Here is a 62,558-nt window from a genome sequence, read left to right as displayed (position 1 = left end):
TTTGTTTAAATGAAGTTTGTATTCCATCATCCAAAGAAGCATAATAATCTGCTACAGTGTATGCAAATGAGATAGTTCTCAACTAGTAATCAAATTACACAGAATTAATCAGGAAATTTGAAACCCCAGCTTTCACATAGACTTATGTTATGCAGCTTGCAGCAATGGCAGTCAGGTTTGTAAACTTCATGTGAAAATCATTCACAATTTGTTGGAACACGGACTCATGAGAAGGGGCTTTGCTAGAAAATCTCCAAGTATTCTTAGCTCAACAGATGCAATAAGATTACCACTTCAAAGAAAAAAAAATTGGATTACTAATGTAAGTTTATCCCCTGCGTCATATGCCAAATCCTAAAAATTTGCACCGAATCAAAAATTCAAAGAAACATTTAATAATATTAAAAAGGTTTGGACTCTTAATTTCAATTGTCAAAATTTAATTTTTACATGTTATATGCATTAAAAAAAAAAGTCACACCAATGAATTAGCCAACTAGTCAGCCAAGTTTATCTCGGTTGGCCCTTTTCCTCCTACAAATTTTTTTCCAACCTCTTGGGTGACTTTGGTAATGTTTTGCTGCTTTACTTTCAATGACAGAAGGGTTCAATAAAACCAACCACTGATTACTGATTCAATGAATATTGTAGGATTCCATGAAAATTCTTCCAGATGGAGCTTGTTGTTTGCAAAAGTTTGTTTGGAAGCCTAGCCTAGCAGACCCATAAAAGGATTAAAAGAACCATCAGCCCAAAATGTAATTGTTACAAAACTTGTATGCTCAATTTGTTATTCACACTATGAGTCATCTCTGTCTGTCTGTCATAAAGTCAATGGTACACGACTTCCTCATTGCATTTCTCAAATATTCTTCTACAAAAAATTGACTTTCATGGTCGCCATTAACTATCGATGGTCCTATTACAAATTTAGAGCTGTTGATGAGAAAAAAGTGTCGTGATAAAAATGACAGGCTAGACTTGTAATTATGCTTCTCCTATCGCTTCCTTTTCTTGACTTGTAATTGTCAATGACCCAGCAACACGTTGTTCAAGGTTTTGTCGGCACTAATTGAAATCTAAAAATGTCGAACAAGTTGCTTCAACAAGTCATTTCCAATATGAACATAATAACTTAGTTGTTTGTTCCTCCAATCCCGCTTCATAAACAAAGCCTTATCTTCGTTACAAGCGAAGGAATTATAACAAGAGAAGTCACTCACACATGGGTCATAATAGTTTTATGTTCACCCGATGAATTTGAAAACGAAATAAAAAATAATAAAATTATTATCAATTTTTTTTAATTAGATACGATTAGTCATCTAATAAAATATATTATTTTAATAAAATTTTAAAATTAATTAAAATTTATTAAAAAAAGATAATTTTACGATCTATAAAACAGTCTAGGTTCGAGAGTCGATTACGCGTGGAGAAGAATTAGTACCCCCATAGCGCTTTTTAAAAACGGTACCAATTAACGTGTTATCCTTTGATTTTGATAAAAATAGTCTAATTTTTAGTGTTCGAAAAATAATTTCCTTGATTTTTATTTTATAAAAAAAAATTTATTCTTGAGAAAAATAAATTAAAATCTTTTTGTTGAAATAATTCTTAAAATGTTTCAGTACGTTGGTAACATTAGAAGAACTTTTTCTCACCTAGAGATTTCTTAGGCATCACTTCTCGAAATACCTTAGAATCTCATCCTCGGAGGTTTAAATTTACTTTTCGTAAAAAAAATGTCATGCATGCAATGCAAAATGTTACTATGTTTATGCACACATTTTATTCTTCTTTGTTAGAAATTTTATTAATTATTTTATTAATATTCTTATTTAAAATTGAAATTTTGAAGAAAAAGGAATTTAATTATATTAAAGATTTTCTATAAATATTCCAATATGCTGGTAATATTTTACAAAAAATCTTCTCACCTAGAGATTTCTTAAAGCATCTCTACTCGAAATACTTTTAGAATCCTATCATTGGATTAAATTTCTTTTCTTCTCATTTTTATTACTTATATTTTTAATATATTAATCAATTTTTATTTATTATTTTTAAAAAAAATTTTACTGTATTGAAATTTTTTATAAATACTCCAATACGCTGGCAGTATTTAAAAAAATTCTTCTCACTTAAAGATTTCATAGGCATCACTACTCAGAATACCTTTGAATCTCATCGTCGAATAAAAATTTCTTTTTCTCTCATTTTTTATTGTTTTAGTATTATTATTAAATTTATTTTTATATTATTTTGTTTTTTGTTGTTTTGTTTTTTTTTAAGTTTATTTTAAAAATTAACAAAATTATAAAAATTTAACCACATATTTCATCATTTAATCTAACAAATATAAATATTTTAATATGCATAAATATTAATAAAATAATATATAAAAAATAAGAAAAATTCAAAAAAAAAATTTTTTACCTGAATCGGACCGATCAACGGTCTGGTCAACACACGATTTGGTTCAGCGGCTCTGTCCGACGGTTCGACTCGGTCTGGGTGGCTCAGCAGTTCAGTGCCGGTTTGGTTCGGTCTGGGCGATTCGGTTCTGGTCCAGTCAGACCGATCAGAGGCTGATAAAGAAACGGGTCGTCGAGTCAGGTACGCGAACCCCGGGTTAGGTCACGGGTCGACGCGCGGATCCTCAGGGGCTAAAACGACGTCGTTTTGGGCCTTTAATGAAACGATGTCGTTTTATTTCTGACGATTTATATAAAAGAGCAAAAAAAAAATTTTCAGTCATTTTTCTTCCTTTCTGCCAAAAAAATGCCCTTTTTTTATCTTTTTTTCCTTTTTTCTTCAACCGAACGTAGGCCAATCGATCGCTGTCACCGCCACCGTCGTCGTTGTTCTCCGATCATCGGTCACCGTATCTGGTGGTTAAAAAATTTTCAAAAACACCAAAATGTTCCTCTCGACCTCTTGAGTTCAGATCCGAGGTCATTGTCACCAAAAAGAATCTCCACTTTCCTAGATATGCTTTCAAAGTTTCGGTGAGACTTTTTTTTTGTATTCTAACTCTTTTTTTTTGTTCAGGAAACTCGATGCTGGGTTCCTCCATTCGGGGAGGACTATTTGATATTTTTTTTATTTTTTTGGCCCTTTGGCAGTATCTCCGTCCCTTCGTTTTTTTTTTTTTTTGTGTTTGGTTTCGTTAGGAGCTCTATTTATAGAGCTCCAGCCATGCGTGTTTGGGGGAAAGGGCATGGGGTGTAAGCACGAGGCCCATGCCTCTTTTATTCGTTTCTGTCTTATTTGATGTTTGTCAATGGGAGGAGTAATTAGAGGGGTGGGGGGTAGGGTATAGTGATAAGAAGGGTGGGGTGTAGGGTCTGATGGCAGTAGTGCCGGGGATGGCACCACTACCATCCTCGATTTTTTTGTTCTGTTTAATTTTTTTAATTTTTTTTTATATTTCATTTTGTATTTTGTATTATTCTTGGTATTTTTTTATTATATTTCATATTTTATATTTATATGTATTTCATATTTTTTTCTGAATAAATTGATGTCCACAGCTATCCCTCTTTACACATTGCTAGTAATCAGTAATAGGGCAAAGACAAAGACAACAATTTTGTTCAGAATCCAAACGATTTTTTTTCTTAATCGAAAATGCTCCTCTCACTTGAGGCTTGACAACTTTTGGAAATTTAAAATCTGAAAAAGACTCATCTCAATAGAGGCTCAACAACTTTAAAAATTTCATTTTAAAAAGCTCATCTCAACAGAGGCTCAACAACTTTAAAAATCTCATTTGGAAAAGCTTATCTCAACAGAGGTTTAACGACTTTAAAATTTCATCTTAGAAATGGCTCATCTCAGCAGAAGCTTAACAACTTTAAAAATCTCATATGAAAAAAGCTCCTCTTAGCATAGGCTCAACAACTTTAAAAATCTCATTTTGGAAAAAACTCCTCTCAGTAGAGGCTTAACAATTTTAAAAATCTCATTTGAAAAAAGCTCATTTTAGTAGAGGCTCAATGACTTTAAAATCTCATCTTGGAAATGGCTCATCTCAGTAGAGGCTCAACAACTTTAAAATCTCATTTGAAAAAAGACTCCTCTCAGCAGAAGCTCAACAACTTTAAAATCTCATTTAGAAAAGGGCTCCTCTCAGCAGAAGCTCAACAACTTTAAAATCTCATCTTTGAAATGGCTCCTCTTAGCAGAGGCTTAACAACTTTAAAATCTCATCTTTGAAATGGCTCATCTCAGCAGAGGCCTTATCCTTGAAATGGCTTCTCTCAGCAGAGGCTTAACAACTTTAAAAATCTCATATTTTCTCAAAATTGAGTTCTTTTCTTTTAACAAGTAAATTTTTCTCTTTTGAAATCTTTTGTTTGATCAAGAAATGGAAAGCCTCTGTCCTTATTAAAACTGCTCATGGATGCATGTACTGAGTGCTCTAAATGCAATGTATGTAATGCAATCAAAATTATTCATTATAGTAAAAGGGTTCTTGAAATCTCTCACTTTTGGCTTCTTTTATCAGAATTCTTATACGACCAATCTGTTCTTAACATCTGACAACAATATTTTTCTTCTTCAGAAGTCTGTAACATCAATGTCTTGTCATGCTTTTCTCATTCTTCTTCATTTGCCTTTGTCAACTTTTAAAAAGTAATGCTAAGATCTTTCATGTTTGTTTTTCTTTTCATCATTTTAAGTCCAAGACCAATAAAATGTAATCACAAATTTCTTCTATTCATATGGAAAACAAAAATGAGAATAAAAGAATGGATATGTGTTATTTCTAAAAGAAAGATAGCATATTTTATTAGACTGATAACAAGTGCATGGTAAAGTATTTGAGTTGAAACAGAGGTGCCTAAATGATGATCATAAGATAATCATGAACAAATATTCCTAAATTTTTTTTCTAAAACTAAATTAGATGACTTTCTTGATCCTTCAAAGTTCATCAAAATACACTTATCCCTGTATTGTGGAATGATGCTTCTTTTTCGTATCCAAGTCACCTTTTTTTCAGGTTTTCAACTTCAGATGAGTCATTATTTTTTTATTTTTTATTTTTTTATTTTTTTTTCAAGCAAAATATTTTTTCACAACATTTGAATTATCAGAGCAGGTAAATCACTTCCGTCCATTTCTATTCAAATTAATGCCTCACCAAAAAAGGTCTTTTTCACTACATACAAGCCTTCCCAATTTGGTGTCCACTTTCGTTGATTATCATGTTGATTTGGAAGGATCTTTTTCAGCATTAAATCTCATTCTTTAAAGTAACGGGGATAGATTTTCTTGTCATATGCTCTCATCATTCTTTTTTGATATAATTGACCATGACAAAGTGTTGTAAGTCTTTTCTCTTCAATGAGGTTCCACTGCTCATAACGATTTTGAACCCATTCTGCTTTCTCTAATTCTACCTCCATCAGGACTCTCAGCGAGGGAATTTTCACTTCGACCGATAGCACAGCTTCCATTCCATATACCAAAGAGAACGAAGTGGCTTTAGTAGATATTTAGACTGATGTTTTATAAGCATGCAAAGCAAAGGGCAACTTCTCATGTCAATCTTTATAAGTATCAATCATTTTTTTAAGATTCTTTTGATATTCTTATTTGCAGCTTCTACTGCTCCATTCATCTTTAGACAATATGGTGCCGAATTACAGTGACGAATCTTAAACTGAGTGCAAACTTCATTCATCATCTTGCTGTTCAAAATTTTGGCATTATAAAAAATAATTACCTTTGGAAGCCTATATCTGCATATTATCTCCCTTTTTATGAATTTGCATACCACAAATCAGGTCACACTAGCTTATGATGCGACTTTTATCCATTTTGTAAAATAATCAATAATCATAAAAATGAATCTATGTCCATTTGAAGCTTTTGAAGTGATTAGATCGATGACATCCATACCCTACATAGAGAATGATCATGAAGGAGCCAAAACATGCAACGCTGTTAGAAGAGTGTGGATCTTATCAGCATAGATATGACATTTATGGTATTTTCTGGCATAATCAATACAGTCACTCTCTATTGTCAACCAATAGTATCCATCCCTCATAATTTATCTAGCCATCATATGACCATTTGCATGTGCCTCACAAACTCCATCATGCATTTCTTCAATAATCCTCTTCACTTCAGCTACATTCACACACGTTAAGAGTACTTGATCTCGACCCCTTTTATAGAGGATATCTCCATCAAGAAAGAAACTCAGAGCCAATCTTCTAATAGTTCTCTTATCATTTTCTGTTACATGTCTTAAGTATTGCTGGCTTTTAATGTATTGCATGATGTCATGATACCATGATTTCTTATCAACTTCTTCTTCAACACTTGAACAATGTGTGGGTTCATCCTTCACATCCAACTTGATGGGTTGAATTTCAATATTTACATCTATTTTAATCATTGCAACTAGAGTAGCCAGTGCATCAGCAATTTGGTTTTCTTTTCTAAGCAAATGTTTAAATTGAACTTCTTCGAATTGTTTAACCAACTGAGAAATGTACTTATGGTACCGTATCAACTTGGAATCTGATTTTCCATTCTCCTCGTAACTGATAGATGACTAGAGCTGAATCTTCAAACACATCTAATACTTTGATTTTCTTTTCAATTGATGTTTGCAAACCCATAACACAGGCCTCATACTCAGTCACACTATTTGTACAATTAAAATTTAACCTGACTGTAATGAGATAATAGTACCCATCAGAAGATATTAAAATTACCCCAATACCATGACCCAAAGCATTAGTAGCTCCATCAAAATACATCTTTCAAGACTCTTCAATAGGTTCATTTTCTTCAATGGCCATCACATCTTCATCAGGGAACTCCAGGTTCATTGGTTCATAATTTTCAGTAGCACGATCAATAAGGAACTCGGCTACGACACTTCCTTTTATAGCTTTTTGAGTCACATAAATGATATCATATTCTAAAAGTATAACTTGTCACCGTGCTATTCTTCCTGTCAATGAGGGCTTTTTCGAAGATATATTTAATAGGATCCAACTTTGCTATGAGCCAAGTAGTGTGATAAGGTATATTTAGTCTAAGCTTTCGAGTTGTCCTGGCTAATGCACGACATATCTTCTCTAATGATGAATACTTGAACTCATAATCAGTGAATTTTTTACTCAAGTAGTATATTGCTCATTCTTTCTTGTCAGTTTCATCTCTTTGCTTTAGCACACATCCCATTGAATTTTCATGCATTGTTAAGTATAAGATCAAAAGTTTTTTCGAGATTGGTGGCATCAACACAAGTGAATTTGACAAGTATTCTTTGATCTTATCAAAAGCTTCTTGGCATTCATCATTCCATTCTCCTGGATCATGTTTTCTGAGAAGCTTAAAAATAAGATCGCACTTATACGTGAGTTGAGAGATGAAACGAGCAATATAGTTCAATCTCTCTAAGAAATCTCGCACTTCTTTTGGAGTACAAAGAGGAGATAAGTTTGGGATGGCTTGTATCTTATTCGAATCCACTTCGATTCCTCTTTCACTGACCATAAAACCTAATAGTTTTCCTGACTTGGCACCAAATGTACATTTAACAAGATTCAACTTCAGCTGAAATCTTCTCAACTTGTCAAATAGCTTTTTAAGATTGACTATATGATCTTTTCCTTCACGAGATTTCGTAATCATATCATCCACATATACCTTTATTTATTTATGCATCATGTCATAGAAAAGAGTCACCATTGCTCTTTGATAAGTGGCACAAGTATTTTTTAATCCAAAATGCATGACTTTGTAACATAATGTCTCTCACATGGTCACAAAAGTAGTTTTCTCCATATCATCTTGAGCCATCTTGATCTGATTATAGCTTGAGAAACCATCCATAAAGGAAAATATAGAATACCTAGTTGTATTATCCATTAGAGTATCGATGTGAGGTAGAGAAAAGTTATCCTTAGGGCTTGCCCTATTCAAATCTCGATAATTGACACACATTCTCACTTTTTCATCTTTCTTAGGAACTGACACTATGTTAGCTACCCATTCAGGATATTTTGTCACTTTAAAAAATCCAGCATCGAATTGTTTCTTCACTTTCTCTTTAATTTTCAGCAGCATCTCTGGTTTCATGTGCCTTAGCTTTTGCTGCATCGACTTACATCCTGATTTTAAAGGTAACTTGTGCTCTACAATACCAGTACTGAATCCTAGCATATCCTGGTAAGTCCACACGAACACATCTATATATTCTTGAAGCAGCTCTTCTAGCTTTTATCTTTCAGCTGGTAAAAGAGATATACTAACTTTAACATCTTTTTTGTTTTCACCATCTCTCAAATTCACTAATTCGATAATTTTTTAATGGGGTTCAATTGGCTTATCTTCATGTTCTATTAATTTTAACAAATCAAGAGGTAATGTGTAGTTATCTGAATATTCCTCATTATCAAGTTCATCAACATGAATTAAGTTTTCAAAATTAAATCTAAAATTATTGTCATGATTATCTTCGTGTTCATTGTTTGAAAGATGAAGAGAATATTGGCACACAAAAATAGAATGGCAAGAAAATGATGGATAGAAAAGAATGAAAAGTAAAATGAAGATGAAGACAATAGAAGAAATACGGATTCATCTTTTAAGTTTTTTATTAAAACGAAAAACATAAACACACCATAAAAGATCTTCTAATACTCATAGAAAGTAATTAGGGATTTAAAGTTTCACAGTACATTACTTTTTTAAAATTTTAAAGACAATAGGCAGCTTTGTAACTTTTCAATTATCCAGCTCAATATCTGAAGGATAAGCATATACAAACAGCTCTTCATTTCGACTCTTCTTTTCTCCATTATCCACCATTTGAATGGTCAGCTCTAAAAATTCTTTCATGAATCTTGCACTTAGGGCTGTAGGTAGATCTGGGTAAATATATCCTCCCAAACGAAAAGAATCATAGAGGTATGAAATGACCAGAGGCTCTGACTGTGGCTCATATCTCTCAAGATTAGCCATCCTCTTATTTTTCTTTTCATTTACCATTCTCACTTTGTCTTCTCTTGTTGGCTTATACCCTAAGCCAAATCTATATTTCTTGTCATGTATGGTTGATGGCTTCGTGATTCCTTGCAGGTTCTTCCCAAGTCTAGCTTCAGGTCTTCATCCCATCTGGGTAAGCTGTTTAACTACCATTTTAGTTGTCGTAGACAAGTGTGATGAATACAATTTAGATCATCCAGCTATATATATTGCATTAGCAATCTCGAAAGATCTATAAGAACATTCTAGAGCTTTATCTATTAATTTCACATAAGGAGTATTTATCGGTTGAGTTACCAATAAATCTTTTTCTCCTACCACACATGTTAGCTTCCCTTCAACAATAAATTTAACTTTTTGATGTAATGAAGATGGAACAACACCTGTCATATGGATCCACGACCTACCCAATAAATAACTGTATGAATGAAGGATGTCTATAACTTGAAATTTCACATTGAAAGTGCATGGGCCAATCTGTAATGACACTTCTATATCTTTTAGCATCTCTCTTCTAGTTTCATCAAAAGCTCTCACTATCATATGACTAGGTTGCATATAAGATCCATCAACAGGGAGTTTTATCAGAGTAGTTACAAGCATAACATTGATGGATGAGCCATTATCAATCAAAATCTTAGCCATTATATGACCTTTACATTTTATAGTAATGTGAAGAGTTTTGGTACTTCCTCTACCTTTAAGAAGAATCTCTTCATCACTAAAAAAGATATAGTTTAAAATTATCAGATTGTCAACAAGCTGTTTCATATTTTCAATAGAAGCATTGTGAGATACATATATTTGATTTAACACCTTCAACAAAGCATTATGATGTGACTCTAAACTGAGCAATAATGACAATAACAAAATTTTAGCTGGCATCTTGTTAAGCTTTTCTACCACGTTATACTCGTTATGTTTTATTAACTTTAGAAATTCACATGCTTCACTCTCAGATACTGGCTTCTAACATTCATTTTTTGAGATTACATGAAGATCACTCTGACTTTCATTTTTTTCTCTTATCTTGGCTTTCTCTTTTCTAGTTTTTTTTAGAGCTTCTAAGGTATAACACCTGCCACTTCAAGTTATGCCTTCTACACCCGTTATGTTGGTAGTATATGGGTTAACTACGACATCATAATTATACTTTCAAAGTACTATTTTATCATTCTGATATGAAAAAGGGCTAGAAACTTTAATTGTCACCACTGGTCGAGAGACGAGCTTTTCTAGCTTCGATGTTGGCTTCTCATCATAATAGATAGTTATCGGTCTATGCACAAACTTATTCTTTGAATTAATGGTAGACACTTTCATCAACTCTTCTCTCTATTGGTAAAACTCTATTCATCCTTCATCCATCAATTTTTACACCTTTTGATGAAATTGATGATAATTCTCGAAAGAATGTCCCAGAACACTTCTGTGATAATTGTAGCTTTCAGTTGAGTTACTAACTTCAGAGTAATTTTAAGGTTCTATTGGCTTCAACATGTTAGTTTTGACCAATACTTCGAACACCTTAGCCATCAAAGTCTTAACTTCATTTATTTTTTTCTTCACGTGGCTTCTTTACCCATCAATTAAGGCATTTATTGATAGTTTGGTATGATTTGGTAAAGGGTTCCCATTAACATTTGGAGTCCCTTGTTGATTGGTATCAAAATTTAACACTCCTTCATTGATTAACCTTTGCACTTTACACTTCAAAGCAATACAGTTTTAGTAGAATGACCTGGATTCCTATAATAATAATCACAATGTACATTTGGGTCATACCATTTGGGAAATGAAGGTTTCAAGAGTTCAACGATAACAAGAGCAAGTAGATATTTTTCAACAAATCGAGGATACAAATCGTATATGTCATGGGAATGGGATCGAAAGTGATTTTTTTTTTGGTATTTCTCGGGGCTCTCAAACCACTATTAGGCCTGAGTCTCTATTTTGGTATGATAGGTGCAGTAAGATGATTGTAGGTGCATGTATGAAAGGATGGCTGAAAACGGGGTGGATAAGCTGATTGTGGTAATGACTGGTATGGTTGATATGAATGAGGGATGTATGTAACATGGTTTACAAAAGGGTAATGGGTTTGGTAGATTGGTGTAGGATAAGGTGTGAAACCTTTGAATTGTTGCCCCATATAGTTCACTGCTTGAGCTTCATTCTCTTTCCTTCTAAGGGCTTCACTTTTTCTTGCTTCGCTTGTCTCTCTTGCATCGAGCTTATCATTCTTTATAACGTTTTTAATGATCTCACCTTATATCACCATATCTGTAAAGTTCTTGGTTGTATTGCCTATCAATCTCTTATAGTACGATGCTTTCAAGATGTTCACAAATAAAATAGTTATTTTTTTCTCAGTGAGAGGAGGTTGAACTTGCCCAGCCACGTCTCTCCATCTTTGTGCATATTCTTTAAAGTTTTCAGTTACTTTTTTTTTCATACTTTGTAGAGATAGACGGTCTGGAACTAGATCTATGACATGTTGATATTATGTAAGGAATGCCTTTGTAAGCTCTTACCAAGAATGAATACGAGTCTTATCTAATTGAACATACCATCTAGCTACAGAACCTGTAAGACTATCTTGAAATATATGCATAACAACTTCTCATCATGAGCATATGCTATCATTTTTTGACAATACATGGTGATATGGGTCATCGGGCATTTTGTGCCATCATATTTTTTAAATTCAGGGATCTTAAATTTAGGCGAAATGACCACATCTGGAACTAAATAAAAGTTAGCTGCATCTGTGGAACCATAAAAATTCATTCCCTCTACAGCCCTAACCCTTTCTTCTAATAACTTCATCTTTTTCTCGGGCACTGTTATCTTTCACTTTTTTAGGTGTATGCATCCCTAGCTTTTCTCTTTCCTTGGGATCATCTAAATCAGAAACTAAGATTGGCTCAGGTGGTTTTCTATCATAATGGGATTAACAAAATTTTGAAATTATCCTGGAGCAAATGTGGATGTCATTTCTGGATAAAGATTGGGATATCCATCGGGAGTAGGAATTGGTACTCTAGTTTCTTGAAAAAGGTTGAGTCAATCGTGACTCAAATCCTGAAGGGTAAATAGGATCTACCATATCTGGTGATTATTTTTGAAAGCTAGGATTTTCTTCTACTGCTTTTTTCTTGTCAAGTTTCTTGAGCATATCCATTATTATACTGAGATCCCTTTTTAGTTCTTTTTGAGCTTTTTCAATTCTCTCAAATCGACTGGCCTGCTATTGCTCCATGATTCTTATCTGAGTTCTTGTATTGTATGGATGACGAGTAAGTTGGGTCAAAATTTTTGATGGGTGAGCTATTCTTGAACCTTTATTACTACAAAGTTTTATTTTGAAAAAGAAGAAAGAAATAAAAAATTAGAATGCTATGTGTTGAAAATTTTATTTTTTACTTATTTTATGAAAAATGATGTATATGATACATGAATGCAAGTGGAAGATATTTGCTTTTGGACGAATTTCAACATTAGAAATTTTTATTGATCCCATACAACTTTTATTACATAGGATTTACCATCTTAGAGTTATATCCATAGAAGCGTTTGACTTACCCATAATGATCTTTTACCTCATCTAAAAAGTTCACTAGGCGCTATCCATATTTTCCTATGGGATTGACTTCTCTTTTTAATGCTTCTACCTTTTCAACCATCTGTGATGCTTTTTTCACTACCTTGCAAACTTGATTAGTCAAGTGCTCTATGTACTGTTGCTTCCCTAAGCTTTTTACCTTCCATCTCATATGAGCATCCCTTTCTGAATCACATGTGAAGATCTAATCTTTTTTCCTTTTATGCCACTCATCTATCATTGTTAAAATATGGCTCTTGTCGTTTTGTAGTTGTATCTCTAACCTTTGAATCACCTGGTGAAGTGATTCTTTTTCATTCAGTACTTCGAAGTACTTTCTTCTTTCTTTTGTGAGCATGACTTTCAACCTTTCCTTTTCGTTTTGGCATTCCACCAATCTTACTGAGATTGTATAGTATAATCCTTTCCAATTTTGACATTCTTGAAAAATTCTGGTGGTCTCCTCTTACTTTTCTTAAGCTTTGCCCTTCCATTAGTTTATTCTCTCTCGGAGCTCATCCATTTCACGTTGTCGACTAAAGTAAGACTTGGTGACTTTTTCAGTTTTGAATTAAACTCGTAACTTCTTATTTTTCTGGTGTAGATTTTTCAAATCACTATTGGTCACATCCAATTTTTTATGACTTTTTCTAATCTGCTCCCTTGTATCTCTGCTTCATATTTCAATTGCCCTATTTTCTCACGAAATCTTAAATTTTCTCTTCTTATTTCTTCTTTTTCAGCTTCTAATTCTTTCTTGACAAGTTCAACTTTTAATAATTGCACCTTTTCCAAAAGATTAACTAATTGATATGAGCTATCATCAGGAGGGAGTACTATGTCTCTAGGCTACCTTGCTTTCCAAATCTAATAATCAAAAGTGACTTTGACGATGAGAGGCCCTAACCTCATTCTTCGTGTTATCTTCTATGCTTGGATCAACTGCTCCGAGGTTCTTGATGGATTTGATTGCTCATAAATGAATTCTACTTGGACCAGGCCATGAATAGCAGGAACAAACTGTTTTGCACCATCAATGGAACGTAACTTACAATGCCCCATAGCTCTAATAACGGTATCCATGGCTTATTTTTTTCACGATACAACAAGGGCATACGAGGCATCCAAGGCGTCATCCATTCGATTTCATCCTTAGTAAGCCTTCGTAAGAAAAGGGCCCATTCTTTCTAAGTCTTTAATGTTGACCATTGACTTTTGTAAAACTCTTCGATTGGTGCCTTATTTCAAAGATATGGTTTCGAAAATGCACTTTTCCCACACTTGAAATGACTTCTAACCCATACGTATAATAGAGATGCACATCTTATGAATCATCATTTTTCATTTCGTCAATAGAAATTCAATGACCTGATGGTTTCGACTAGGACTGTTGGAGCAGGATTAATTGCTTGAGTTTTAATTTGCTCAAAAAAGTCTACCACAGTTATCTCAATGTAACCCAAAGTCTTCGAAAAGATTACCATGCCATACAATGCTAGAGTAAACACATCCATACCTTGATCATCATCTAAATGCTTCTGAATGAAGTTTCAAAGAAAGTCTCAACGAATGTCGAGATGTTCACTTTTAGACTTCGTAAAGGAATTAATGGTTTCTACTTTAACCCCTATAAGCTTGGCTAACTTTTTACGATAACCTGATTTTGGCTTTCGGGTAAATACTTTATCTGGATATTGTAGCTTTATTTCGAGCAAAATCGAATACTCCTCGATAGTTAGCACCAAATCTTCCTAATTAAAGGTGAAGCATTTATAGGATGGATCCCAAAACTGTATAGCTGCTTTGACCAACTGTTCATCGATCATTACTAAAATGAAGGATGTAATCTGCTCATATTTTTTGTAAAAGCTTTCTTTTTTTTCTTCACTTAACTGATCCTAGACAGCAGCTAACTCTTTTAAATCATTCTGTGTAAGATCTAAATGTACTTTTTCTCGAGTAATTCAGACACATAATCGGTAGACAAACAATCTTCATTTTTTTGTTGAGCTTCTTCCGACCAAATATGTATTTCATTATACAACTCATATCGCACACTGACTGAAGATGAGTAAATCTGTAGTTCTATAGGATCCATGAAAACTTTTTAGGAGAAATATGTCTTAGAGCAAATATCTTGATGCAAAACTGTATGATATGATTAATGCAAAAAAAAAATGAAACAAAATTGAGTTAGTGTGAGGATGTGGTTTAAAAAAAATATATTTTTTTATTTTTTTAATGTTTTGAGATTTTTTGTTTGTTTTGTTTTGTTTCATATTATACACAACTTTTATTCTTAGGTATTTTTTACAAGAAGATGGACAAGGCTCTACATAAGGCTGGTTTCCTAAGCTTATTATATGCTAGGTTTGGATTGACATGGTCTAAAGGTTCTCAAATTGTTTCTCACTGTCGTCCATGTTGGACCAGTAAGGCATCTCGATCCTCACCCATTACAGGCTACGAACGAAAAGGGTTCAATTCGAGTGAAAGTATTTCGCTTGCCATTACGGACGTTATCACCTCACGAGAGCATAGCTTATTTACTTCCTCATATAAAAGACAGAGCCCGGGTATAGAGCCATGTATGAGATGCATCGTGCCATTGTGTGCAAATATATCCTAATTTATTAAGAGTAATATATACAGAAAAATAAAACATAAGAGGCATAATAAAAGAAATGTGTGCGAATTTTTTTTACTTTTTATTTGATTTGATTTGTTTTGTTCTTTTTTTTATTTTTTCCTTTTTACCTTTTTTATTGAAAATGAAAAATAAAAATCTAAGAAATTGATTAAGACTGTTTAAATCAAAATTTAAGGATAACAAGTAGTTAATTTTGGCCTGACTCTCGAAAACAAAAGGTGTCCCCAGTAGAGTCGTCAAATTGTCGTAACGGTTTTGTGTCCGTCCGACGAATTTGAAAATGAAATAAAAAATAACGGAGTCGCCACCAATCTTTTTTTGACTAGGTGCGATTGGCCACCTAATAAAACATATCCTTTTAATAAAGTTTTAAAATTAATTAAAATTTATTAAAAAAAGATAATTTTACGATCTACAAAAATAGTCTAGGTTCGAGAGTCGGTTACGAGTGGAGAAAGATTAGCACCCCCACAACGCCGTTAAAAATAGTACCAATTAACAACGTGTTATCCTTTGATTTTGATAGAAATAGTCCAATTTTCGGTGTTCGAAAAATAATTTTCTTGATTTTTATTTTATAAAAAAAATTATTCTCGAGAAAAATAAATTAAAACCTTTTTATTGAAATAATTCTTAAAATATTCTAGTACGTTGGTAACATTAGAAGAACTTTTTCTCACCTAGAGATTTTTTAGGCATCGCTTCTCGAAATACCTTAGAATCTCATCCTCGGAGGTTTAAATGTTAAATTGAAATTTTGAAGAAAAAGGAATTTAATTATATTGAAGATTTCCTATAAATATTCCAATACGTTGGTAATATTTTACAAAAAATCTTCTCACTTAGAGATTTCTTAAAGCATCTCTACTCGAAATACTTTTAGAATCCCATCATTGGATTAAATTTCTTTTCTTCTCATTTTTATTACTTATATTGTTAATATATTAATCAATTTTTATTTATTATTTAAAAAAAATTTTTACTGTATTGAAAATTTTTTATAAATACTTCAATACGCTGGTAGTATTTAAAAAAAATCTTCTCACCTAAAGATTTCATAGGCATCACTACTCGAAATACTTTTGAATCTTATCGTCGAATAAAAATTTCGTTTTCTCTCATTTTTTATTATTTTAGTATTATTATTAAATTTATTTTATATTATTTTATTTTTTGTTGTTTTATTTTATTTTTAAGTTTATTTTAAAAATTAACAAAATTATAAAAATTTAACCACATATTTCATCATTTAATCTAACAAATATAAAAATTTTAATATGCATAAATATTAATAAAATAATATATAAAAAATAAGAAAAATTTAAAAAAAAAAATTTTTACCTGAATCGGACCGGTCAATGGTTCGGTCAACACACGGTTCGGTTCGACGGTTCGATCCGACGGTTCGACTTAGTTTGGGCATGGTCTAGGTGGCTTAGCGGTTCAGCGTCAGTTCGGTTTGGTCTGAGCGGTTCAGTTCCAGTCCAATTAGATCGGTCGAGGTGATGGAAAAGCAGGTCGTCAGGTCGGGTGAGCAGACCCGTGGTTGGGTCACTGGTCGACGCGCGAATCCTCAGGGGCTAAAACGGTGTCGTTTTGGGCCTTTAATGAAACAACATCGTTTTGGTTCTGACGATTTACATAAAAGAGCAAAAAAAAAAAAAATTTCAGTCATTTTTCTTCCTTTTCGCAAAAAAACGCCCTTTTTTTTTTTTCCTTTCTTCTTCAGCCGAACGTTGGCCTGCCGACCGTCGTCACCATCGTCGTCGCCGTCGTTCTCCGGTCATCGACCGTCGTCTTTGGTGGTCGAAAAATTTTCAAAAACATCAAAATGTTCCTCTCGACATCTTGAGTTCAGATCCGATGTCTTTTTCACCAAAAAGAGTCCCCACTTACTTAAATCTGCTTTCAAAGTTTCGGTGATACTTTTTTTTTTGTATTTTGACTCTTTTTTTTTATGAAGCTGACCTCTTTTTTTTTGTGCAGGAAGCTCGGCCCTAGGTTCCTCCCTTTAGGGAGAACTGTTTGATATATTTTTTTTTATTTTTTTGGCCCTTTAGCAGCGTCTCCTTCCCTCCGTTTTTTTTTTTGTGTTTGATTTCACTAGGAGCTCTATTTATAAAGTTCCAGTCATGCGTGTTTGAGGGGAAGGGCATGGGGCTCGACATGGGATGTAAGCACGAGCCCCATACCTTTTTTATTCGTTTCTATCTTATTTGATAGTTTATAAACGAGATGAGTAATTAGAAGGGTGGAGGGTAGTGTATAGTGATCAGAAGGGTGAGGTGTATGGTCTAGTTACAGTGGTGCCAGGAACGACACCACTGCCATCCTCGATTTTTTTTGTTTTATTCAATTTTTTTTTATTTTTTGTATTTCATTTTATATTTTATATTATTTTTAATTTTTTTATTATATTTTATATTTTATATTTATATGTATTTCATATTTTTTTCTGAACAAATTGATGTCCACAACATGTTAAGAGTTATTTCATTGCATGTAATTGCTATATATTCATTCAGATACGTAAATCATAAATGCGTTGATTTAAAGCTCTTAGTTGAATCTCGTGCCACTTGCAAGCCATGGCGCCGACAGTTTTGCATTCATGGGCAAAACGAGGTGACAAGATATACAGGTGCTCCAGGCTTTGTTAGGGGCACTGGTTATTCAGCTTGTTGAGCCCCTTTTGTAGGCGGCAGGGATGGACCTGGTAAGTGAAGTAGATTAACGAGAAAGAGAAAGGGTTAATGTTATAAATAATTTTTGAATTTCAATGAAATGTATGACACTAAATTTAAATTTTAAAAGTTTTTAATATAATATTTAAATTATAAATTTATTAATTAATATAAAATTTAAAAAATTATTTATTCATCACATTTTTTATTTGAAACTAATAAAAATAAATTAATTAATAAATTTATAATTTATATATATTATATTAAATGTTTTATTGTAAATTATTCTCAATATTAATCCAACGAAAATGACATTGTCAAGTTGTTAGAGTATGTCCGAGATTTTCCAATTTTTTGTTTGCCCAATTGAGATTCTCGAATGATTTTCACTTTCACGAATAGCCTTTTTAATAAGGCCGACATCTCGTCAACACCTTTTCGCTTTTTCTCGAGTTTTCTCTGTCTTGTGCGATCTTTTTAACCTTCATTTAAATTGTTCTTTTTGAGGGAAAATGACATGCATAATCATCACCTTGACTAACGCGTACAGATAAACAGAGATCAAAATTCAAGTTTTAAGTCAACCTGACATACCCGAAAAGAAGAAGAAGGCCTGAGTTTTTCATACGATATAGATACATTAGACTGAATGACCCTGCTGACAAACAAAAAAAAAAGAAAAGCAACCCACTTGAGCCCGTTTACAACTCCAGATAGCAACCTGACTGAACATGACCCGAGTATTCATCTTGTACTTCCATTCTTGTCCATGTGTAATTTCTCAAATTTAACACGTAGGCTGTGTGGGGCTCGCCCAAGTTTGGTGAACCAACCACCAACAACTTGTCTTGCCATGTGTCCATATGAGCTGTGTTGTACACTTCGGCTGGCAGCTCAGCTACTGCTTTCCATGTATCACCTTCTAGTGTTGTCACGTCACCTCCTCGACACATGTATAATTTTTCGTCAGCTGCCACGCAAGTTCTAGGACACATGCTAGTCCCTAAGAGGTTCTCTTGCACTGGGGTCCATTGCCACGAGGTAAAGTCGAATTGCTCGGCACTGCTTTCGAATTGGCCTTGCCTATCTGTACAATAGCCTCCGATGACATGGAATTTTCCCAGGTGGAAAATTCCCTTGCACTCATCCCGCTCTTTTCCCATGTCAGGCAAGGAAATCCACATGTCAGCCACCACATCATACGTTGTTGCTGATCTCAAAGCATTTTTCTCACCATCATGACCACCGGCAACGTACACCTTCCGATCCAAGTCCGATACGCATCCAAAGAATATTCTCCTTACACCTGGCATATCAGCCCCACGGCACCACGTGGCTGATACAAAATTGTAAACATAGACAGCATTTCGGATCTCAAAAGTGTCTGGATCCAAACCACCCATCACCACAAGTTTCGAACCGACTCCAACAACTTGACAAAACATCGGTAAACCATTGGACAGCCCCGGAACCAGTGGCAGGTCACACCAGTCACCCGCATCCGGCTCGCAAAGCACGATCCTATAAACCGGCATGGCCTGGCATTTCAGACCAGAATTTCTGTTCGGATTGACTAGGGTTTGGGTCATCACCATCAAATGTTTAGTATACCCAGCTGCTTTTCGATGGCGAAAAAACTGTGGCAACTGAATTTCAACCTTCCAATCTTTACAGGTTGATGCAATATTGGACAATTTATTGTATGGGACACGAACTAAACATTCACGGGCAATATCATTTGGAAGACCAGGAATCAACTCCATGATTTCGGACAGGCAAATTTGTTGAGGATCGAAAAAGAAAGATCACTATAAAAAAGGGAGGTTTTTCTAAAGAAAAGGGTCCAAAGGGAGGATATGGATAAAACAAATTAGAAGAGAAGTTTTGGTGCAACAGAGAGTTAAGTTTGGAAGGCTTTTATAGGGAATTGGCAGAGTGCAAGTGTTTCGAGATAAGAAGAAGAAGAAGAGAAGGGAAGAGAAGAAATTTGATGGCAAAGGTGAAACACACAATGGAGACCATTGGATCATCAGCCGTTGTTGTCTCCTTTCGTTGGTCTATTAACCTTTTGCATAATTACTATATTAAATTTGGCTCACTTTTGTCATATATATTTTATAGAAATATTTAAATAAAAAATATTCTATTAAAAATGTCTTTTATATTTAGTTCTTTTTTTCAAATCTAATATATATATTATATTATATTATATTATACATAATTATCAGATAAAATTTACTGATGTGGATGCTTATATGGATAGTTTTTCTTTTTGAAACTTCATAAAATTATTAAAATTTTTCTTTATAATTATATATAAGATATTTTTTTAATTTTAGACTTTTTATCAAAAAATAAATTTCAAAATTTATTTAGTTATCCAAAACTTTTAAAATTTAAATGAAAAATCTATTTAGATATAAAATAATTAAAGGGATAAAATTATTATTTTTTATTTTGGCAAGATTTTATTTAAATAAATAAAATTAATTCTTATATTTTATTTATGGATTAAATAAATTTATTTAAAAAAGTATTGGTTATCCAAATCTTTTTAAGATATATTTATTTGAAAATTTTAAATTATCCAAAGTTTTTCTTTTTACTAAAAAAATCATCTTTATTTGTCAAATACACCTTTAAATATATCTTTTTATTTTTAAAATTAATTTTCTAATAATTAGTTATATGTATGGGTCTAAATATGAGATTAGTCCTAAATGACAAAATAGCGAGTGAAAAAACACAATTGTTCTTGATCTATAATTAGTGTTACATTTTGAAATTATTATATTTTTGTTGCCTTTACTATTAAAATTATAGTATTAATAATTGTAAAGTTTGCTTGTGGAATATAAAAAACTTTATCTACCATTTTCAATCAGGACAATAATATAAATTTTTGTTTTTTAAAATTAATTATATATATCTTAAATTTTAAAAATATTAAATATAATTTTATCTTAATAGATTTCATGATAATCTTTTATTATTTAAAAAGATCAAATTTAATCTCTTAATAATTTATACATGATTGTTTAATATCATTCTTTAATATCAATTTGATTATTTTTTGTCACTGTTCTCCATTTTTGTGTTACCTCATTTTCTTTTTATATTAAAACGTGGAAGTTATAAAAACTTTTTTCTTATTTTTTTCTTAATTAATCGTTTCTTATTCACCAGCTCTTAGCTCTTTTGATGGAAAGGGAGCAATAATGCAATCAAGATATTACAAAGTTAACTAGAATTTTTTATTCTTAATCTTTTAATCTTTCTCAAATATTTCAAAAATATTCAAATTTCGAAGTTAGATTACTAATGGAAAAAAAATTCTTTTTTTAAGCATTTATTTTTTCTAGATACTTATAATAAGCATATAGTCTTTAATTTTGACTTTTTTTAATATATTACAAGATGTAAAATTACATAAACATATATATTTTTATATTTTGTAGGTGCTATCTATAAACATTTTCTCCTTACTTTTAACTCTTCACTTAATTAGGTAATTTTTTGTTCTTTCGATTGGTTTTCTTTTTTTATATATTACAAAGTGCAAAGTTACAAAAAATATTTTTTTCTTTTATTTTGTAAGTACTATTTATAAACTTTTTTTTTAATATTTGACTCTTCAGTCAATCAGATAAATTTTTTCTCTTAATTCAGCTTTCTTACAATATGCAAAAATAATTTCATTAATAGTCTGCTTGATTACATTAATTTTAACCTACTATTTATATCAAAATATTATTACAAATAATGAGAACTAATTGACTTTTGAAATCATATTTTACGTATGTAATATAATTAGCACATCAATTAGGATTTTGTATAAAAATTTGTAATCTGCTATACTTATTCCTTTTCAAAGTCATAACACTCTTTTTATTTATAAAAAAGTTATGATAAATTGAAATCCAATTTTATTTCATTCCTTTTTATTTTTTAAATCAAATCTCATTTAGTAAACACTTGATATTTCCTTAAATATAATTTAACAAAATATGAATTTAAAAAATTAAGAAGTGTTCATGAATTTGGTGGCATGCAATTGTAAACATTTTTAAATTTTAGATTCTATTTCAAGTCTGATTCAAATCACTTATTCAATTTATATTTATTATTAAAATGTTAAAATTTTATAATATTAAATATATTTTAAATTAAAAATTAAATAATTTTTTAATATAATAATATTTTGAATCCATGCTTAAAAAGTTATGCATAAAGTCATAAATTTGACCTATAATTCAACTAATGAACAAGTTTACTTCCTAGTAAGGTTAAAATATTATATTCAATTACGGTCCATTTGCATTTTTTTTTTCTTTGCTTGAATTTTGAAAAACATTCATTAATCAAATATGAATATGAATTTAAAAATAAGTATTTTCTTAATTTATTTTAATTAGTTAAATAAATTAAATTAATTTAACTAACTTTCTAAGATTTAATTGATATAAAATTATATATTTTTCATGTGATAAATAATATTATCATACTTAAAGTGTATGAGATTATTTGGTAAGAAAAAAAATTGAAATTAAAAAAATAATTTGTGATTTTTAAAAAAAAACCTCATAATTAACATAATTTATATGATTTTTTTCATTGGATTTTAACTATAAATTAATTTCAAGCATAAATAATTAGATATATATGATTTTGTCTTTCTTTTAAATTTTAAAATTTTGAATAACTAATAATTTTTTAAATATATTTATTTAATAAATAACATAAAATTAGAAATGATCTTATGTGTTATCATGAAGATAAATTTTTTTACACACATAAATTATTTATGATTACCTTATTAAATAGATAACAAATAATTAGATTAAATGATAAGTAGTTTTTAACTTGCTACATTACAAACTAAATCTCTTAAAAAAAAGGTTTTAATTACAATTGAAAAATAACTGATTGAATAATAATTAAAAGTAAATTAATAAAGTAAGATAATTCATGCATTGTACGGATAACAAACTAATTTTTATACATAGTTCAAATACTTGAGAAGTATAGGAGATATGAGTGGTTTCTTCCCACGTTATATTATGTAGTTACTAAAGACTAATTAAAAATTCAATAATTAATGCAAAGCATATATGACTTAGAAAACAAATGCAATATTTTGTAGTATTAAATGGACAATATCTAAACATATGTAGTCAATGCATGTCTGTTGGTGAATAATTGAACTTTATTTTATGTCTTGATTCCAATCCAATAATGTGTAGGTGAAATTTTAAAATTAGTAAAGATGCAAAAGTAATGCTAAGGGAATATTCTTGAATTCATATTACTTTTAATTGCTTAGCCACTGGGAGTCTAGGAGTATTCTTTGGGAAGTCAAGTCTTCAGACCGGATGAGACAAACAAAAAAGCAAAAAAAATTGTATTCACACTTGAATTTCTTACCATTTCCTTTTGTGAGCTGATGACCGATGCAGCTTAATTCATTGTAAAACTACCACATAAAAAAATGATAATTTTTTGTGGGATTAAAATATAATAACTAGATATTTAAGAGAATATATATATATATATATATTTGGTTTCAATGTGGGCAAAACCCTATTACAAAGGGAGAGAGGGGAGACTTGGTACGAAACCAAGCCTTTATTTCTTCTTGAAGATTTTTGTGATTACTAGATCACGAAACAGAAGATTTTAAGAATATATTATTTTTATATAAAAGAGATTAAAGATACATGAAAGAGCTATAACTACCAAAATTTAAATTTTCTTACTTGATGACAGAGTATATGTGAAAAAAAGACTGTATTCATACTTGAAATTCTTGCCATTAATTTCCTTTTGTGAACAGATGATGAATGAATCTTAATTCACTGTGAAAATAACAAATCAAAAAGTGATAACTTTTTTATAGAATTAAAATATGATAATTAGATATTTAAGAATATACTTTTTTTTAAGGATAAAGGAGGCTAAAAATATAGAAATGGATTGCAAATGTTAAATTTAAAAATTTTTTTCCTTGAGTGACAGAGAATCTGCAAAAAAAAAAAAAATTGTATTCATACTTGAAATTCTTGCAATTTTCTTTGTGAACTGATGATCAATGGAGCTTAATTCACGAAAATAACACATGAAAAGTGATAAAAAAAATTTTGATGGCATCAAAAAGTGATAATTAGAGATTTAAAAACAAATTATTTGAAAAAGATTATAAGCTCGATGTAAAAAAAACCTTTAACTGACAATTTGTAAGTGCTAATTCTATTAAGAACTTCATAAAAAAAAATTATTCATTAAAATATATTGAAGTAAGTGATATTTATTTTTTGACATTATGTAATTATCCTCATATTCGATTTATGTACATGCTATACGATTATGTTTATGTCAAGTCCAACATTGTGTTAAACAATAAATATCAGACAAATTAGTTTTGCTTTTAGAATTTTCTTAAATTAAGAACACGGTGAATCTTCTTATATTTAATTTGAAACTCAAAGCAAGGATGTTTTTGTAGTTCATTCAATATGGAGACATTTGATTTTTCCTCCTCGTGAATTGAATAAACAAGAGATTTTGCACAATAAACTCCGGACCATTTCACTTTCAATTTTTTTATTATAATTATATAACATATAATTACAATAAAAAGTTATATAATGACACTCTTAAATGTGAGTTTTGCACGATTATCCAAAAAAAAATTTTATATATTTGCTAAACACAAATTTTTCTTTTACTCTTCAACTAAAATTTTTGTAACAATTTTTTGGATAGCTAAACGAATTTAAAAACAAATAGAGTTGTTATCAATTTTTTTAATTAAGTGTGATTAGCTACCTATTAAAATTTTATATTTTTAATAAAATCTTAAAATTTATTAAAAAGATAATTTTTGGATTTACGAAATTAGTTTTGGTTTGGGAGACGATTAAGCGTGGAAATGATTAGCACTCTCACAGAGTTCATTAAAAACCGGTACCAATTAATTATGTATTATCTTTTAATTTTGACAAAAAATTTTAATTTTGGTATTTATAAATGATTTCCTTAATTTAGTTTATTTATCACAAATTTGACCCTTTTTTATTATTTTATTCATTAAAAATAAACTAAAACTTTGTTATTGAAAAGTTTCAAAAAACATTCTAATACGCTAATAATATTTTAAAAAAATTTCTCATCTAATAATTTTTTAAAACTCACTACTCAAACATCTTATGAATCTCATCCTCGGATGTTATTATTATTTTAAAAATAAATGACATACATGCAAAGGCAAATAATGAAATGTTAATATGCATATTTTATTTTTCTCTTTTTTATTACTTATTAATTACTTTCTTATAATATTTAGAAAAGAAAAAATTTTATTATATTAAAATTTTTTTATAAATACTCCAATACACCGGTAGCATTAAAATAAAATCTTTTCATCTAGAGATTTTAAGTATCACTATTCAGAATACCCTAAAATCTCGTTATCGAAAATTTATTTTTTTAATTATTAATATTTCATGCTAAAAGTTTTACAGTAATACAATTATCCATAAATAAATTTATTTCCTAAAAACACATTTTTCATAAATATTTTATCTTTTTATTTATTTTTTTAGACTATTCAAATTAAATTAATAAAATTAAAATCTTTGTATTGAAAAGAGTTTCTAAATATTCCAATACTTTGACAATTTTTAGAAGTCTTTTCTCACTTGGTGAATTCTTAGGAATCGTTACTTGAACTGCTTATCATCTTATCATAAGAAAAATCTTCATTTTTCTTAAACATTAAATAATAAAAAATTCTCACAAAAAAAAATAATTACCTATAATGTTTATATTTTCATAAGCATAATTAATTATTTCAAGGCAACCTTATTTTATAAAAATATAATTAATATGGATAATGTAAAAACATTCAAACAAAAAGCCCAAAAAAATGTATAAGAACTATACCTAAAATTTTAGTGTTGAAGCCCAAAGTTTCAGGTCCACCAAGTCAAACCACTTGAAGTCCAACTATCACAAAAAAATGGGGTCCAGAGAGATTGGGCTATTAAAGCGAGTCAACTAATGGGTCGTGGATTGTAGGTTGCAATCAACCAGTTGGGCGGGTTGATTTTGACTTGGTTCACCTTTCTTTCTTTTTTTTTTTTAAACCTATAAAATCCAAAGTTTTTTTTTTCATCCATTCTATCTTTTATTCTTTAAAAAAAAAAAAAAAAAAACCCAAAACTCTCTTAAACACAAACTAATAGCCCCATTGATTTCTAGAATATGATGCATCACCACTGCACTACTGCCGCACTCCACTATCGGCCAGCGTCTTTTAGCTTTCAAATTTCACCTATAGATTCTTTTCTTCATCCTCTTCCATAATCTTTAGTTGGTTTTTCCAAAATCTTGGTTAAACTCCCTAGATTTAAGCCTAAACTTGTAGCATCAGTTTCTAAAAAAACTTTTGATCCACTTCTTGTAACACCGTTACCTATAACCATGTTTTCTCCCAAGGCCTAACCTTCATAAAACTAAATTCTTTCAAGTCTAAGAGCAAAACCTAAATCGTTTTCACTTTTTTTTTTTTTTGCATTCTTTGCATTCTTTGGCTTTTATGGTTTTTTTTTTTTTTGTTGCTACTTTGACTGAGGTTCCTCCCTACGAAGAAAACTGCAGCTATTTTGTTTTTTCTTTTGGTGTGATTTTTCGTTTAGGAAATAGAATAGGGTATTTTGGCTTTTCTATTTGGTTATGGGTCATAGTTTGAGGGATGGGGCTTCAATGGCAGGGAATTTGGCTAGTAGAGGGGCAGTTGTTGGGAGATGGGAAATGGGAAATGGATTACTATATGGGGTTATGTTGGGTTGGTTTAAGCTGGTGAGATGGTCTGGTATGGCATTGGGTTTCAACTATGTGATGGTTTTAGGTCATATCTACTTTAGATTGAAAAATAGTAATAAAGGCTTGATGGTTTTGTGGTGGTGGTTTTAGATGTGTGACAGGAGGCATTGTTGGCAGTGAGCTATGAGGAAAGGCTATAGTAATGATAGAGGAACTATATAAATCCCTTCCTTTTATGCTGTGTATGTTTTTGGTAAAAATTTAAAAATTTGGCTTGATGTGGCTGAAGGTAGTGAAACTAGTATTAAGAATTTTGGCCAATTATGGCAACAAGTTGCCGCCCACTTCTTCTTATTTTGTTTCTTTATTTTTTGCATTTTGCTTTTTTTTGTCATTTTATCATTTTTTAATTCTTTTAGTAAATAAATAAAATAAGAACAATAACAAAAACAAAACAATAAAAATAAAATTAGGTTTTAAAATTTAATTTGGACCTAAAATTTATGTTTAGGCTTTTATTGGGCCTTTAAACCCAAATAACTAAAATTTGAATTAATTCCAATTAAATTGAGCCTTGACCCAAATAGAATTGGATTTATTAATCCAAGATACGCCTTAAAGGAGTAAATCTAATTAAAATGCTTAAATTGGCCCAAATCGAATTATTCAAATCAATTGTAAAAATTGAATGAAATCGAATCGATCTGGATAAAATTAAGTGTTTATAGCTACTTCTCTTTATACACTACTGAGAGTCAAGAATAAGATTAAGATATAAACAACAATTTTGTTTGGATTAACGATTCAAAATTTTTCAAAAGTTTTTTATGTTGTTTTTTGTATTTTTTGTGTTTTGTTTTTTATTTTGGATTTTCTTAATTTTTGGTTTTTTTTAATTAATGAACTTGATAATTTGAATACAAATTTAAAAGCTCATTTAAACAAAATGCTCAACAACTTTTGAAAATAAAACAAAAAATTATGCCCACAAAATTTACGAATATTACTCGAAAGACTTAGAGATTGCACTTGGAGCTCTTATAGCTCTTACAAATCTCGACATTAAAATAGATTTAGCTCGAAAGATTTATGAATCTTATCCAAAAAACTTTGTAATTATGTCTGGAAGTCTTACAAATCTCTATATATATGAAAGCTCCTTTAATCAGAAGCATTGAAACTTTAAAGATTTAAAATGTTTTGCTCAAAGATTTTAGAGATTATATTCGGAAGTCTTACAAATCTCAACATTTAAGAAAGATTATCTAATTAGAGGCATTGAAACTTTAAAGATTTATAACATTCTGCCTAAAGAACTTATGAATAATTTGAATCTTTGCTCGAAGGTCTTGAGAAGTCATTTAAAAATTTGAAGTTTTGCCCGTAAGCCTTGAAAATCTTTCAAAATTTTAAAATTTTACTTGAAGGTCTTTGAAAATCATTTAATAATTTAAAGTTTTGCTCAGAGGTCTTGGAGATCATTTAAAGATTTAAGATTTTGCCCGAAGATCTTGAAAATCAATTAGAAATTTGAGATTTTGTTTGGAGGTTTTTGAAAATCATTTAAAATTTAGAAATTTCACCCAGAGGTCTTTGCAAAACTTTTAAAAATTTATAATTTTGCCTAAAGATGATTTATTAAAAAATATAAGATTTTGCCTAGAGGTCTTAGAGATCATTTAGATTTTAAATTTTAAATCTTGAAAATCATGTACTCATTCTCCTTATCCTTATCTCTTTTAGAGGTTAAAATCTTTTCATTTCAAAATTTTCACTTTTTGTTTTAAAATTTTTCATTCTTTGTTTCAAAACATCTTATCTTTTAGATTCGAAAATGTTCAATATTTCAATTTTGTCTTTCAAAAGTGTTTCACACCATTTCTTTAGTATTTTAAATTTCAAAAGAATAAATTTTCTCTTTCTTGCTTTATTACCTAAAATTTGATGAACATAACCATGATGCAAAAGATTATTGAAATAATCATGCGGATGCAAACTTTACTTCATGCAAAAATGCAAATGAATGCTGTATGCGAATATGTAAATGTCTCATTTCATATACAAATGTTAATGTCTTTTTCTTGATGTAAATGTTCCATACAAATGCAAATTTCTATCCTAGTTATGCACATGTATTTCAATGATGCAAGTATAAATACCTTTTTTTTATAATGCAAATGCCAACATGAAGATGTAGACGCAAAGATCTTTTTTCTCATTTTTTTTTTAGCTTTTGTTTTTGTTGACTTCTTTTTGCTCAACAAATTAGCTTTTCAACTTCCTCATAAGAGGGTCTCTTTTTCATTTTGTCATATTCTTTTCTTTATGCCGTTACTTATCTTTTTCGTGGTCTATTTACCAATTTATGCTTTCTTTACTTTTTCAACAGGCTTTTTGATTTTCTTTTCATTTTCTTTTTTAACACGCAATATGCAATATGCTGCAATATGTGTTTTGGACTTGATTATGAAAATAAGAATATACCTCACTATTCCCAAAAATATTTTTTTTCTTTTTCTTTCCTTTTCAATAACATTAATCTTTTAATGAAAATTATCTTTTCTTTCTTGAATCTGAACTAGTCTAAAAATTCTCACATCTCAATAATTTTTTCAAACATGATTTTTTTATTTTTCATAAAAAGTGTAACCGATTATTCATAAGTTTTCAACAATGGTTGACAAAATTTGCCCCACTTAATTAAATTTTTTAATCAAAGAATGAAATATCTGAATAAATGTGACTTTGAGAGTTTTTTGGCAATTAGTGTTCCCTATTAGAAATGAAAAAAGTGACAAATTTCTTTTCAAATGGATTAAAATGTCCTAGGATATGGAGATTTCAGTTCACTCAAAAAAATAAGAAATAAGTTTGTCTAAAACATGAATCTTTTGAAAATCAAATATGTTGATTTTTTTTTAGTATCCAAATATGACATTTTGATAGAGGGTAAGGCTAGCTATGACAGGCTTAAAATTTTGAAAGGTCATTTAGTAAGGAGGAAAAAAGGCTCAAATTTTTAAAATCAATCTTTTTTTATACATTTCAAGCTTTTGGGGTCATGATATCTTTGGATTTTTTGAAAGGTACAAGTTATCTTTAGTTGGCATCTTATCTTAACATCAAAAGTGGCTTTAAGGTCTTTTAGGTTTACTATATATTACCTTTTTACAAGGTTTTCACCCTAGAGCCACATTCATTTTTTTTTTACTTTGTTTTCTTTTTCTTTTGATTATTACACCATGTACTCAAGAATTGAAACTTATCCAAAATGAGATAACAATCTAAACATGTAATTAGGCAATAAAGCGAGACAAACAAAGTTTTTGGATTTTATGGTCATTTCTAAAAAAAAGGCCCTTCAATTTTAAACAACCATGTTTGATCCACTATAGATTTTTAGCAGGAAGTAACGTAGGCCAATGTTTAGGGGTTTAAAAATAGGAATAAATAGGCCCAAAATAAGTATTTAAAAAAAATTTAAACTAAGAATCATTCTTTGAAAAATTCATTTTGGGGTATTTTTCTTTTTATTTTCCCATGTTTTTCGCTCAATCATTCATTTTTTTCCCTTTTTCATTTTTCTTTTCTTTTGTTATTTCTCTTCATTTTTTTTCATTTTTTTCCTTTTTCTTCCTTTATTTATTTTTTATTTATTCTTATTCTTTTCCATTTTTTCCTTTTCCTCTTTCTTTATTTTTTTTTTGTTCTCTTTGTTCCTTTCGTTTTCTCATTTTCTTTTCTTTCAAATGGATTCAAAACTTTAAAAACTTTTTATTGGATATTTGCTTTCAGCATATAAGGTCATTTTCTAACTTTGTCATATTTACCCTTAAATACATCCTTTTTTACCCTTCAATGTAAAGGGTGATCATTGGTCAAAGTTCATTATAAAAGAAATCTAATTAAACTCAAATAGAGTAGTAAGGGACAATTTTCTACATTCGTAAAAAGATGATAAAAGATGGTCATTTATCATTTCAAACCAAGTTGCTCAATTTTGAAGAGCAATTTTTTTAAAAAAATAAAGTTTGAAAAAAAACTTTTTGTGTTTAGTCTCTTTTCTTTGTTTGTTTGGGATTTCCCTAATCATTATTACTTTTTTTGAACTTTTTAATTTTTTTCATAGTTTTTTTATAAATTTATTGGAATATGTTATGATGTCACAATCAAAGATTTTTTCCACTTTTTCTTTTATTTCTTTTCATTTTTCTCTTTTTTTTTTTTTGCATTCTTTCACAACTATTTGAGAAAAATACCTTATTTTAACAAACCACTCTTGATGTAGGTTAATGTGAGAAAAAGTAATCATATAAAATGAACTCATTTAAAATGAACTCATTTAAAGTATCAAGAAGTCCATGTCACTATAAAACAAAGAACGAGTGAATCACAATTCAAGTTATCTTGCGGGTAATGACATCTTTCTTCTTGATCCATATGCATCAAGGTATCAGACAAGAATAATTTTTTAGGCAAAGAATTAGAAGGTTAGTTTGTTTATAGTCATTTAAAAAGATAACCTTGACACCTCAAATTATCGCATTCGAATTCTAAAAAAAAAAACATTATTTTGGCCTAATCTTTTGAGAATCCCAATTTTTTGTTTTAAATTGGATGTCTCATTGTTCATTACCCATGGAAAGATTATCACCCTTTTATATCATAATATTATGAAACGAAGGCAAGGCTGATAAATTTAGGTTTAAATCGTTTATAAGGTTATGGTTGATAAAAGAATTCTTTTGATTGATTTGGAAATGATAAGGCATTTGGTGAGTTTATTTCTAATAAAGATCACCAACTCTTTTGGGACTTTTTCTATTTTTTATTATAAAAGAAAACTTTTTTTTCCTTTTCTTTTTCTTCCCTATTTTTTTCAAGGCATTTCTCATCTTATGATTTCATAAACTAATTATATGGAGCTTTTATTCAAACAATTGCATAAAAATAAAATTTCGTAAAAAAATTTAAATATTCATTTCTTCTAAAATAAATTCTAACAAGATTAATCTAAATAACTCTTAGGGATACTATACATATGTCATACACAAAAGGTCAAAGGTTCAATAGAAAATCATCCTAATTTGATCTTTCCAAACTCAAGAACTTATTCTACATTTCAACTCTTCACATTTTGTAATTGGATAAAGCCAACTTTCATTGCCCATAAGGTTTGGAGTCAAAATACCATTCTTGATGAGATTTTCAACATTTTCATTTAACCATCTGTATTTTTTAGTCAAGTGACCAATTACTCCCATATGATAATTATACTTATCATTAGGATCATAATTCTTTACCAGTAGATTTGGTGTTGTTTTCTGATGTACAAGAATAAGGTATTGTTCTTCTATTAGCAAAGGCAAATTGTGAGAAATAAGGATTGAAAGTTTCTCTTAGTCATTTCTTAGTTTTTTCAAATTTTTGTTGGTTTGGTTAGGTGGTAGGCTCAAGTGTAAGGACAAGATCATGAATTGTCATTTGAGAATACCGATTTATTGAAAAGCCCAAATGCTAGCTTAGTTGACAAAAATATGGGCTTTGAAAGATACTACCCATGATAAGGAAGTGAGGTTGATGAAGAAGATAAGGATTGCATAAGATAAAGTTTTTGGATAGATGCTCCTCAAGTGTGGCTACTTGCACTTTCCCTTCATTCCTTTTTTATGTACTTTTTTTCAACATCAGTTGCATTTTTCAATTTAATCTTACCATTCTTGATTGCATTTTCTATTATTTCATAAAAAATCATCATGTCAGCAAAGTTTTTGAAGAAATCCCGATAATTATTTCATAATAAGAAGTGCTCAAGGACTTGACAAATAGAATAGTGATTTCTTTCTCTATTAGGGGTGGTTGTACTTGAGTTGCCATGTCTTTCCATCTATGTGCATACTCTTTAAAAGTTTTGGTTGAACATTTCATATTCTTTAAGGATAACCTATCTGGTGCCATATCTTCAACATATTTGTATTGTCTAGGAAGGCGCCAATTTTTTACAAAAGTGAATCTTACTTCGATCTAACTGAGCATATCACCTTACTACAAATTCGATGAGACTATTTTGAAAATAGTGGACTAACAACTTATCATCATGAGTGTAGCCCATCATCTTTTGATAGTATATGGTTATGTGTACTGAAGGGCATTTTATTCCATCATACTTTTTGAAATCTAGGGCTTTAAATTTTAACAAAATGACAAGATCAAGTACTAGACTAAATTCGCTAGCATCAACACTCCTATATATATCATGGCCTTCAATTACCTTCAATTTTTCTTCCAACAGGTCATATTTATCTTTTATCATTATATCTTCTAATGGATCTGACATCATTTTCAATTTTTCTTATTCTTTAGAATCATCCAAATTAGATACAGTGATGGGGTCATAGGAAGTAGAACCAAAATTGACATTTATCTAAACTAGGGAGAACTTGGCAGAAGTGTCAATATAAGGTTGATGGATTGTTAAGGGTTCTTATGGCATATGAGGTATTGAACATATGGATATGTGAACCCAGGCAGATACAATGGTTCCTTAATAGCTATTTTCTCTTTTGCCTTGTGTGTTTCAACAATCCGTTTTTCTTTTGTCAAACCCGCTAACATTTATTTAATTTTGCCAACTGTCTATGCATATTCTATTGCATTATTGTAACTGTTTTCCTAATCTCTTCTTGGGTCCTTTCCATTCTTTCATCTAGTTTGTATTTTTATTTTTTATGATTCTTGTATAGGCTTGAGTGTTGTAAGTGAGCACGATTAACTAATCTTGCTTCTTATGATGCACTATCCTTGAATTTTTTATTAATTATTAAAAGTCAGAAATGCATGACATGAATTTTATTAATGGCCTTAAGAGATCATTTAAAATTTCTATAAAATTTAGGTAAAACTTTTAAAAATATCTTTTTGCTTCAAAGGTTTGAAGAGAGTATATGATCACCATTTCTTATCCTTAGTTGGCACAAAAAACAATAAATTCAAACAAATAATGTAGGATACACAAGTCAAATTTTATTATTGTTAAAAAAAAGCTTAAATTCCTTTCTATATTCAGGTCGGGTTTTTTAAAAACATTTTTTCTACCACAAAAGTTTGGTGAAAGTATATTTACAACAATTATTCTTTTTTACGAGTTTTTTAGGCATACTATTATTTTTAAAAAATGAAATGTAAATAGAGATGTCCATTAATAAAAAATTAAAATAAAGAGAAATTTCTGTTCATTCCCAAAAATTTCAAGTTTATACATCATGAAACATCCTAGGACTAAGATTATAAAGTGTCGTACTCATTCATACTCTTTTTTACCTTATCTACGAAACCTAAAAGAAGTTGATTATGATTGTTGTTAAGACAACCCTTTACTTTAGGGCTTCTATTTTTTATTCATTATCCTAGCCAACTTTACTATTGCCTATAGCACTACTTATTCTCTCAACATGGATCAATAAAGGATTCTTATAAATAACTAGCTTCATTTCGACATCAAAACTCAAATATCCTACTTTTACCAATCTTTGTACCCTATATTCCAAAGATGTATAGTCTTTTAAAAAATGATCTATAATGCCAAAATGATATTCACATTAAGCATTGGATCATATCATTTGAGATACTATAGTTTGAGGGTTCAACAGGGATAAAGACAATGAAGTATTTTTTTCAGAAGCTGTGAGTATAAATCTTTGTACGACATAGGTATTGGGCCAATAGAGGTTTTTCCTATGGTATTGGTGGTGCAAGAGTTTTTTTATTCTATAATTGGATTGCTTTACTAGAAAAATAGTGGTATAGTGGGTGTTAGAGTGAATTGGAAAACTCTGGGTCGAAAACTAGGTTGAAAATGCGGTGATGGGATAGCAAGTTGAAAAAGTGGTTGTAAAATGTGAGGTGGTGGACATGAATTCAGGTGTGGAATTCTCTGAGTTTACATGAAGTTTGGGGACTTAATCTCGAGTGCTTGGAAAGAAGGTTAAAAATAGTCGTAAGAAAGATTTAATTACGGGGTTTGGACTAGGGATAGTTGGTGAGAGTTGTTTGAAACCTGGTGAGTCCATCTTGAAAATCAAATTTTTGAGTTTAATCATTTGCATGATCAATTCATCCATTCCATTTTTTAGCTTGCCTAACTTTTGATCACTGCTCGAATCACTTAATTTCTTAGTATGCTCGAAAAAAGTGTTAGACCTAACAAGAACCAATTGATCTTGATCTGATTGAATCGAAAATGACGATCTTTGAGGAGCAATAAACTTAATCCCACCACCACTTTTAACCATTTTTATCAATTAAGTAATCTGTTGTTTTATTTTTTAAAGCTCGTACTTAAATTCCTCTTAATTTAACTCAAACTCACTAATCCTTCTTCCAATTGATCCCATTTTTGTCATTCTGATTCCCACCAAAACAAACATTTTATTCAGGGACTTAGACAAAAAATTCTATGTTATTACCCTTATTAAATGAATGCCACGAAACAATTTCTAACTTATATGACATATAGAGCATGTTTATAAATATGACTATAATGCCTAAAGAATGTCATGAAATACCAAGATGCCTAAGACAATGGATTTTACATGTACAAGGCCCTAAATGATAAAAATTTCATCGCCCATGAATATATGTGCAAGGAATGTAATGTTCTGTTACCAGAGGTGATGAGGTATATTCATGTGAAATACAATGCATACTTTATAAAATCTTACTATTCATGGATCCACATGTCTGGAATGCAATGGCATACTTACACGAGTGATGAGATGTATATCTATGACTAATGCAACACATTTGTATGAAATACATTAACTTATCATGTGCATAAGATATATCTACATGAAATGTAATACTTATGCTATGCCGCCCTAATGAAACTAATACTACCTTAAAATATGTAATGAAATGGAGTAAATCTATTATTTAATGAGATGTGTATAAGATAGAATGCATGTACTATCTATTAAGATGCATGAGATGGGGATGTACATACTATCTTATTATTTCCATTTTTTTTAAATATGATAAAAATGAATGCAAAAAGATCAAATGAAAATCTAAAAGAGGCAACAACATTCAAGCTTAAAATTCTCTTTTTTTTTTTCCTTTTTTTATAAAGAGGAAAAATTGAAGAAGACACATTTTTTTATTGCATAGAATAATTAAGATTCGAAGATTTCTCTTTTTTCATTAATTTTTATTTGGTCAATAAACAAAGAATTAAAAAAAAAACCTTTATTTTTGTTTGAATTTTCTTTTTTGGATAATGCTGAAAACTTTTATTTTATTTTATTTTAAAACATTTTTTGAAAATACAAATTTTGGATAACCACCAAATGAATGAACTACATGTTAGAAAAATTTTTTGTTTTCTTTTTATTTTAAAAGAAAGTGCTTTTCTTTTATTATTTATTTCTTTTTTTATTCAAAATTTTAATTTTATTTGTGCCATTATTATCCCTAAATGTATATTGTATTGGAGTGTCTTAATTTGGGTTTTATATTTACCATTTTTTTTTTACTAAGCAATCACCAATTTTTGGTTTCATTAAAACTTCGCAGAATAAATGTTGTTAGTATTAATACCTCTATGCGAGATAGGAAGAGAGAGGGGTGGGGAGGGTTGGTAAAAAAGTACTATAACATAAAAAACAAGCATAACATAGACTTGGTATCTGATTAAAGTGTGAGAACCAAGCAACAAGTGGCAAGTCAACATTTAATTCAACGTATCAAAGAGGAAAAATCTATTGGGGGTGCAGCAGGTGATTCTTAGAGAGAGAGAGAAAGGATGTATTCAATTTTGTTCCCCTTCACAGAACAGATAATAAGCTCATCAACTCATCATAATTATGTAGGAAAAAATCATAAAACTATTTAAAGGATCATAAACATCTAGCCAGGCATTTGGACTGGTTGAGAATTAGTTTGCCTCCAATTATTCTTGCCATTAATTAATGGCATTTTGCTATGGCATCCAACCTAAAATTAATGGACAAGAAAAGTCGAGTCACAACCAAAAAGTAAAGCAACTAAAAATTGTGATATAGGACATAATACTATTTAACATTCTACCCAGAGTGCAGCCCAATGGAAGAACTTAGACATATCAGCCTATCTTTGTGGAGTACAAAAACCCTAAGTTCAACTAATGTGGGATATGGCCCATTTAACATAAGCTAAATAAATGGACATCAAGAAGAATGGATATTTGATTTCCTTCAGAAAATATCAAAGATCCCAAAGTATTCATGAAAATTCTGGGACTAAGGAAATGCCAGATGATTTCTCATTGTTTTTTATTTATAATAATTTTGCTCCTCTCCTCTAGTAGGGAAAAGAGGCTGATAAGGAAGAAATTTTCTTCCCAGTTGGAAAAAATCATAAAACATAGTTGAAGACGAATCATTATGCTACTATGCAACCACTAAATGAATAAAAAAAAAATTGTAATTGTAGCATTCATTTGCATCCCCATCCCATGAGAATAATTCATCAACAACAGAGAAAATGATCATACCTGTCTCTCTTTGAATGGTATACGAGTTATCAACAGTTGGGCCTTTCACATGAAGTTTGGTCTGAACAGAAACCGCTACTTCCACAGGTATATCATCCGCCTATGTTTTGTCACAATATCTCAAGAGTATAACATTCAGTAAAAAAGATTTCAACTAAACTGCAAATGACTCACAGTTAACAATCAATAAGGAAACTCACCCTTCCACCAAATTCATTTGGTTTGACCGTATAACTATCTATATAAATTTCAGGCCTACTTAAACTGTTATTCTCCAAGTCAGCCTGAGATCCACTTGAGACAATGTTAATACCAGAATCAAATCTCCTTACTTTATCGTTTACAAATTTATCTAAGAGACCAGCAAAATCTCTCCCATCTAGCTTGGAACTTGCATTAGCAGCTTTAGTTTGATTTGATTCTAATAATGGAGACCTTAACAAGTGAGATATGTTCTGTTCTTTCTCTATGTCAACTTGACTAGATTGTTTATTGATACTTTCAATAGAAGACGCATTTTTCCCAGGTGCTTGATCAATATTATCAATTGAAAAATGATCTGTTTGTGGATCCGAATGCAACATCTGTTTCTTTTGCAGTGACATTGAAGCTAATGGATTTCTTGGAGGTATGGAAGATAAATGATCAGCTGAACTTTCAGCCTGCTATTATGGTCTTATTCTGTCATTTTTGTGAGACGCACTTATTTCATTTTCTGTGTCAACCTGATTAGATTGTTTACTAATACTATCAATAGCAGATGCATTTCTCAATGGTGATCTGTCAATATCATCAGTTGAAAACAGATCACTTACTACATCAGACTGCAATATTTGTTTCTTCAGCAATGATATCGAAGCCAATAGACCTCTTTGAAGAGTGAGAAGCTAAATGATGAACTGAACTTTCAGCCTGTCATTTTTTTGTTCTTTTACCGATCCCTTTCATCAAATTTTGTATGTTCGATAGTGAATTTCTAATTTTTGTTACGTTTTCGCTAGAAGCCCTCAAATCTATCCTCCAAATATCTTTCAAGTCAGAAAGGAATACTTTCTCCAGATCAATAGATTTGATCTGCAAGCACTCTTGTAGGAGACTGGCAGCTTCATCCCCATCATAATTACTGCTAAGCAAATCATCCAGAAGTTCATAAACCTTGTTCTTTGCGTTGGTCACTAAGCCTAGAGAGCATATAGCGTATGTTATCGCCTACACATAGTAGGGGGAATTTTGCATTATTATGGAAACAAACACAAATGAAAACCAAGTTATAGGGCAAGTTAGTTTTAGAGAAGATATTAAGAATGGGAGAGCAAGGACGGAATAAAGTAACAACTTAGGACAAAATCAACCTTTCTTGACTCACTGGCCAACTCTTTCTCGTGTAGTTCAACATTCTGGTAAGATTTTTCTTGTTTTGAGCCACAAAGTGGACTGAGAATTTTCTTTTCAAAGCTGTTAAAAGGCGACATAGCAGTAGAATAGTGATGCTTGTACTTAACCGATCTCCTGAGCGTAAAATCATAAGGGTATGTAATGTTATATACATACATACGTATGCAAAAGTTAAAAAAAATGAATACAACAGAAATATGGTAATAAAAACCATTCATCAAACTTTAATATTCCAGGACGACAAGGCCTTGCAGCAACAGACTGAACATTCTGAACCAAATCCATCAAACCAGCACCTGTCTGTTTCCCTATTTCTCTTTTGGCATCTATATAAAAATACAAACGCACGGTAAAAAGCTAAGTTCATAAAATCAATTGCAGATTAAATTTCACAAACAAAACAAAGGGCAATCAAGCAGCAAACTTACTTTCAGCCCCTTTCAAAAGCCATGAAGAATTCTACCTGATCTTTCAATATATCCTTGTCTAAACTCGGATCCAAACACACAGTAGGCTGACTATAAAAAATTAAAGACGTGAAGTAAAATTCAATTAACATTTACCACAAAAATGAAAGAAATTAAGTACACCAAGCAATTTCAAAAAAATCTTAACCTTAAGTTAGGTTTCAGAGAAAAATGAGCTCGTTTACAGCCTAAAGCCTGTCTTCGTTCTCGAGGATTTTCCATAACTTCAGCATCGAAACATATCCAAGTCCACGAGCTCTGAACTATTATATACAATTGCTTTCACTTGCTCCATATGTTTAGTAGGACTTTGCAATGGCTGTAAAATTATAAAAATTAAAACAAAATAATGGAACTAAAATTAGTATTTCCTATGATTTAAAATAACATATATGTAATTTTAGGTGGAAAATATGAAATAAAAAGAGTAAGTTGGATTTGAGAAAATCGTGTGGGAATGCTAAAGATCATCAGGTATGGAGGAGGGTTTGGAAGGGCAACCAAGGTTTAAGGGAAGAGATTATGCCATGTCATTGTGAAAATGTCAAATTACATTTATTAAAGGACAATTTTATCTTAGGAAGAATTGCTTTTGCTACCATTCGCATCCTCTATTCTTCAACTTTTTTTTTCATTAGAAAAATGAAATTTCTTTTAAAACTCATGGGGCTACTCCACTCTTTCTGTTGTCCATTTTTTTTCTGAAGTGTATTTTTTTCATTTATGTAAAAGAAGCCAATTTGCAAAACAAAGTCAATTTTGATCAAATATGTTTTTCATTTATTTGCTACATTTTATTTAAATACAAAAAAGTTAAATTTTAATTTAAAATTTAACTATTGGTTAAGTTTTAATCATTAGATTTTTTTTTTCTTTTTAAACTTAAAAGTTCCTGTCTTCAGCCTTTCTTCTCATCATTTGAATTTTTTTTCTCTCAAATTTAGGTTTTTTGCTTTTGGATTCTTTTTTGGTCTTAGACTCGGAATATAGATGATTGTCCATAATATCGACATGAAGTAACGAATCGATTCAAAACCAAAAAAACCAGCATTTTCTTTGGGAAAAAATGGGATAGAATAGATAGAACTAAGACAAACCAAATTAGTGGGTGTAATTATTGCTTTTCGTCCTACTTAAAGAGGAAAAATACTTCATATTTGCTGGCTGGTTAAGCTTATGACATGGATTTAGCTTTCTTTATGTAATTTTACTTAAAACTCAAATTCAACTACAAAAGAAAGGAAAAAACTAAAATAAACTATAATGTGATTTCGTTATTTTTTCCTTCATTCAAAATTGAGTAATAAATTAATTGTGGTCCAAGTTCGACACACTCCAATGAAATTTATCCTAAAAAATTACTTTATATTAATATAATAATTTTAAATATGACACAAATATGAGAAGAAATATACAAATTATATAGTTTAAAATTCTAACAAAAATTATATAAAATTTAAACAAAAACTAAAAATATATTTTATATTTAATGTATTAATATTTAATATAATACAAAATATACTAATTATCATCAGATTTACCTTACGTTTTGCTTCCAGGAGCAATGAGACCTGATTTTATTCTTGACATAGGAGCCACTTCAACATAATTCCAACAGCTGGGCATTTGAAGAGATAATTATAAAAGTGGAGAAACAAAATTGTACTTAAAATTTGTACTCCATTAAAGAGAGTTTTGAAGTGATTGTCTGATTGATATCCGTAATGGATTATTGCAGGGATGTTGGATGGGTGTAGATGAGTGCCATAAGGCCCTTCATCAAAATCTTAGTCATGTAATACATACAGAATTTCCGCTCGATCATTGATTATTTTGTAGATTCGAAATGACAGCTGGTTGTCTAAGCGCCAAACTCGTCTAAAAGTCGAGAACACTGAATGGTAGCTGGTTGTCAAAGTGCCAAACTCGGTACATTTATTATTTTAAATACAAAATAGTCACTTTTTTAATTTAAAATTTAATTGATTAAGTTTCAACGGTTATATTTTTTCGCTTTTTAAATTTAAAACCAAGGTATTCAACCATTCTTCTTATCATTTCAATCTTCTTTCTCTCAAATTTAGGTTTTTCGTTTTTGGATTCCCTTTCGGCTTGGAATATAAATTATTGTCGATAATATCGATATCACGCAAGTAATGAGTCGATTCAACTTTTTTTGAGATTGGGCATCAAGATTACGTTGAAAAATTAGGGTTCTTGATCTGACAAGAGGGACATTAATTCCTTTGAAGCCAAGGAATTTTTTTCGGCCATTGGTCAATCCAAACAAAGTAAAGAATTAGTTGGTGGAGGACAAATTAGAATGTGTGAGGAACTTGGAGACCTTCTGAAGGTTTGATTTCTACCATCTTAATTTTATTTAATTTTTTTTACTTCTAATAGTGCCCGATTTGATTTTTTCTATTTTTTTCTGATGATAAAATGTGTTCTTGTTATAGACTGTAGATAATGATATTGCTAGTGTAAACTGTTTTATTATGTCTTAGCTGTTAGTCATATTAATTTGATTTTCTGTTTTGTATTTTTTTTTTTTTTTGATGAGTTCCAAATGGTACCTTGGGATGTTCTGTTCAATTTATTTACTCTAGATTTCTTATCTCTCTTATTTATAGAATCACATGATGTAAATCCAACGAAAACCTTACTTTTTTGTAAAGCTGTCAAGCTTTCTCCGCTTTTTTGGAGAGAGGAGGGGCGGCTGTTTTTACAAATACTTTTGTAGGGATCTTATTTTTCTTGATGGCTTGATAAGAAATTATGTGACAAAAATCTAGTGATGTGCTTCTACAATAGACACAGTCCATTCAACGGTTTGTGATATTCTTAAATAATCTAGAAATAGATAGTTGTGGTATTATGCTGAAATACTTAATTGTTGTCTTGATGTGACAATAGTAAGAACTCTAGGTGGTTAAAATTATGCTTTCATATGCTTCACCCTTAGAGAGTTGACACGGTGGCTAATTCTTATATTAGTGGCTATCTTTATCTCATTCTTTTAGTTAAACTGACTTTCCTATGTAAAAAGCTTTTGACGGTAGGCCAGGTTATGGCGTGATTGAAATAAAGTGTCAAACTCCAGAGCTTTTGGAATTTGACTCATGCAGTGAGGATGTATTTAAATTGTTTTCTTCCTGTAACCCACATTTGTTATGTATTCATTCATGAGAATTGTAATTATTGCTGTTACAATGTGCATCATCATTGCCAATAAATGCTACTTCGTTTATGATGTGTGATGAATGTTCCAAGACTTATATTAGAACTTTTTTTTCTCAATTTTTAGAGGATACCACTTGATTTTCTGCAAATAGACAAATTTCGTGAAGCGGCAATTGATTACATTAAACCTCTTCTAACCTTTATATCCAAATGAGATTTTTTTTTTTTGTGTTAGTTTGATTGGTGTTTTTAGTTTGTTGGGTGAAATAATGATATATTATTTCTGTGGTCTCAAGGGGTTCCATCTTTATTCTCAGACCTTTCTCCCTTGTACGATCACCCTGGAAAGGTAAGTTTTCTTACTTACATATTCTAAAAATAGAATTAAGTTTCTAAATATTGATTCTCCTAAACTACTTAGCAACTGGTTGGAGCTTGATTTCATTAGGATTGATTACCTGCTTTGTTGACACTTATACAGACAGACATATTGGAACAATTTATTCTTGAGTTGGAGCATTCAATTAGGACCACCGGCTTATACCCTGATAGGTAGTCTATGCTTTAAACCCTTGTGTAATATTTTAGTAAGTCTTAAAAGCAAATAAATGTTTAGATTTACTACTCTTTGAGGTAATATAGACTTTCAACCCTTATGTGATATTCTAGTAATTCTTAACAGTGTTCAAATGTTTAGATATTGGGTGTGGTCTGAGTGAATGTTTATCTTTTACTGCTTATTATTTGGTGAAGTCCTCAGTCATTTATGTGTTGTTATCTATTAAATAAGTACATAATGGTTGTCTCATATGGTTGCATTTAAAGTTCCTATATGTTTTTGTCTGTATGCTAATACACAAGCACACATTTGGTATTATGCTGAGTCATTTCTTGCTTGTGTTTCATATTGAGTGCAGGACAGAGAAAGAGCCCCCTTCAACACTTTTATATATTTTATTCTTTTTGGCTCAGGTGGGTAACCATCAGGTTTCCTCACCCCATTGGCCATGGCCTTTTCTTCTTTTCTTGCTATAAATATTTGGTGGTTTCTTTGCATTTGAGTAACTTTGAATTTATTAATGCAGCATTATGACAGAAAAGGACAATATGATGCTGCACTTTAAAAAATTAATGAGGTCATAGAGCACACACTAACTGTAATTGATTTATACTCTGTCAAGGTTTGTTATTGCCTTCAATCTTTAAATTGTTGCATTGGCTTCATCTGCTGGGTTTTATATTTTTGTTAGCTGGATTCTTTAATTTTATGTTTTTATTCTTATATTTTGAAATCTTTTTTCCTGGTTTGTCTCACATCTCACAAGGCATAGCATTACCTGAAAATCTTTCTAGATATTTCCTTGTAGTTATCGTTCACTTGTAAGAGACTTATCACTTTCTATGATACTGAGCTTGATTGAATATATTGTTTTGCACTAAACTGAGCAAAGTTGATAGACATTCATTTAAAATGCATACTAGTTTTTCTTTGTGGACCTTAAGTCTTGATGGGCATTGGGCTGGCATATGACCTCCTTTCTTAGGTTTTAGGGTTTTTGGTACATGGCTATTGTTTCTTGATGAACCTTTTTACTATCTTTTGGAGAAGTTCTTGGAAGAGTTATCACTTTCTATGATACTGAGCTTGATTGAATATATTGTTTTGCACTAAACTGAGCAAAGTTGATAGACATTCATTTAAAATGCATACTAGTTTTTCTTTGTGGACCTTAAGTCTTGATGGGCATTGGGCTGGCATATGACCTCCTTTCTTAGGTTTTAGGGTTTTTGGTACATGGCTATTGTTTCTTGATGAACCTTTTTACTATCTTTTGGAGAAGTTCTTGGAATTTTCTTAAAGCGGGGTCTATGTGTATATTATTTACTTCTCTTTGGAGAGTCGGATACTGAAACATGTTGATGATTTGGTAGCTACAGCTTCATTGGCAGATGAAACTAGGTGTATGGATCTTGCAGATCACTATATAAACAGTGAATCTGTGAAGTGAATGTTGTAGGCTGATCAGGTTCTAAAGCTTATCCCCTTTCATCTTTTGTCATAGTTAATATTTGTCACTGTAAATTTCTTTCAGTATTACTGTACTGTTCACAAACTTTTCCACTCTTGAAGTTGGCTTTGACAGAAAAAACTACTATTTTCTTCACGAAAGATAGGGACCAGCACAACAACCTTCATGACATGCAGTGCATGTGGTCTGCTTTTGTTTATTACCTTCGACATGTTGTCACTAATTATAATTTGGGTGCACCTACTGAGTGTTATCCATCTTTTGAAGGTATGAGCTTGCTTCTAGTGGAAGTTACTTTTGACAAGGTGATCTTGGATGGGCCCTGAAGAAATTTTTAGCCGTGGAGAAGCACTATGCTGATATTACTGAAGATCAATTTGATTTCCATTCTTATTGTTTGCAGAAAATGACACTCTGTGCATATTTTGAAATGCTAAAATGTCAAGATCGGCTGCATTCACATGCTTGTTTTCACAAAGCAGCGGCTGGTGCCATCAGGTGAACATTTTTGTTAGGATTTGCAAGTTTTTCAATGATTTGCAATAGACTTATTCTGTTTGGTTGTGGCCTGTACGTGTAAAATGCTATGTAATATCTGTTGTCTACTTGTCTGGGTGCTTTTAGCGTCTCTCACCTATTGTTGATCAACATGCATGTGATGCTTATTTTGGGTTAGATTCCTCTTTTTCTCCCTCTTTTTCCTTTTGTCTTTTGGGGAATGGGGAATTATTGCATACATATATGTTGCATTAATCGTATGTTGTAATGATGTGTTGTCTGAACCTTGCTTTCAAAGCATGAAAAACTTCCTAAAGGTAACTGTTGTTCATTACTTACCCTTCAACAACTATTCATTTGTTAATTAGACACTCTCATTATGATATCCAATCTAATTGAAGACTCTTCTAGCAGCCCCTTCATTAATAGGAGAGGGGCTATCATATCAAGATTTCTGATTCCCTTCCACTACTCTAGTTTTTCCTTGAACCCTAGCTGTAAGGATTTACAACATTTTTGAAGACAAAAACCTCGCTAAGTTTATAATCAAGAAAGTATCAAGAGTCATTTTCTTACACTTATTTTTGTTAGAGAAATTGTCAGTTATAAGAGAAAAACAGAATATAGGATTCCAAGTTTTTTGTCGATCAAGCAACAACCTGATTTGAACCAAGGAATAAGGGATTTGCAGTCCCCCGCCTGACTGGTTGGCCATGTCATCAAGGTTAGAAACACAAAAAATGAGAGTATCCCCTTTATATCTTTAGTTATAGATTGGATCCATACCTTTAATTAGTTATAGTATCTCAAGTAAAAAATTAGTATTGTTTTTTTTTTCAATAAAAAAAATTCTTAATTTGATTTATATTATAATATAATAATATAACAACAATTATGAGTCTTATGTAAACCCCATATCGAAAGTTATTACATAGCTATAGTTATCTAATGATGTTTTTCATCTATCTAGATATGATGTCCATAGGGAATCAGCAAAAAATTATCATGCTTCAATTTTTCATTGCATAGATTAAAATTAAAGAAAAATAGAATTTTTGATAAAGCACGTTGTGTGTTTTCTCCACTATAGTGCTATAATGGAATTAAAAAAAGGAAAGAATATAAATAGAAATGCTATATCTGCGCATGTTTAATTAATACAAGCTCTCTTTTCGTACACACGTCAATCATATTCTAAATATTCTACTAAAAAATTAAAAAGTTGGTGAAACATCTTTCTGTGAATCATTTTTTGAACAATGGAATTTATACAAAAGTTAAGTGCTAGAAAAATCAACTCTCTCCTTATATATATTTTATGATTATTTTGTCTTTATCTAAATGAATAAAATTAGGAATTCATTTTATTTTTCTAGTATTCAATTGGATTGGACTATGTAATATCATAATAATGGTAGAAATGGAATTATTATTATTATTATTATTTTTGATATTCTATACAAAACTCCATAAGGTTAAATGGCTATCATATTGACTAGCCTAAGACCTTTTTTTTGTAATTGATAGATTTATAATTTTTTCCTTAATTCACTCTTACATGGATTATTGAAAATGAAAAGTATATCAAAATGAAAAATCTAATAAATCGACTAATTCAAAAATTTCAAATTAGCCATTGATGTTTTCCTATAATTTTACATAGACCTTTTTGAGGTAAATAAGCTTTTTTGTGCAATTCCTAATTCGAGGTAAATCTTGTATCTTATTGGTGAAACTAATTATTTCAAATTCAATGGACTCCTTGTTTTCTCTTTTCTCCCCTTGAAAATTAACTGAGATCCATGAATGAATTTTTTATCATAAAACAAAATTTTCTCTTTTTTTTGAATGTGAATTTACTAATCAGTAATGATATACCAGTCATTTTGATAAGCACAATGATTTTGAGTTCGTTATGAACTTTACGATTTTTTCTAATAAAGTTAATCAATCTGTTTTTCAATTTGATTCGAAGAGGAATACAAAAGAGAATTTTAGAGTTCAAATAAGAGGCTGTTGTTGATTCATTTGTTGATCTAATTGATATATATGTGATTAAATTAGTATTATGTATCAGAATGCTATGTAAGACAATCCTTGTGCCCGTCTATTTGTTTTATATACCTAATGCACCAAATAAATAATATATAGGAAAATGTACCATTAACGAATTTTCAACTGTGGATACATGTCTATCCTTACCATATAGAAACGAATTTTATTAGTGAACCAATTATGTTATATTATAAAGCAATTTTTTTTTTTTTTGGCTTTACACATACCTTAGTTGCAATAACTTCTCTTGTCCTGGCAGGAGGTCTCAAGTTCAAATGCTCTCCCACAAATTATTAACTATTAAAAGAAGGTGCAAATATTTGGATCTGCTCAAAAAATTTGTATTCAAATGATGCTCAAGTCAAATTTAACAAGTATTCTAGACCATAGTTTCTGATTTTTATAAGGTTATCTACTTGTTTCATACTTAGGATAGTGTTTTACGTTGTACTTAGGGGATTCTTATTATTTCACGACCTTGTGGTATATACCAAACAGGATAAAAATTTTGCTTGGTAGTCTCAATTTGCTTTCGTTTTATCTTTTGTAAGTTCATATTCTCGTGGTGTTATTACTGAAAGGATTAAATGTTCCTTTTGGGCATATTGAAATTTGAGATTGTGGCTTTTTAAATGAGAGGAAGTCAGTGCCAGGGATTTCTGTTGGGTTAAGGATGGAGAGTTGCATGTTACCGTACCAGAATTTTTTTGTTGATTATAGCTTTTTATATTGATCTTATTGATTTGATGGTGAAATGGAGTGGGATGATATAGTGATGGGCCATGCAACAATTCAGTAATAGTTTTTGTGATTGATCCATTGTCCCATTTCTATGTTGGTGTTTCTTTCTCTGAAACTCTTGGCTTGAAACTGGTGATTACTTCAATTTCAAACCTATTCTTTCTGCCTTGAGATAATTATTGGATTTTGAAGTGCAGATGCTATCTAAAGTTGTTTGATTCTCCTTTGAACTCACTGGCTGAAGAAGAGGACAACACATCAAAGACTCCTTCTCAGAAAAAGAAAATGAAGAAGTGGAGGAAGGCGGAACGAGCTAAGAAAGTATATCAGCTTGTTTTGGTGATTCTTGGCTAACACTCTCTTTGATGATTTCATTCTAATGCCATGTATTATTTTAGGAGGCAGAGGAGAAAAATGAAGAATCAAGTTCTAGTGGTATCTCTAAGTCTGGGAAACGACATGTTAAACCTGTAGATCCAGATCCTTTTGGGGAAAAATTATTGAAGGTTACCTATTATTATCTTTTCCCTGTGCTTTAGATTCCTGATTAAAGTCCTCATGTGCTGTAAAAATGTGTTTCTCTAATGCCTATTAAGCTAAGACTTTGTTTAATCTGTTTTTTTTTTCCAGACTGAGGATCCCTTGTCTGAAGCAATGAAGTAGTTGAAGTTGCTTTAGAAGAACTCACCTGATTCTTTGCAGGGCCACTTACTTTCTTTTGAAGTAAATATGAGAAAGCAGAAGATTTTGCTTGCCTTTCAGGTATTATATTTTCCAAGAATTGTACATGAGATGTATTTCTTCTTCTTTTTGTGGTTTGCCAACTAGAAGTAACATTTAATTGTCAGCTAGTGGTTTGTGAGGAAGCCCCATCTCTTATTTTCTCCTCTCTTTTTTGACTTGCTGCCTGTGGATATGTTCTTGAAGCAACTAGAGCTAATATTTAATTGTCAGCTAGTGGTTTGTGAGGAAGCCCCTTCTCTTGTTTTCTCCTCTCTTTTTTCACTTGTTGCCTGCGGATATGTTCTTGAAGTAAAGAAACTGTACCTTGTAACCAAACATCTTTTTCTTATAACTCTATTCACTCAATGAATTTATGTGTGAATTAGATGGTTTGCGCGATGTATCTTTGAGTTGTAGAACAATGGTTTTGTGCAGTGGTACTTTTACTCTTTCATGAGCTCATTCTTGGTTTTATTTTGTTTTCCTGGAGGCTGTAAAGCAGCTGCAAAGGCTGGAATGCTGAGAATCCAGATTCACATAGCTGCTTGGTATGTAACATATGCCTTACCATATTTGTGCGCTGCCATGCACAACTGCATTCTTTTCTGTTCTTAGATGCAAAGATCATGTAGTCTTTACAATGCTTATTTGAATTTAATCTAATGCAGATTAAATTTTTCCATAAATTGAGCTCATGCCTGCTCCATTAACTGATGCTGAAAAACTTGTTTGGAGTGTCTTAGAAGCTGAGTGTCCATCCATCAGGTTCTCTTTGAGATGGCTTTATGATAGCTATTCCCCTACTAAAATTTTGTTGTATTACTGTTACTATTATTATTTTGATCCCTGATGCATTAAATCCCTTTATTTTCTCTTTCTGCAGTCAATTGCAGGAGAAAACTCTTAGTGAGGCAAACAAAGTTTTCCTCGGTAAATATGAAGGTATTATGACCTTCGCATCCTCCATTCCTCCTCAACTTTGTTTTCCTTAGAAAAAAGAAATTTCTTTTAAAACTGATGAGGCTTCTTCACTCTTTCTATTTTTTTTTTCTGAAGTGCATTTTTTTCATTTATGTAAAAGAAGCCAATTTGCAAAGCAAAGCCAATGTCCATTAAATATGTTTTTCATTTAGCCGCTACGTTTATTTTAAATACAAAAAAATTAAATTCAAATTAAAAATTTAAACGTTGGTAAAATTTCAACGATCAGACTTTTTTTCTTTTTAAATTTAAAAGCCTCTGTCTTCCGCCTTTTTTCTCATCATTTTAATTTTCTTTCTCTCAAATTTAGACTTTTCATTTTTGGATTTCTTTTCGGCCTTAAGGCTTGGAATATAGATTATTGTTGATAATATCGACATCAAGCAAGTAATGAGTTGATTCAACTTCCCTTGAGATTGGGTATCAAGATTAGGTTGGAAAATTAGGGTTCTTGATCTGACAAGAGGGAAACTAATTCTTTTGAGGCGAAGGAATTTTTCTCGATCAATGGTTAATCCAAACAAAGTAGAATCTTTTGGAGAATTGGTTGGCGGAAGACAAATTGAAATGTGTGAAGAACTTGGAGACCTTTTGAAGGTTTGATTTCTACCATCTTAATGAATTTTATTTAAATTTTTTTACTTCAAATAGTGCCTAATTTGATTTTTATTAAAAATTTTTTTAATGATAAATTGTGTTCGCATTATAGACTGTAGATAATGATATTGCAAGAAAGCATATATTAAAGTTGTTGCAACTTTTTGTAGAAATTAGGGAGCTTGAGAAAATCTTGATTAATTAATGTAGGTGATTGCAACAGGTTTTTTTTTTTATTTGTACTGGTATTTTCTATGTTATTAATGTTAAAGTATTCTTGAATTTTTTGTAATTTTACCTACAAAAGAGAGTAGAAAATTGGAGAAAAGATTAAAAAAAAAAAGCCCAAAGTTATGTAAAAGTATTCTTGAATTTTCCTCCACTTTACCTTAATGTTTTATATATAAGTCATTGCCTGATTCATGTGAGCCATGGCAATAGCCCTTTCTGTTTCAATTCATCCTCCCAGATGATCGATGATGAGATGGGCTTATTTATTCCATATAACAACTTGCAGTAGTGAAACTGAAATAAAATTTTTACAGGCACTCTCCTTCGTTCCTTTATTAATCCAGTTTCTTAAAAAATCCCAAGCTTTTAATGGCTGCCTTATCAATTGGGAGTCATTTTTCACTGTCATACCAATTCAAGAGACGCTCTTTCCACGCTCCTTCGGTGTGCTCTTTGGCTTTTCCTTTTGTAGAATCAAAGGTCCAAGGTTGCTTCCCTTATGGAATTCTTGCTAGAGCTGAGGATAAGGCCAGAGGCTCTTCTTCTTCTCCTGCAAGGCAACAAAAAGTTCAACCCAACAATGAACAGCAACTTGAGGCTTTTGTTCTTTTTATCACTATATCATTATGAAAAATTTTATCTTTGTGTGTACCCATTTGCATGTTCGTTGATTTATGATCTGCGTGGGAGTTTTTTGGTTTCATTTTGTTTCTTTTGTCATCTATTGTCTTGCTTATAAGTACTCCAATTTAAGGGTACCCATTTGCCTGTTCTGCTAGTTCATACATTTGAAGATTTTATCTTGGTTAATGAGGATGTCAAATAATTTGATAGAATTTCAAAGCATTGCTATTAGAAATTACCTTCTGCAGATGTTTAACTCAGAAATCAGATTGATTTTTAGTTAGATATATTAGGGTTGATAGAAGACACTGTCTGGTGTAATAAAAAAAATTTTGGCTGACGAGCTCAAATGAGCAAGTTCAAGTCCTAAAAGTAGCCTCATTGTGCAAAAAATGCTGAATCCTAAACGCTAGGAACATTTTTCAAATGACTCTTCTTGGTTTCTCATCCTTCATTGGTGGGATTGAGGCTGAGTAATGATCCTCTTTATGAGGGAAGATTACTTAAAGGGCAGTTTAGAAAGCATTCTCCAAATTGCTATACAAACCAACAACCATCATAGCAAAACAACAATGTCTGTGTTACTTCTTCTTTTTTGGGTTCTGCCACACACTGAAATAACCTTTGCATATCAACAGGAGCTGACCTCAACATCCGGACTTTATGATCCTTTATGTTCAGTTGATGAAACTAGCTCGTTAGATTTTGAAGTTACTTATCAGCCAAAGACTGATTTGATGAAAACTATTGGTGTTTTCACAGTAGCGACCTCATGACTGTGGCAATTAACCTATCATGGGTTACCAACCACCAAGTTTATCTTTAATTTCTTATGCAATCCTTTCTTTGTAGGTTTTAATCATTTTCTCATCTTTGGTCAATATTTTGCGTATCATTGTATTATGCACAGAAGCCTTAAATTTATCTAATTTCATAATGCAGCATATTTCTATGGCATTGCTTTTTGCAATAGGATATGCATGCATTATCTTTGAAGAGTCTCTAACCTTAAAAAAAAAAAGTGGAGTAGATTATTGATGGCTGTGAGTTTATGGGTAGTAAGAAACATTGGGGTAAGAATGATTCTCAGATGTTTAGTATTGGACTGTGTTTTTTTGTTGTCCCTCTTCTTGTAGTTTGCATCTATTTATCATTCTCATAAATTAGGATGAAAACATAAAATTCTGTTGTGTATTGGATGCTTTATTTAGTACTATGTCAGGTTTCAACCTGTTTCGCTCATGTTCTTTGGCGGTGGCCTCATGACCCCATATTTGTTCAAGAGTTAATGAAATACAGGATGCTTGGGCTCTAAACTTATTTCTTGATCTACTGGTTTTATTAGTCTATGTTTTTGGTGAACAATGGCTTGTCTTTTTATGAAGTGATCGTCGTAATTTAATATCCTTTATTTTTTATTTATTGGTCTATGTTTTTGGTGAACAATGGCTCGTCTTTTTATGAAGTGATCATTGCAATTTAATATCCTTTATTTTTTATTTATGTTGGAGCCCACTTCCCATTTAAGGAAGGACCATCTCCAATTTAGACCAATTCCAAGGAACTACCCTAGCAATGAATTAAGATAGCAAAACTAGGTACCTACCCCATGGTCAATTGGGAAAGCCAAAGTTTGTGTTTGTGTGTGGCTTGTTACTGTCACTAGGAATTCTGCAAATGGTTCCTATGACTATGTCCCTTTATTAATGGAATTCTGTGGTGGTCTACTTATGCTGATGCATCTGACATCTGTATGGAAAACCCTTTTTTTTTATCATTTTCTTATTTATTTCCACCTTTATCTGTCAATACTTGTGTAATAATGCTTGGGCCATTCACATTTGATTTGTAATTTTAGGCTTTTTCAACTGATATAGCTATTTTAGAGCTGACACATGCATCTGCTGAAGTCAGTGAAATCGTTTTATTCTTGCTTGGTGCAATGACCATTGTAGAGATAGTTGAAGCCCGTCAAGGATTTAAGCTGGTTACTGACAATATAACCATTCAAAAGCCATGGTTTGTGCTTTGGGTGGTGGGTTGATTTCTTTTGGCTATAGTCATATTAACAATCTTATCATTAATAGTTCATATATGAATCTTATTGAGAGTTCAATTAAACGGTGAAATTTGTCTGGTAGGTATAAACCAATGATGTAGATGATTCCAACTGATAGGATGGATTTAGAAGAATCTTAAATGTGCTTACTTATGTGTCATTGCCGAAGTTATCAGCTTGCCAAAGAAAATTGGAGAAGGGATAAAAAAAAAGGGCTAAAGTTATGTTAAAGTATTCATTAGTTGCTTTTCATGATTCAAGTCCAATCTCACCTCCTGGAAATTAAAAAAATTACCTCTTAAAATTTTTAAATCTTGGCCCATTCATGTCCCAAGCCAGTGTACTAGAAGAGCCTCTGTAGTTAATTTTTAATTGTAAGATGGAATATTTGATGTTGCAACTTAATCAAAAAAACCTTAATTATGTCTTACCTTGAAGAATGAAGCAGACGATGACCTTTAGGATTTGCCTTAAGCCTTAGTTATAAATATTCTTCTTAAATTAAAATCTCTTTTAGCATTTGCCAATCAAGAGATGTTAGTATTTTGGATTTTTTTTTATAGGATAGGATTTTTGTAATTATCATTGAGAAACTACTTTTTTAGGAAGATTAGTTATCATTTAATGTTTTGCTCATAAAAATCCATTAATTTTTGCATTAATGATGCTAAAATGGAGAGAGGTTATCTAGTGAGTACAAATACCAATATTTTCTTCATGTTTATTTATGGCATTGGTTGTAAAGTAGTGGGATATACACAAAACAAATGTAAATTTTTGAATGGATTTTTCTTTTTGGTTCCAAAGGAACTTATTGAGGGCTACTGCTTTGCTATGCCATATGTTGAATGATATGCTACTTCAAAAGAAAGCTTACCTCTTTCATATTGTATTCTCTAAAACTCTAAATACCCGTCTTTTTTCTTCTTTCATTAGATGTGTGTTCTCATTGAGTTTTTTTTTATGTTGTGTTATGATTATTCTTTGAGAAAGTAAGGTAATGTTGCCTTAAGGTTAGGGTTATGATTATTCTTTAACTATATAAGGCCTTATATTTAGAAAGCAATGGATAATTATCTTAGGGTTGTACTGGGGTTTAATTTATTTAGGATATATTGGAGGTTTTGAGTTTAGGTTAAGGTTATGATACTTGATTTGTGAGCTTGGGGTTGTTAAATCAGTAAAATGAGTTGGTAATGAATGTGATTAGCTGTTGCTTTATTCATTTCTTATTGCCTTACTTTTGCTTTATTTGCTAGCAGTCCTTGTCTTCATTTTTTATTTGCTGCATTGGTTCTGATCAGTTTTGGCTTACTTTTTCTTTAGTTGTTGCATGGCCCCCAAGTTCTTCTGTTTTTATTTGTCAAATAGCATTGTTCTGGTTATACTTGGGGGAAACACTAACATTATCTGATGGCATGACAATTGTGTTTAACTCAACTACTATGTAATTGTTATATGACACGTTGAATGGAAACTAGCATCTATATAGATGTCTTTTTTTCTTGAGATTTTGTTTTTATGTTCTGTTTTGGTTCCACTAAAATTATTTGGTTCCATGACAATTGTATTTAACTTAAGGGGTATGGACGTATTATATCACATCTTGTTGATTTTTGAATGGTACGTGACTTTGAATGAAACTTCCTCTTGTTATTTGGCTCTTTGAAATGGAAACATAATATTCCTAAGCATTTTTGTAGATGTCTTTTCTCATTAAGATTTTGTTATATCGCATTCTTGTTTCATTCTTTCATTTTTTGTGTACATGAGTTGAGTTTTGTAATTTTGCTTTTGAAAAAATCTTTGGATTGCGATTTTCTAAGTGTGATTGTTATTTGGTAGTCTCCATAGAGCTCAATGGATTGTGTGCTTGAAGCATAGCTTGCAAGATGGGAAGAATTAGAGATTCAAATTTGTATAGCTATGTGTTGTGCATGTTTGGAGTTATTATTTTTTGTTGGTTCAACTTTATTGTGTGATAGATTAATTTCTTAGGTTTAATTTTTGAAAATTAGGTCCACCCAGCACAAAGGTTGAGTCTTAAAAGGAAGATTCCTTGCCTCTTTTATTATTGGAGTTGGTTATCATCTTTGGCCTTTCATAGTTGTTTTTTTTCTCATTGAGGCTGTTTTATGTCATGTTTTGATTCTTCTTATCTCACATTTATCTATATTAGTTTAGTTTTTAGAATTTTACTTTTGAAAAACCCTTTAGTTGTGGCTTCTTAAGTGTGGATATTATTTAGTAGTTGTCTGCCCTAAGCAAACGGCTTGCATGATAAGGTGGAATTCAATTTATGTGCCTCATGTAAGTATATTTTGTAAGTTTCTTGTTTTGTTTGTTACAATCATTTAGTTGTAGGACAGATTGGTTTCTTTCCATTTATTTCTGCAACTTAATTTTGACAAGAATAGAAATTGCATGCTTAAAAGAAAGATTATCTGTATGGGTTGTATGCTCTAACCAAATGGCTTGCATGATAAGGTGAATTCAATTTTTGTGCATCTTGTGTGTGTAGGTGTATTTTGGGAGTTTATTGTTTTGTTGCTTTCACTCTTTTTGTTACAGGACAGATTGGCTTTTTAGGTTTCATTTTTGAAACTTAATTTTGACATGCATTGGGGTTGAATGCTTAAAAGGAAGATTATTTCCTTTTACTGAATTCTTTGAAACTCTAAGTATCTATCATTATAGCCTCTCGGTGTCTTTCTCATTGAGATTGTGTCTTGATTCTTCTTGTTTCATTTTTAAATATTTACATAAATTAGGGCTTTGTAATTTTACTTTGGAAAATTCCCTAAGTTGTTCTTCCTTTAGTGTGGTTGTGATCCATTGGTCTCTATGAAACTTATTGTACTGTGTGCTCCAAAAATGACTTGCATTATAGGGGGACTTAAGGATTCTAAATTTGTATGGCTGTGTGTAGGATTTAAGGATTAAAAATGTGTGGCTGTGCATATGGAAGTTTCCTTGTTATTTTTCTCTCTATGTGCTCTAAGCAAAATGGCTTGCATGATAAAGTGAATTCAATTTCTATGCCTCTTGTGTGTTTAGGTGTGTATTTGAGAGTTTTTTGTTTTGTTGCTTTCACTCTATTTGTTACAAGACAGATTGGTTTGCTAGGTTCCATTTCTAAAACTTAATTTTGACATGCATTGTGGTCAAATGCTTAAAAACGAAGATTATTTCCTTTTGCTGGATTTTTTAAATTTTTACTCTGTTTTTTTGTTTTGTTGGTTTCACTCTGTTTGTTACAAGACAGATTGGTTTGTTATGTTCTATTTCTGCAACTTAATTTTGACATGCATTGTGGTTGAATGCTTAAAAAGGAAGATTATTTCCTTTTGCTGATTCTTTGAAACTCTATATGTTGTCATAGCCTCTCAGTGTCATTCTCATTGAGATTGTGTCTTGATTCTTCTTGTTTCATTTTTAAATATTTACATAAATTAGGTCTTTGTAACTTTACTTTGAAAAATTCCCTGGCTTGTTCTTCCTTTAGTGTGGTTGTGATTTGTTGGTCTCTATGAAACTTATGCGCTGTGTGCTCCAAGAACGACTTGCAGTGTAGGGGGAATTAAGGATTCTAAATTTGTATGGCTGTGTAGGATTCAAGGATTAAAAATTTGTGCAGCTGTGTGTATGGGAGTTTTCTTCTTGTTTTTCTCTTTGTGTGCTCTAAGCTAATGGTTTGCATGATAAGCTGAATTCAATTTCTGTGCCTCGTGTGTGTAGGTGTATTTTGGGAGTTTTTTGTTTTGTTGATTTCACTATGTTTGTTACATAACAGATTGGTTTGTTGGGTTCAATTTCTGAAACTTAATTTTGACATGTATTATGGTCGAATGTTTGGAAGGAAGACTATTTCCTTTCACTGGATTCTTTGAAACTCTAAATATATGTATATGGGAGTTTCCTTGTTGTTTTGTAGTGTAAGGGGAATTAAGGATTCTAAATTTGTATGGTTGCGTGTAGGATTTAAGGATTAAAAATTTATGTGGCTGTGTGTGTGGGAGTTTCCTTGTTGTTTTTCTCTTTGTGTGCTTTAAGCAAATGGCTTGCATGATAAAGTGAATTCAATTTCTGTGCCTCTTGTGTGTGTAGGTGTGTGTTTAGGGAGTTTTTTGTTTTGTTGGTTTCACTCTGTTTGTTACAGGACAGATTGTTTTGCTAGGTTCAATTTCTGTAATTTAATTTTGACATGGATTGTGGTTGAATGCTTAAAAAGAAGATTATTTCTTTTTGTTGGATTCTTTGAAACTCTAAATATATGTTGTCATAGCCTCTCAGTTGGTGTCTTTCTCATTGAGATTGTGTCTTGATTCTTCTTGTTTCATTTTTAAATTTTTACATAAATTAGGGCTTTGTAACTTTGGAAAATTCCTTGGGTCGTTCTTCTTTTTGTGCGGTTGTGATCCGATGGTCTCTATGAAACCTAATGTGCTGTGTGCTCCAAGAATGACTTGCGGGGGAATTATGAATTCTAAATTTGTATGGTTATATGTAGGATTTAAGGATTAAAAATTTGTGTTGCTGTGTGTGTATGGGAGTTTTCTTGTTGTTTTTCTCTCTGTGGCATGACAGATGGGGTTCTTAGGTTTCACTAGCTTGGCTTTTTGAGTTATTGATGATGTTGTCAAACTTTTCATTGTGGTTGCATCTAATTTGATGAAGTTGTTTGAGAATGCAATTGATAATGAAGTTTAAGGAGAATGTTACTGCAAAAGAAATTTCTAGGTTGTGGTTTCTTCTTCATTCATGAGTGTGCCTAGTTGTCATCTGTTTGTCTCTTTGAAGCTTAATGGGCTATGTATGTGCTTCAAGCATACCTTGCAGGATAGGAGGAATTAAAGTTTCAAAATTTCTATATCTGTGTGTTTGTTGGTTTTATTCTGCAAGATGGTTTCTAGATTTCATTCCCATAGCTTCTAATTGGTTAATGTCTAATTTTATGTTGTAGTGCTTTAGACTTGATGGAGTTTGATCTGAACTTCAATTAATATTTGATCTCTTATGCTTTAATATTCCATTTAAATTTTGGTTTTATTTTTTGTGTAAAGATTGTAGTTTTGTAAACTTTTCTTTTTGAATAAATCCCTGGTTTGTGGTTTCTTAATCGTGGTTGCATTTAGTAGTAGTCTATATGAAAATTTGATTGTGTACTCCGATTTGCTAGAGAGGAATTAGAGATTGTATAGCATACTCCAAAATTTGTATGGTTGAATTTTTTTTTATTTTTTATTTTGCTAGTTCAACTCTGTTGCATGACAAATTGTAATCTTAGGTTTAATTTCAGAAACTTAATCCAGTCTAGCACTGAGGATGAGTGCTTACAATAAAGAGTACCTCTTTCTTCTTGTGTTGTGTTGTGATTCTTCTTGTTTTGTTGATTTCACTTTATTTTGTTGCATGATGGATTACTTTCTTAAGATTAATTTCATAAACTTAAGCACAGAGATGGAAAATTGCCTCTTTCTTATTGGATTCTTTGAAAATCTATGATTTTGCATAGAATTTTTATTGTATTGTATGGTAACTTTGGATGATAACTGTAACTGTTCTAGTACATTTCAGATCATGGAGTTTGATTAAAGTTGCTAAATTCTATGTTTCTGATTATAATATGGACTTTGTTTTCTTAAGTAACACTGACTTATGATGTGGTTGGTGGCTGTTGTTTTTTAACTTTGGTATATAATTGCTGTATATTTATGTTGAGATGCAAAACTACCTCTTATCTTTGGCCTTTCTTGTTAAGTTTTTGTTGCTTTAGGTTTTAATTTCGCTTTAGGTTCTTAAAGGCCTTCTACTTTCGTATCTTTGGGTTTTGAGTTAAACATTTATAATGTCTGATTTGTGAGCAATGGATGTGATTAGGTTTATTTTGCAGGCAGTCTTTGCCTTGAATCTTTTTGCTGTAGGATTAGTTCATTATGGTCTTAAATCATGAAGTTCAAGTTTGATTGTCTTTATTTCTAAAATAGCATTGTTCTCCATATATGTGGCATGTTGCTTGTGTTTAACTTAAATGCAGATCACCTTATTATTTAAACATTGTTGAATGAGACTTCAATAGAAATGGAAGGTCTTACGTGGATGTATACTAATTAGATATCTAATTAAGATTATCTTGTATTTTATCTTGGAATTTGTTTTTTATCTAATTAACAAATTATCTTGTCTTTATTCATTATTTTAATTACTTCTTCAATAGGTATTGTGCTAAGTTAAATTCAATTACAACTTTGAACAATGTGGTCTAAATATACAAATTTCAAATCTAAATATTTTATATCTAAAAACTTTAAAATTCAAATTTAGTTTTAAAACATAAAAAAAATTAAAAGATTCAAATTTAAATTACTTCTTCAATTAGATATTTGTTAAATTAAATTCAATTATAACTCTTAACAATTTAAAAATTAAAAAATTTAAATTTAAATCAATAAATTCAAATCAAAATATTTTGCATCTAAACTTTAAAATTCAAATTAAGTTTTAAAACATAAATTAAAATTGAGCGTTCTAGAATTTTTATTATTTCTTTATTTCCCTTTTCTTTTTTTTTAGCTTTTTTTTTATTTTTTATGCATTTTCTAAATTTTTCATTTTATTTTTCTTTTATTCAGTATATATATATATATATCTATTTCTTATTTTCATTCTTTTTTTTTTACTGAATACTTTTCCTTCCATTTTTTTATTCTATTCCTCTTACTAAATTATTTTCCTTTTTACTTTGATTTTTTTTATACTTCAATATGATTTATCATATATTTTATTTTCCTTCTTTTCGTACTATTTTTACTTTTTATCTTTATTTTTTCCTTTTTTCTTACTTTTCTTGTATTTGTTTTTGCACACATTTTTAATCTCACACTTGGTTTTTTTGCGCTTTCTTTTGTTTTTATTTTTATTTTGTAGTAACTTTTTTTAATTTTTTATCTTTGATTTTTCATACCTTTTTTTTCTTCTTATTTGTTATATTTTTTCATTTTTGTTTATCTAAACAATTTTTTTTTCTATTTTGTCATTCTTTTTCATTTTTGAAAATTTTATTCGTTTTTTTTTTATATTTTTTATCTTCTGAAACGTTACTTTTTCATTTTCTTACCTATTTTATTTTTTGTTTTTGTTGACTTTTAATTTCATTTTCTTTTTTTAGCACTTTATTTTGTTTTATTTCTTTTACTTTAATATTTATATTTTCTTTTTTTATTTATATTTTAATAATTTTTATAATAATTTGAAATTTTCTTATTTTTGTACTTTTTTTATATTCTCATTTTTTTTCTTTTTTAACTTTTTTCTTATTTTCATTCTTTTTTTTTTACTAAATACTTTTCCTTCCATTTTTTTCATTTTATTCCTTTTACTATATTATTTTTCTTTTAACTTTGATTTTTCATACCATTTTTTTCTTCTTATTGGTTATATTTTTTCATTTTTGTTTGTCTAAACTAATTTTTTTTCTATTTTGTCATTCTTTGTCATTTTTGAAAATTTTATTCCCGTCTTTTTTTTTATTTTTTTTCTTTTGAAACGTTACTTTTTCATTTTCTTACCTATTTTTTTTTTGTTTTTGTTAACTTTTAATATCAATTTTTTTAGCACTTTATTTTATTTTATTTCTTTTACTTTAATATTTGTATTTTCCTTTTTTATTTATATTTTTATAATTTTTATAATAATTTGGAATTTTCTTATTTTTTGATTTTTTTTCTATTCTCATTTTTTTCTTTTTTAACTTTTTTTCTTATTTTCATTCTTTTTTTTTTTACTGAATACTTTTCCTTCCAATTTTTTCATTCTATTCCTTTTACTAAATTACTTTCCTTTTTACTTTAATTTTTTTTATACTTCAATATGATTTGTCATACATTTTATTTTCTTTTTTTTCCTGCTCTCTTTGCTTTTTATCTTTATTTTTATCTTTTTTTATTTTTTCTTGCATTTTTTGTATTTGTTTTTGCACACATTTTTAATATCACACTTGGTTTTTCTACGCTTCTTTTTGTTTTTATTTTTATTTTGTAGTAACTTTTTTAAATTTTTTATCTTTGATTTTTCATACCTTTTCTTTCTTCTTATTTGTTATATTTTTTCATTTTGTTTGTCTAAACTAATTTTTTTTCTATTTTGTCATTCTTTTTCAATTTTGAAAATTTTATTCGTTTTTCTTTTTTTTTTTCCTTTGAAACGTTACTTTTTCATTTTCTTACCTATTTTATTTTTTGTTTTTATTGACTTTTAATTTCATTTTCTTTTTTTAGCACTTTATTTTATTTTATTTCTTTTACTTTAATATTTTTATTTTCTTTTTTTATTTATATTTCAATAATTTTTATAACAATTTGGAATTTTTTTATTTTTGGATTTTTTTTATATTCTTATTTTTTTCTTTTTTAACTTTTTTCTTATTTTCATTTTTTTTTCTTTACTGAATACTTTTCCTTCCATTTTTTTCATTCTATTCCTCTTACTAAATTATTTTTTTTTACTCCGATTTTTTTTTATATTTCAATCTAATTTGTCATATATTTTATTTTCTTTCTTTTCGTACTCTCTTTACTTTTTATCTTTATTTTTTTATTTTTTTATTTTTTCTTGCTTTTCTTGTATTTGTTTTTGCACATATTTTTAATCTCACATTTGGTTTTTTTGCACTTCTTTTTGGTTTTTTTTTTTTTTTGTAGCAACTTTTTTTAATTTTTTATCTTTGATTTTTCATACCTTTTGTTTCTTCTTATTGGTTATATTTTTTCATTTTTGTTTGTCTAAACTAATTTTTTTTCTATTTTGTCATTCTTTTTCATTTTTGGAAATTTTATTCCTTTGTTTTTTTTTTATTTTTCTTCTTTTGAAAAGTTACTTTTTCATTTTCTTACCTATTTTATTTTTTGTTTTTGTTGACTTTTAATTTCATTTTCTTTTTTTAGCACTTTAGTTTATTTTATTTCTTTTACTTTAATATTTATATTTTCTTTTTTTATTTCTATTTTAATAATTTTTATAATAATTTGGAATTTTCTTATTTTTGGATTTTTTTTATATTCTCATTTTTTCTTTTTTAACTTTTTTCTTATGTTCATATTTTTTTTACTGAATATTTTTCCTTTCATTTTTTTCATTCTATTTGTCTTACTAAATTATTTTCTTTTTTCCTTTGATTTTTTTTATACTTCAATATGATTTGTCATATATTTTATTTTTTTTCTTTTCGTACTCCTTCTACTTTTTTCCTTTATTTTTTTCTTTTTTATTTTTTCTTGCTTTTCTTATATTTGTTTTTTGCACACATTTTTAATCTCACACTTGGTTTTTTTTGCACTTCTTTTTGTTTTTATTTTTATTTTGTAGTAATTTTTTTTAATTTTTTATCTTTGATTTTTCATACCCTTTTTTTCTTCTTATTGGTTATATTTTTTCACTTTTGTTTATCTAAAATAATTTTTTTCTATTTTTTCATTCTTTTTTAGTTTTGACAATTTTATTCATTTGTCTTTTTTTATTTTTTTTCTTTTCAAATGTTACTTTTTCATTTTCTTAACTATTTCATTTTTTGTTTTTGTTGACTTTTAATTTCATTTTCTTTTTTTAGCACTTTATTTTATTTTATTTCTTTTACTTTAATATTTTTATTTTCCTTTTTTATTTA

The 62,558-nt window shown here is 30.2% G+C and overlaps 3 pseudogenes across 1 annotated transcript; 1 reads left to right on the top strand and 2 right to left on the bottom strand.

The window, feature by feature from the left end:
- Positions 1-18,560: 18,560 nt before the first annotated feature.
- Positions 18,561-19,998, bottom strand: LOC111280975 (F-box/kelch-repeat protein At1g80440 pseudogene; annotated as a pseudogene).
- Positions 19,999-37,209: 17,211 nt separating this feature from the next.
- LOC111280604 (uncharacterized) lies at positions 37,210-39,783 on the bottom strand (annotated as a pseudogene).
- A 1,715-nt stretch (positions 39,784-41,498) lies between these two features.
- Positions 41,499-59,253, top strand: LOC111280603 (N-terminal acetyltransferase A complex auxiliary subunit NAA15-like; annotated as a pseudogene). The gene is made up of 16 exons (XR_016335050.1): positions 41,499-41,528; positions 41,635-41,665; positions 42,225-42,302; positions 42,655-42,707; positions 42,840-42,910; positions 44,220-44,385; positions 44,490-44,572; positions 44,656-44,886; positions 47,880-48,003; positions 48,081-48,188; positions 48,313-48,444; positions 48,896-48,953; positions 49,074-49,170; positions 49,289-49,347; positions 49,731-49,983; positions 50,529-59,253. The product of XR_016335050.1 is annotated as an N-terminal acetyltransferase A complex auxiliary subunit NAA15-like (transcript).
- Positions 59,254-62,558: the final 3,305 nt, after the last annotated feature.

The sequence above is a fragment of the Durio zibethinus genome, chromosome 28, assembly GCF_047325235.1.
Source record: "Durio zibethinus cultivar Kanyao isolate XHJ-2024 chromosome 28, ASM4732523v1, whole genome shotgun sequence".
NCBI lineage: Eukaryota > Viridiplantae > Streptophyta > Magnoliopsida > Malvales > Malvaceae > Durio > Durio zibethinus.
The sequence above is the reverse complement of the archived record's forward strand: the minus strand, read 5'-3'. Positions and strand labels throughout refer to the sequence as shown.